We start from the raw sequence: 55,837 nt of genomic DNA on the forward strand, positions 1-55,837 counted from the left end.
ATCGCCGAGCCACCTCCACTTGTGCTGGCCGATTTCTGGCGCGAGTGGTTTTTGTTGGCATCGTCGGTGTAAGTCAGCGTTCGATATCCAATTGTCTGGCGATCAAATGAGCAGAATGTACCTCAGATTGCGGTTTACAAACACTTACGGCTTCTAAACGGTTTCTGCTGATGGACACCATGTTTCACAATCATAGAGAAGGACAAACTTAACATTTGAATTAAAGATTCGAAGTTTGGTATGCACGCTGATTTGTTGGGCAGCCACACTGGTCAGAGAGTTAATTGCTTTCTGCAGCCTTGTGAAAACATCACTTGCCAAGATATTGAGATGGTTTATTTGTTTTGCCAATTTTTTCAATTGATATTTCTTAATTTTTTACTCATATCATTAAACATATATTGTACTTAAAGATAGCTCGTTTGTTCTTAACTAAATTTAAGAGCTTTCTGCATTTTCTATTGAAGATATTGAATTTTCATAATTTTATTGAATTATCATAAAATTAAAGATTTTCCTACTATTTTGATTCTTCTGCATCCGCCGATTCCATTATAGATACCAAATCTTTTTGGACTAGTTGTCCAATTCCAATGGAAGTTCTTTTCTTCGCACATTTTTCTGCCCATTCCTTTGGGTGTTTTCGCTTACGATGAGCGTACATATTTGCGTTAGAGTTAAACGTTTGGGGACAAAATGTACATGTATACAAAACTTCACCAGTATGTGTCGTCATGTGCTCCTAAAAATTTAAATATACATTTTAAATACGATATACAAACTTTTGTATAAAAAAATATTTACTCGCAAGTCGTTGGGCCTTTTGAAGGCTTTGTCACAAAGTTTGCAGACATGTTTTTTTTCTGTGGCGTGCATGTATTTAAAATGTGTTTGTTGCGACCGAAGAGTTGGTGACACTTTTGAGCAAATGGGACACACCTGGGGCGTTTGATACTCCTCCGTGTGCATTACTTTCATATGACGCGCCAAACCGTACTTCGTCGTAAGTTCAGCGTCACATAATTCGCATTTAATCAGTGACCTTGGTAAATCAGAATGCTCCTCCTGGTGTCGGCGAAATGCTTCGCCACCGTGAAAGGATTTTCCACAAATGTCACATATTTTGTTATACAAATGTAGATGGACCAGCTTCAAATGCTGTCTCATATTGTATTCATTACAGAACCTATAATTAGTATAATTACATTATTGTAACAAATAGAAACAGAAGCAAATCAAAATTTGAGCTTACGTTTTCTCACATTGCGTGCACTTAACAACTTTTTGTTCATCGGGAGCATGTATAACATAATGTCGAGCAAGAACTTCACGACGAAAGAATCTTTTAGAACAAATGTCACAACGATAAATGCGTTCTCTAGAGCCATGGAAAAATTGAGTATGCGTTTCAAGCCCTCGACGGTCGGACATCAATTTGTCACAACGCAGACATTTAAAATATTCGGGATCGTTATGAAAGTGGATATGGTCAACGAGTACACCTCGTTTATATAACTTCTTTCCACAACATTTTACATATCCATCTATTTGATGCTGTTCACGACAATGAATTTTAAGTTCTCTAAAATCTGTTAGAGATGTTTGACAAAGAAAGCAGACTAATTTAAAATGTTGAGCAATGTATTCATCATAGTCCGATGTTTTATGCCGTGTTCTTTTTATTTGTTTTGGCTCTCTTTTTTGTTCACTTTGTTTTCTTTTTAGCCTTCTTTTAGTACGAACCTTCTTTTTTGGTGTTAAAGAATGCACTACATCTTCATGGTCGTTTGGACTTGAAGGTATTGGACTTCTTAATTCATTTAAGTCATCAGATAATTTCGATGAATAATTTGCGTCTGCCGTTTCCTCTGGCAATATTTCACTTTTAATATCTACTTTTTCTATATTTTTATCTTGCTGGTTATCTTGAATATTATTGCTATTTGGAAATGTCAGTTGCTCAATTCTAACACTGCATTCTTTTAAGGCGATTGGCAGAAACTCTGAAGAATCTTCGGCCATCTTTTGACGACGAGGACGGCCACGACGACGTTTTGGAGGTGATGCTAACTCGTCTATTGCGTCAGGCTCCGTTTTTATTTCTGTAACAGCTATCTCTAGCTCTTGTAATGATTTTAGAGTGTTACTTGCTGCCAAGTGTGCGTTCTGCACACGCACATAGAATTCATGAAAAGATTGGACCAATTCCCAACATTGATTGCATACAACTTTCGTTGAAAAGTATGCCATCATGCTCAGCTATAAAGAATTACATTTAAATTAAAATCACATCTCTGCCGGAAGACTCACCTCTTCCTTGAAATGCTTTTCGATAATTTCACGGACTTTCACAGACTCCAGCTCTTCTGAATCTATATTTATTTGTCCACTGAAAGGACTACCTTTTTCCAAGCATAATATACAGGACAATTTATCAAACATCTTTCAAAATTATAGTCTACTAATAGCTAATAAAGTGGAATTATTTATGTAGATAAATTTATTTTACAGCTGAATCCAAGGTGAATCTCATTGTTTATATGAGGAAGAAAGTTGCCACCTCGAATATTTGGATCCAGTGTTGCCGCTCAATAAATTTCCTTCGCCGCTAAAAATACAGCAAATCGGCTCCAATTTTTAAATAGTGCAAATTAACACCGATAATAACGTTAGTCTTGAAATCCAATGTAGAATGTCTCTTGCCAACAAGTACTACTTTGGACAAAGTACGCAATTGAGTAGTAAAGTCCTCTCTCGACGAACAAAACTATCACTTTATAAGACTTTTATGATGCCCGTCCTATCGTATGGGGCAGAAGCTTGGACGATGAGAAGGTGTCCTTTGGAGTGTTTGAGAGAAAGATTTTTGACGGAAGATTTTTGAACCTTTGCACATTAACAACAAAGAGTGTAGGCGATGACATAGACATAGTGCAACGTATAAAGATCTAATGTTTACGTTGTTTGGGTCGTGTCATTCCAGTTGTAGTTGTATCAGTCGAAGGGGAAGACCTCCTTTACGTTGAAAAGATCAGGAGTAGAAGACCTGGCTTCACTTGGTGTTTCCAACTCACGCCGGTTAGCATGAGAAATGATTGGTGCGCTTTGTTAAGCTCGGCCAAAATCTCCAAGCGGTTATTTCGTCAATCAAGACGAAGAAGAAAAAATTTACGATTTAAGACCGTTAAACCGAGGGTTATCGTGTTTTTATTTACCTCTCAGTATTTCGACAGAAGACAAATACGGAATTTATTGTTACGAATTTTCTTACGTTAAAATTTAAATAAATCTCTTACAATAACTCCTCTCACTAGATTATCGATTGAAAGCCACAAATTAATGGCAACACACTTGCCTTACTTTATTTTCAACACTTAACTATACATGTCCACGTTCTCCTTAAGACTGAAACACTCTATTACTTTTCGTTTATTTTCTTAAAGTACGTTCACATGTCCAATAAATCCACAAAATTAATCTACCCGTTCACATGCGGCAGATTACCTGCGAAATTGACAACCAGCTGCCAATATGGTTGTGAAAGGTTTAATTTGAAATGAAGATGAATAATGAAATAGTATTGATGGAATATTTCGGTGTTTTTGGTTTGTTTAATTATTATTAACGATATAAAGAAAATACAAGGAGAAGGAATAGCTAATTTAAGTGCGCAATAGGCTGTTAATAATAAACAGTTGGAGGAAATCCGTAAACGACGTTTACTGAGGTTTTAAAAAATTATGGCAGCAATACGCATTCGAAATTTGATATTACATTTTATAACAAGTAATAAGAGGACAAAGCGTTTATGGCCACACGCTTTTTTCTATTATATGAATATATGAATAGTTTATAATACCTAACAAAAATTTTATTGGAATTATGTCTACAAACCTGTTTTCTTTGCCGGCATCCATTTTACTAAGTTTTTACTTTGACGTTTTTCCTTACATTGGTAGAAATAATGATCTATTACACAGAAAACACAGAGTTGTATGTCAAAAAGTGTGGTTATTATCTAGGATTATTTTATAATCTCAGATTTTGGGAGAGAAATGTTGTATAGGAAATCTCCCTTTTTAATTATGGATTTGGAGTTAAGCTTGAAAAAGTAGATCATCTACTTATATGTGATCTTACAATATTATTACACGTTTAACTTACTACTGAATACCCTATGCGCATGCACGACTGCTTATATACATATGCATAATAATTATCATAATTTTTCGATCTGACAGCTTGTTGTTGTAGCAGTAACTTTGCCTTCTCAGTCTAGTGTAATCACCGGTCGTCTTCGTCTAGATCATCTAATGATAGGCCCAGGAAACTTACTTCATTCCCATGGCAGCCGGTTCTACGTTACGGGAATGACTCGGGCTGTTACCGACCAAGGGTTGCCGCTTCAGTAAGCTAGCCTTGTCTAGTGTACCGTACCCCTCCCTAATCTATCGCTCTGGCAGCTCGTATCTTCTGGCGAGTTCTGTTGTAGCAGCAGGTTACTAGTCACCTGTTGTATTCGTCTAATGGTACACATGGTGCTCACACTCACCAACGTAAACGTACACCCATATCAGCTGGCACGATTAAACTAATGAGAGCCCCATGTAAACGAATTCTCACCACCGTTCCGTTCCGTAGTATCGTAGATCGTTGACGTGGGATTTTTGATTGTTTCCGTAGAAACGTGTTAGCTGATTGCTTTTTCACCACACAGTGTTGCCAAACAATATATTTTCAAAATAAACTTAAAAAAATTTTAGTTTTATTAAAATAACTTAAAACTAATGTTGAATAAATGAACTATTTGCACTTGGTGGTTTTTGACTTATTATACAATGAAAAATTTTAAATGATAACGCGGGTGTGTGTAAACGTTTGTATGCAAAAATATCAATGGTAACATTGTGTCGATACCACGAAATACAAACACACACAAATCGATGCATTGTGTAAATATGTAGCCAAATGAAATCAGTTGTTTTGTACGGACTAAAGTTTTGCTCAATTTTGTGAATTATGATAACATCGGTGAGTGCTGGCACCATAACTCATCTAACGGTAGACTCAGAAAGCGTGCACTGTCTCGGTATTTGCTGTAGCCATTAAGACTAGTTCTTGTTTTGTTTTGGCATCTATTTCACTACTGTTGCCAGCCAGTCGTGAAATTTCGACAGATGCACTATTTTGACTTTTCCCTGTCCAGTTTTGCATTGCTGTATACGATACACCACGTCAATCAATCTTTTAATCACCTTGTATGGACCTTCCCATGACGCTTGCATTTTTAGAGAGATCCTTTTTTTCGGACTACCTTCGCTGAATTCTTCGAAGTTTACAGTACGGTCAAATCTGTCCTTAATCTTGTTACTCACTAGCTGGATACGTCGCCTCACATGATGGTGTAATTTGTCCATGTTATTCTTCAATATTTCCCAATTTTCGTCCATTACATGAGCGTCACCTCTTCCAAATGTTAAATCACTCGGAAGCCTTAAATTGCATCCAAAGGTGAGTGCTGGCACCATAGCCCAAGTAGGCCAACTCACGTTGTATTGTCGCAATTTTCCTCGACTTCTATCCTTTGGACTTCTCGCTGCCATACACCGCGCAATTTCCAACCCATTCTGCAGATGATTTTCTGTTATTTACCCAGTAAACCGCTGCTTAATCTTCTCCAGCGTCTTAGTGATGCCCAGATGTTCCCAACTTGGCCGATTGTAAAATTCCTCTAACGCGGATGTAATTCTGGACTTAGAAACTATAATCAGATTACGAGAATGATTTCCGTCTTTCCTTCACCATACACGGTGCAGAATTCCATCAGTGAATTTAAGGCTATTCCATTGTACCGAATATGCTTTAGCCACAGGACTTTCTTTCGCCTTTTTAGTTTTGGATGGTCTCTTTTCAGCGACTTTCGCTTTCATGATCTTTTTCAAGTCAGCATCATTCAATGAATTTTTCCTTGTCGTTTTTCCCACTCATCATCGGGTTCCAAGTGCATTGATCTGATGTAAACTATCCGCTCCGATCTCTCGACCTCGGGACTTGATATAACCAGGTCGCCGAGGTAGTGAATCAGCCTTACCCTGCGGGTTTTTCCATCTTCGTCTTCGGTTGGTTACGTGATATCCTACAACTGCGTGCAATATGTCCTACTTTATTTCCGAGTTTCTGGATTGAGTAAAGTGAGGGAAGTACTTTCTTGTGACACTTCTTATTGCTTCTTCCAGCAAAGTAGGCTCTTCAACAACAGCCCGATGGACTGTGTGCACTGGTTTGTTCAAGATAGCTGCTGTTTCCTGAGTCAATGCAGAAGACAATGTTCAGCAAACGTCTCCTTCAGTGTATGCTGTCCGTTTCGAGTCCGGATATAGTATCTCTTATGAATGCCTTAAGGGGTTATATACCTTGTGTTTTTCAAAAAAATCAAAATAAATTTTATTTCTTTATCGTAAAGTACAATCCCTTGAGAACATTTTCCAAAAATTTCATAGAGATCTGAGCAATAGATCGAAAGTTACAGCGTTTTAAATTGTGCGTCGTCACGTCCTGAGCGTACGGCCTCATGCGGCGCTTGAAACTTTAAACGCGATTATCTCAAAAACGTGTTTTTCCAAAAATGCTTTTGCGGTGGACGCGATTGCAAAAAAAGTATTCAACCGATTTTTATAATTTTTTTTTTAAATTGTTCGTAATTGATGTCGCCTCTTAGTGAACGATCAACTTTTTATGTATAAATTTTTATTTTGCAGATATGAATTTTTTAATGCCAATTTTAGGACTGTAGAAGTGGAGTTTTTTAAAAACATGTTCCTATTTTCACAAAAATCAAAATATTTAATATATTGATCGTTCACTAAGAAGATATAACCCTATACTAATGAAATCTTTTCAATTTTTTGATTTCAGTTGACTTGGTGGACTTGAATCGCGTCCACCGCAAGCCTCTTCCAAAAAAAGGGTCTTGGGGGAAAACGCCATAACTCCGCCATTTTTAAATATTTTTACACAAACAAAGCCTTTTTTTTTTCTTTAAACATTGTAATATCCAATAATAAAAACTTTTATACAATAAAATTATTGCTACATATCTTTAAAAAAAACCCAACTTTCGCTAATTTCACCGGACCACAAGGTATATAACCCCTTAAGCTGCGTTTAATTTTGCTATAAAGTATTGGTATAACCAAGGATGATAGAATACAAGATTGCGCCTTCCGAATTCGCTGTGTCGGCAGGCTCCATGAATAAACAAACAAAAGGAAGGAGAATTACTTATTTGTGAAGAGGAAGAGTGGCGAAAGCAATAGAAACTACCAAGCACACAAAAAAAACGACAGTCGGTTCTACGTAACCGGAGTGACCCGGATTTATATGCTGCTACAACAACAACAACCAAACACAAAAAATTATATACACGTACACACACTTTCTTACCACTCCTTCTTTCACTGCCAAAGATATAGTAAAGAACGAGAGTTTTTGGAAAACTAAATATGTAGCAGAACCAATAACACCGGACAATATTGTTCCACACATGCTGCAATCTAAAGAAGCATGGGATGGTATCAAAAAAATGTCAGCGTTCGTACTCAACGATTTGAGACAAATGGAGAGAGGGCGATATGCTTAGTTATACCAGTTGCTCCATCTATTCGCCCCATGCTAACGCTTGGCTTGTTGCTTTCACATGAAAATGTTTCGTTAAGTGAGCCGAGCAGAGGAGTGGCGAATAGAAAAGGCCTTATAGTTTTCATCTTTAAAAATTAAGTCGGAAGAGCGCCACACACTGAAAATAATAGCCTACATATAGTATGTTGAGAAATTTCAAAACTTGTGCAGCCAATAAAACAAGGAGATTTTAACCAATTTGTGGAAAAGCTCTTTGAAAAGGCAAATAGCTGACACCCAAGTATACTTGTATCCAGGCCCGACGAGAGGGGGGAGGGGTTACTTTTTCCCCCGGGCCCGGAGTTTTCAGAGGGGCCCGGACTCGAGGGTAATTCCAAGAAATTTCCTGTTTGAAAAAATGTAGTAAATAATACTACTACTATAAAGCAAGCAAGAAAACCAAAATTCTAAGCATCGTGGCAGTCATTTTCAAATATTTGTAAGGCTCACAAAATGAATAAAAAATTTTAACTTTTTTCAGCTGCGTTTTTTATTTCAGATCTGCTGAAGAGTTTTCTAAAATTCATTTTCCCCCGGGGCCCGAATACTCTCTCCACGGCCCTGCTTGTATCTATTATTTAATTAATATGTAAACATTTGTGTTTTAAAGTTAGCTACAATCTGTATGATTTTTAACTTTGTGTGATAACAAATAAGTGAGCCCAGCAAGAGCACCCACAAATTAACTGTATTACTTCTTTGGCAGTGGCATTTTTTGTTAAAGTAATAAATTATAATATGTCTAGTAGAAACATCTGTTTGGAAGCCAAACTGCATATGTAACGGTGCAACCTTTACATACATACATGCATGCAGTACATAACTTCACAATAGCACACCGTTCAAATACTTCAGGGTTTTCTCCACTCGGAGAAGTGTTACGTTACTTTCTTTGAAGTGGCGTAATTTGTTATAAGCACATAGAATGTATGTATAGTATGATACTTACGTATACATGCATACATATTTATTGTATCGGACCCACAGCGTTCGAAGTTTTGACACTTTTGCGGTCTCCAAAAATTATAACTCAATTAAAATTGATGCGCGGTTATGATGGTTTGAGTGTTTTTCTAAGAAGGCTTCTTAGCTACTTATGTATGAGTCGGTCAAATTCATGGCAGACTTTGTGTCGCCAAAAATGTGGACAATTTACTTCATACTGGTATGCATGTTTACAAGTATGCTACTTATACATAATTATTGCTATATTTTTAAATCTCCGTGCAGAATAGTAAAGAATCAGCTCTATAAATTATTTCTTTAAACCTTAAATGGGCGATTTTTTCTCAAAAACAAACATATTTTTAAAGTATAGTGTGATCAATTTAGAGGTATCGGATTTTATATTGAAATAAAACAACGGAAATTCAAATTGATTTATGAATCCTTACTACTTTTCTGTAAAACCATTCATGATATTTATTTTTTAAAGATAATCCCTAACTGCGCCGTAATTGGCCATCTGTAAACACCAATTTTTAATGACTCATTAGAGGACTTCGGTCGGTATCTCGTGAATAACTTTATTAACGTTGGCTTCCCATTCCTCAATTGAAGCTGGTTTATCCACAAAGCATTTAGACTTTACATAAAATACAAATAAAAGTCCAAAGGTGTAATATCACACGATCTTGGTGGCCAATCAACTGGTCCGAGACGAGAGATAAATTGCTCATCGAAACGGCGACGCAATAAACCCATTGTTTCACGGGCTGCCTCAAGTCATAGGGTATCGGGATTTTCATATTTTCTGTGGCATGCGCTATTTAGCAAGTTCGAGAATTGTTCTCTCCAAAATTTAAGTGTGCTCTGGATATCAGCACCAGATCGTCGTCTTTGTTTTTACACGGAAACGTCAAGGTTTTGAAACCTTTTGCAAGCCGCCGAACAAAGTTTGCACAAAACAGTAGTGGTTCGTGGATGTGGATTGCGGAAGGAGGTCTTTGAAGGATTTTTCAACATTTCAAAAAAGGATATTTTCAATTTTTATACGATGTGCGTCCGTGTAATTTTTCAATGCAAAGTATGCAAATTCTACAATTCTACACATCACAGCTGGCAACCAATAACGCTGTGGTTGGTTGGTTGGTTGGTTAGAGTGGTGATTCATCCAGAATCCAACTAGCGCTTCCGTACCATTTTGTTGCCACATCCTCGTTACCAAATTGTTTAACAGTTATTTGCAGCAGGACTATATCCAGTCTGTGCGGTTTAGGAACCTTATTAGGTTGTTGACGTCTACGCCAGACAGTTGCTCGAGACTCTCGAACAGCGGTTTGCCCAGGGTTAACATTCTGTCCTTCCATAGGGCAGGGCATTCACAGAGGAAATGGAAGATTGTTTCTTTTTCCTCCGGTTGTTTACAACTATGACAGTATGTATTGTGAGGGATACCCATTTTGGCGGCTTGTTCTCCGATAGACCAGAAGCCAGTTATGACTGCCGTAAGTCTGCAGGTGTCCCGTCGTTTCATGTTTATTAATGTCAACGATTGCTTGAGGTTGTAGGTGGGCCATAACGTTCTGCTGATTTTGCATTTCGTCTGGTCTCTCCATCTACAATCTGCAATTCGAAGGTATTTTAGGGAAATTGCATTCTTGACCGCACCTAGTGGAGTGAATACTGGTACTGCAAGAGCGCTATTCATGGCAGATCCCCCTCTTGCCAGTTCATCAGCTTTTTCGTTACCTTCTATGTTCCGGTGTCCCGGGACCCAAATCAAGGTTACTCTATGGTTTTCACTCAAGTTGGTGAGGCTATTCCTACTTTGCTCCACCACTTTAGAGGTTGTTATAGTCGCGTCCAGCGCCTGGATTGCGGCTTGGCTATCCGAAAGAATAGCGATATTGCCCTTAAAAGAAAAATCTGCGATTAGTAACCTACAGGCTTCCCCAATTGCTAGTACTTCCGCTTGGAAGACGCTGCTGGTATTAGGGAGACGCACAGATTTTTCAATTCCAAGTCTATGAGAATATATACCAGCTCCAACACCACAATCCATTTTACTGCCATCTGTATAGACTGTGGTATCGAAGTTGTTTAGAGAGAATCCCTTATTCCATTCTTTTTTAGATGGAAAGAGTGTGGCAAAATTCCTATTGAACGTTACCATCGGGACGATGTAGTCAGTCCTCACCGAGGTTAACTGAGTTTGTCGCAATAATAGACTAGCGTGACCATAAGTTTTTTCTTTCCAGCGACCCGCTTCATTTAACCTAAGTGCACTCATGGTTGCCATCTTCTTTATATGTAGGTCTATTGGAATAACGTGTGTCAGAGCATTGAGAGCCTCTCTAGGACATGATCTGATTGCACCGACCGTTATTGCACAGGCTGATCTTTGTATTCTGCCGAGTAATTTGGTATTGTACTCTCCCCCTAGAGCTTTCCACCAAACTACCGAACCATGCGATAGAATGGGTCGTATAACCGCCTTATACAGCCATAATGTATGCCTCGGTTGAAGACCCCATCTTCTTCCAAGCATACGTTTGCAGGCATATAAAGCAATTTCTGCTTTCCTTACCCGTTCTTCGACGTTTAACTTCCAGCTAAGTTTGGAGTCCAGAATTACTCCTAAGTACTTTGCACTGGTTGATAGTGACAGAGTTTGTCCGTTGATATTTGGTAGGGTGAAAGTTGGTACCTTGTATCTGGTGGTAAAAAGCATAAGTTCTGTTTTACGCGGGTTTAAACTTAGCCCACATCCTGTGGCCCAAAAGTTAAGCTCGCCTAACACCCTTTGGATGATCCCACTGATCGTATTTGGGCACAGTCCTGACACCATTAACACCACATCATCAGCGTACGCCACCACTTTTACCCCACCTCTGTCAAGTTTTGTTAAGATTTTGCTGATCACACATAGCCAAAGAAGTGGAGATAATACTCCCCCTTGTGGAGTGCCCCCGTGGACCTTCTTGGTTATGTTGATATTACGCTGTACGACAGGCAAAAAAAGTGCCACTTTTAAATTTAAAATAAGTGGCCTGAGCGCTGCTCCGCACTATAGTATCGATCACGGCTTTTTCTCAGTCAGTCTGGTGAAATGTTATCATGTTCACGATTCAGTCTTATAATAGTGTCTAGATCAAATACAATTTTCTTTGTTACTGATCGTGACTGGAAAGAGATCTGCTCGAACGTTGGCAAACAGGGATATTATGAATGAATGAGTTCATTGTTCCTTCCTTGATTATATTTTACTTGACCAAGAACGTACGAGCAAATCGTAATCGATACAATGGTGAGAATCGGCGTCAATGGGACGATTATTATATGAAAATTCCTCATATTACTTCTACCATACCTGACAAACTCCGTAAATTCATTTTTAGCCATTTACCTGCAACTATATGACACCCTTATGAATATAGAATAAAATATCTCTGCTTGTTTTTGACACAGGCAAGAATTAGTGAAATAGCAGTTTTCTTAATTCTGGACACAAAATATGCCTTTTGCGTCCCCATACTTCTGGGTATTTTATTGTTTTATAAGAAAAAATGTTTTGCATACTCACTAAATACAAAACCTGACAAATTATTAAATTAACGACAAAACTATTATCACAATATGATCTACCTTAACATAGTAGATAATTATGATAAAAAATAAGTAATATATTATTTACCAATTACTTAAACGAGTTTGTCTAATTATAAACACCCAATATTCTCTTGCCTTCTGGGTCGAATGGACTTCTTAAATGACAATCGGCCTTATAGCGTTTGCCTAAAATTTCAATGTCATACGTTCCATTCCTTATGTATTCATCATTTATTAATTCGCCATCTGTCCGACTAATATACGCCTGACCAATTGATTTTCCCAACGCATAACCATATTCAGCACGCCGCAGGAAACCAGCCGCCTCACCATTGCGATACACCCCCTCTAGTCCCCAAATGGGCACCTGTTCCTTCAACGTAAAATAGACCAAACGTTTCTTAATACCTTCTTTGCGTTGTCGCTCTATTGCCGATTTTCCTTTGTAGTCGCCTGTTTTGCGACACGTGAACGATAGACCAGCTTCTAAGGGTGTATCATCGGGTCTTAAATCGAAACTCCAAAGATGATACCCTTTTTCACTGCTCAGCGAGTATAATGCACGAAAGCCAGCATTTCGTAAACCATGTTGTTTACCCACTTCTAATAGTGATTGATAGACAGTGGAACAATCTTCCTTGGGTATATGAAGTTCATAACCCAGTTCGCCAACAAAACTGACTCTTAATAGGCGCAAACCCACTTGTTTGCCATTAGCTGACAAACATTTACCACTTGCCAACTGCGTGCCGTTAGGAGGAATACTCTCATTCGATAGATCACAGTCAACAATGCGCTGAAGGATGTCTCGACTGTGTGGACCTTGAATGGATAAAACACCTAAATCGGGGGTTATGTCGCGTAAGGATACATTAAAGCCCTTATCTCTTATCTCAGACTGTAGGATGGAATAAGTATAAAAGGCAGAGGCACCACCAGCCACAATGTAATAACCCTGCCCTGAAAATTTCGGGTCGTATACTGCGCCAGTACCAGAATTCAAACGAGATACGGTGACATCGGCTTCCACACCACCACTTTTGTTGAGAACACAGGAATAAACGGTTCTACAAAAAAAAAAAAAATTAGTTGATTAATTTCTGACGTAACGTTTAAGCACCAAACATCGAACTTCAAATTAGTCTTCCATTGAAACTCACTTGTTAGCGTCGCGATTCGTGTTAGCGCTAAAGATCCAGTCAGCTGCTTTCTGTGCATCTGGACCTTCCATAATTAGTTTACAAAAATAGCTCATGTTAAAGACAACTGCGGCATTTCGACAAGCCAGTGCTTCTTCACCAATCTGAAATATTGGTACGTATACATACATATGTACTAAAATACTAAAGGCACAATATTTGTTTATAAATAATGCGGGTTACCAAATTATGATGTTGCGAAAACTTATCATATTTCAAGTCGCCCTCGAGCACTTTTTCATAAACGCTATGGGTGTGTCTTGTGTGGCCATAACTGCCATACCAATCGTAAGGTAGTACGTCTACTTTCTGCTTCATAAAAAATCCCGCTCTTTCCCAACCCTGTTTCTCTTCCATAAAAGCATTTTGCTCCAACATGTCGCCGTGTAACGGATCCCTCTGGAAATTACGTCCGGCAAGCGGCTGATCGTGCTTAAAAACCATACTGTAATTCTTGGCATAACTCTCATGAGATTTTTCGCGTATCCATTGTGTGTCCCGATTTTGCGTGACCGTGAAACGACGTAAATCGAAGCTAAACATTGGCAAATCGGGTTTCCCATTAATCACCCAAAGTGCAGTTTGTTCACCGCATCCACCACCAAACATCATTCCAGCCGAGTTGAAACCACAATTATGATACAAACCATTTATGTGTGTATCTGGACCCATTAGGGGCTTGTGATCGGGCGTAAAAGATTCAGGGCCACATATTGTGCTCTTGACACCATAATTACCATACGAAGGACACAATTTAACCGCACCGTTAAGATGTACTTCAAATACAGACCAATCCAAATCGTATAAGCCAAAATGAAAATCTTTCGGTACAGGTTCCAATATAATGGGATTCGGTTCATAACCACCCATACATATTGCATCCCCTTGAATACGAAAGTATGTTGAATAATCGTGATCGCGAATATTTGGTATGCCACGGACACCGGGAATCGATTCGGATACAATGTAGGAATGCTTCATTGGAATAAGTGGCAAATGCGAACCATGCTTTTGTACTAAATCGCGTCCCCATATGCCCGTAGCGTTCACCACCGCCTTTGTTTTTATATTTCCATATGGGGTGGCGACACCGATAAGTTGCTTGCCTCTCGATGCATCCTCGACTAAAAGATCTGTGACACTACAATTTTCAATAACTCTGGCACCATTTTTAACAGCTCCACGTGTTAAAGCTGTGCACAGCATGGCCGGGTCAATTACACCATCACCTGGTGAATAGAGAGCTCCAATAAAAGCTTTCGGGTCTAGAAGTGGAAATAATTTCTGTGTCTCTTCGGGTCCAAGTATATAATTTTCGATATGTAAAGAGTTTCCTATAGATGCCAAGCGCTTGTATTCATTCAAACGTTTCTATGAAAAAAGAGGATAAAATTGGTTAACCTTAAAAGAAGCTAAATGTGATTTAAATATATTTTGAAGGTAAGTGTTTGAAAAAATACTTAACTTCTACCTAGCTATTAAGCGTTTTATTGTGTAAAGTGGCGCAAATCTAAACCACCAATTGTGTTTTTCAATAATTATTTAAAAGAGGCCTTTACGCTTTTCATTGCTTATCTGCTTTTACCTTTATATTGCAGTTGTCTAGTTTACAAGTGTCAAATATTATTGATATACGGCGGCATTTGCAAAAATTATATACAATATCTTCCGATAGAGTGATTAATTTTGTGCCACCTTGAACATAAGAGTTTTTTCAAAGGAAAGGTGACTAACAATTTCGGGCTACGTACAATCGATTTCTGTTGTTACTGCAAGAGTGTTATAATCCACAAAACCAAGTAGAGTTATTATTTCTCTGCAAGTAAAAGCAAAGACATATTTTTATCTAATTTAATTTGATCTAATAATTTTTTACGCAGTATAATATAAGAGGTTGTGGTCATGTCTTGATACTTATCTAATTTTTTTCTTTCGGATTATAACACTACGTTATGGAAGTAATTGAGCGGCGAACGGCTAGTGTACTATGCACAAATTTAAAAAGGGATGTTTATGATTGTTTTGCAAAAATTGTGTTCAACTTCCAAGATAGGTAGTATCCAAGTTGATAATAGAAAATATTAAAATTTTTTACTAATTTTTTTAGTGAATACTATTTTGTAGAGTTTGTTCTAATATTATGGGCATTAAACTTTGCAGCTTTTACCCTATTTCTTTCTACTGCTTATTGTAAAAGTCTTACGCCAGAACTGCTAATTGCTTGCTGAACAAAGAATATATAAGGATATTTATAAACACGCCTTATACTTTACTTTCACATTTCCACGGAAGTCTATACAAGACAACTTTTTTTTTAATTTTAGTTTCCCAGCATTAATTTGTTTATGAATACCTACTAGAAAAACATTTTACAGAATGAGTAATTTAATATAAAAAAATATTGGACACAAAGTAGATGAACACTTTTTCATCGACAAAATATAAATTATGCAGCTTTCTAGTTAGTAAGCTTTCCACGCATAAATTAAGGAACCCATACATACTGCTTCCAACGGTAGTTGTACTCAGTGGAGATAATGGCTGAGGATTGACCTCTGTTACAAAAACTATTTTTAAAAATAAAAAAAAATACCAGTCTAACGGTTAGACGCGATAGAAGTGAAACCTTCCGTAAAACAAACTGAGAGAGAATGAGACGAAAGCAGCATTAGGAGCGGGATAATTATAGGTTCATTATACAATAATATTGCCATAAAGTTCATATTTTATTTTCTTCATTTTATTATTATTCATCCTCAATGTTTTCAATTTCAACAAATGATACGAGTGGCTTCCCAACGATTCTAAAGAAGTTTTCACTTCAAAATACGGACGCAATACAGCACACGCGTTTGCTATTATTAGCGTCGTAACGTGTATATTACACAGACGTACTAACATACACAAGTATTAGGTAGTGTAGTATAGGTATACATAATGTCTTCTCGCTCAGCGTGGCTCCGTAATACGCAGGCGCGCACACATACGTACTAGCATACATACAAACATACATACGTATGACGCTTGAACTAAACACCAAAGCAAGTAATAGGCAGTGTAGTATACATAATACAATACTCACTATACTAGCGTGGGTCAGCAGTACGCAGCCATACACATATACGTATATCAACATATAACGCTTCGTAGCCAAGAGTGGTGTCGCTTTTTCGTTTCATCGAGTCTCAAATCACTCCCAACGATTCTAAAAAAGTTTTCACTTCAAAAAACTAAATTTTAAACTACATTTCCGAAGAAGTGACGACGTAAAAAACTTGGACGACGGGTAAAACTGAACATATGACTTTTTACGAAACCAATCAAAATAGCACTTTTTTTTTTTTTTTTATTAACGCATCTTAAAGTATAGGCAGAATAACGTTTAGAAATTACAACTAGTACAACGGAATAAAGATACTAACGAGCAATTTTTATTGAACATATATATTAAAAAAGGAAAAAAATAAGATGCCTCAATATTCATAAATTCATTATGAATGTATAAATATATAAGGTACAGCACTTGATAAAAACTTTTATAAAAATTCCACTTTCGTGGTCTTGTATTGTATAGAAATAGAAATAGAAAATTAACAACCTTGGTTTTTTCTAGTGGAGGAATAAATCTGAAGTCTGGGAAGATGATCTTATTTAATCATTATTTTAAAATGAACGAAATATGGTAGAACCACGGATCAGAAATTCTAAGAGAAGTATGGTAAATGTTATTTTTAGCTAACAAATCAATAGTGGATTAATTTTAAATATGAATTAATAGGAAGTCGTAAATAAAAATTATATGGTAATTCTCCACTTATTTCACATATAAATTTCGGTTTGGATTAACTTAATTTTAGGCAAAAACCATTACACGTTTTCATTAATGTTGTGAGCGACTAATGACTTAAGAAATATAATATTTATATGTACGGAATAAAATTGTGCATAAACAATTGATTGATAAGACTTATCAGGCAATAAGCTGGGCGTGGTATTTTATAACCTTTTTTTAAACAAGTACTATTTTTATAGATAGTCGCAGATTTAAATGTAACCGATGTTGGTGGATTTCAAAGCACCCATTTGTGTGTGCGCGTATGCATGTAAAAATATATATGTATGCATGTGCATATATACGCTTTGATACATTTGTGTTTGTACTGCACTGCACTTTTAAAATGAACAAATATTATGCTTACTTCCGTGTGAGCTATGAATATACCGCCATTCTGAATCCAGCCCGGATCATATCCAGTATCCTGTTCCAATTGCGTCAACATATTTCGTGAATTGTTCAGCAATTGTATATCTACATCGTTTGGTCGTAAACGCCAAATTAAACCCGCCGTATGCCAGGTGGTACCGGCTGTTAGCTTGGCACGTTCCAATAGCACTGCCTTCACCCCTCGCTTTGCCAAGTGATACAATGTGTGACATCCTGCCGAACCGCCACCGATGATAACCACATCTGCCGTTGAGGGTAATTGTGGCACAGAATCCTCAGCTTTAATGCAATGCAGGCGAATTGGTGTTGTAGAGCTCGACGGAAGTTTCGTCTTTCCTTGCAATAATGTTTTTCTGCCAATCTTCCACATTGATGTGTGTACTGTTTACGCTTTAAATCTCAACTGATCTCAATTAAATTACAAAGTGTATACTTAAGCTCGGTTTAAATAATTTATTTATAAAAATATCGGTTTTACTGTTTAGAATAATTAAGAATATCAATTGTTATGATGTATGACAACGGTAAAGGTTATCGGAAGCTGATAAAGAAAATTTATAGATAATATTTAATGCACACATCCCAGTGCTAATTATGAGACAATCTCAAATAAGAAGTAGTTCTGTGCTTCAGATTTGGTTGGGTACTTCCTTCTAATGGGTGCGGGATAGCAGAGAGAGATGTTAATTAGCATGTGCTTGGCTCGAATTATGAGGAGGATGTTATTTATAAGAAATGTAAGTTGTTGTGCCGCTTATATAATATATTAGTGTACAGCTATTGAAGGTGGTCAATGGCAGTACTGTACTGTAGAGGTCTAAACTTTTCTTGAACTTTTTAATATCAGTAAAGTATTAGTGACATAAGGTTTTTTTAGTTTTTTTCCAATAGCGGTCGCTCCTTGTATTTTTGACCATAAAAAAACTCCTCATAAAAAAACCATCTGCTCAAAACTCTTAGTCCCTCGATTTGTGGAAAATATCAAGACGCACACAAATAATAGGAGGAGGAGATCCGCCAAAACACCGAACAAAGGGGGTAAGCGCCAAGTAAGACTTCTGTCCAAATGTATACCCAGGTACGTAACTTTATTATTTACTACGTGATATAAGAGTATTATTTAGTTTAATTGCCGCGCAAGTTTGTAGTCTTAACGAAAAGGTAACATGTTTAAACTTTTGCTCATTTTCTTTCTAAAAAAATATAGGTGGCTTGTCAACAGGATTTTGGCTCTTCAGGTCATCTGAAATGAAGGAGTTAAACTGATTATTATTCTGTAGGCTTGTCATTGCTCTTATTTGGTATGTCTGATGTGTAAATCATATATGTAACATTGGCCCTAGCTAACCAGGCTACCTCGAGGAACTCCATCCATTACTAGAAACTCTTCAGAAATAAATTCAGATATTTTTATGGCAAATCGTCTTTTAGATATATTTATTTGACTGCAATATTGCATAAAATTTTAGAGGCGTTAGTTTTTCTAATGGTATGTGAAAGGCCCACACTTTGCCAAATTCTTGAGCAGCATCAAGATAGATTGCAAATTGATTTCATTGAAAAAGAAAAAGTAATATTAGGTGGCTTCCATTCGCCGCTATATGCTTTGTTAATGCCGACTTTGTCTCTCACAGTGTAACCGGAAATATGTTGCCCATAGTAAGTAAAAGTACGTTTGGATGTCAAAGGGTTAGTAAGGTATTTTGATAAGGTAATTTTTGATAAGCCGTAATTTTTGACGGCCGCCGTAGCCGAATGGTAAGAAAAACATTTTTCTAATAGCGGTCGCCCCTCGGCAGGCAATGGCAAACCTCGGAGTGTATTTCTGCCATGAAAAAGCTCCTCATAAAAAATATCTGCTTAAAACTGTAGGTCCCTCCATTCGTGGAACAACATCAAGACGCACACCACCAATAGGAGGAGGAGCTCGGCCAAACACCCAAAAAGGGTGTACGCGCCAATCATATATATATAGTATATAATTTTTGATAAGAGAAATTGCTTCGTACAACAACACTTAGAACAGATTAAATCAAGATAATAGAACACTTTTTTTGATGACATTAAAATATAATTTGTAGTTTCAATTATTGCATTTACTTATTAAACTAAAATATTCATTGTATACCCAAACTATCTAAGTACAAAAACATTTATAATAGAAAGTATAAAATAAGCTCTTGAAGTGGAAATAATTAATTTGAATAATATTTAAGTTTATACGAACTGGTGCAGGCTAGTCCAAGTAATTGCAAAAATATCTTTAAAAAAGTGAAATAAAATGAACACGACTCAATTCTTTTAGTTACATATACTTATACATACTCGTATATGCATATGGAAGACAGGTTCATTCTTATGGGCTCCTTCTGGCTTGCCAGCGCGCATTTTGTCAACCCATTTTTCCAATCCCCGATGCGACTTGAGAATAAAACAACAAGTGGTTTGGCAACACTGAACTTTTATGTTGGCAGTTATAAAGAAATTTTCCTTAAGAAAGTTGCGCAAGAAAAAAATAACAACGCAAAATGTATGCAGAAAATATTAAAAATTGGTTCGTATTTACGTTTTTATTTGCTGTTGTGCGAAATTTGTGTAATATTTCTATATACAGTCATTCACACCTTGTTTGATATTGATACGATTTTTTTGTAAAGTTTTCTATACTCATTGTCTAACAAAAACATATCAATCCAAATTACAGGGTGGGCCATATAGCGTTTGCTTTTTGAACCACCTATTTTTTTGAGAATGGTAACACAAATGACATGTCAAATGTGTTCATAATTTACTTAAAGGTTTGACATGTACGAAATGGGACGCTATACGCTTGAACAAAATTGGGAAATATTGAAAACCTATTTTTAAAGAGTCTTCTTCTTTTTTTTTCGAAAATGAGCGAGGAGCCGCGGTTACAGTAAATGGCGAGCGTTACCGTGACATGCTCAACGAGTTGTTTCCAAAAATTAAAGAGGATGACATGGACGACATTTGGTTTCAACAGGACGGTGCAATTTGTCACACTGCCAAAGTTATACTCGAACTTTTGGCTACCGTTTTGGAATTCCGATATCAATTGGCCGCCTCGGAGCTGTGATTTAAGCCCGTTGGACTATTTTTTGTGGGGAGCCGTTAAGGACAAATGCTATGCGAACATGCAGAGACGATTGATGCTTTAAAACACGAAATCGAAGTTGCCATTCATGAAATTGGAGCCCAAACAATCGAAAATGTGCTTAAAAATTGGGTTGATCAAATTTCCTACTGTAAAGCCAGTAGTGGCAGTCATTTGAACAATATTACTTTTCATTCATAAATGACAATGTTCAATCTTCAAAATGAAAAAAAAGTTTGAAAAAATATTGATTAGTTTTTTTTTATAGCCGATTCAAAACGCAAATTTACATGGCCCACCCTATACAAATTTAATACAAATTAAAAAATACCTCAAACTTTAAATCCAAATTAAACGGATTTAATTAGAATTTCTAGAAAAATTTTTGGTATGCAGTTTTATAGCTAAGTCCATTTTAGTATAACAGTTGAAACTGCCTAAAAATCCCGTTGATAAGTATAAAAGAAATGCAAAGCAAAATCTCCCCGGTAATGTTTATTAGGGACATGGTAATGGTTGTACGGGTTAGGATAAGGCCTTTCGAACCAGCTCCTTAGAAGGGAGCAATTGTTGATCTTCCTCCTCTAGTAGGTACGAGCCCAGGATTCTGTGTCGCCTGTGGCCTAATGCCTCACAGTTGGTGATTAAGTGTTCCATAGACTCCTCTTCATCACAACAGAACCTGCATGATCTTGTACCAGATAACCCTATTGTGTTAAAGTGTTTATTACAGGCAATTTATTAGGGACATAGCCACTTATCAATTGTCCTATTCGTATCTTTAGACTCAGCAATATATTCCATTTATCTCATCACAACACCGATTTTAGTCGGAATGGACCGCTTACATTTTGTATACGGTGTTTTTTAAGAGCCTGAGAACTTCAAATGATAAAATAAAACAGAAATAATGTTGGAATGAATAGTCTGGGATAATAATTTAATGGAATTTATTTTTGTGAAAAAGAATATCCGGCGTATGCCCGCCACGGCTACGAGTTACATGGTCCATTCGATCAGTCCAATAACTTGATTGTTAACGATGTCGACCTAATTCTGATTAATTTTTGGCAACAAAACCTCAATTAGCATGGATCCCTAGCGCTCGACATTCACCGTAACGGCAGCTCCTTCCTCATTTCGAAAGAAATAAGGGCCGATGATGCCAGCAGCGTGTAAACCGTATGTAAAATGGACGAAGTGTTCTATGAACTTCGCGAACAGATTTGTGTCTTTTTAAACAAATTTCCACAAATTTGAAGCGTTGTTCTGGCGTTAAATGATTCATGATGACTTGCCAAAACTTGCTGAGCACAAATTTCAGCACAGTTTGTCATTCTCAGCTGTCAAACTACAGTTATCAATACTGGTAGAGCTAATGAAGATAAAAAAAAACATAAGGCAGTCTAAGCAATTTTGTAAAAATTTAGACACATTCTCAAACTCACGAGAGACTTTTAACTCAAAACTCAATCTGGAGATACAATTTTTGAATTATGGCCAATGTAACTCACCGTGTTGTTTATCATATATTTTATTTAATCCTTAGTATTAGTAATCTATTTGAGTTGTACTTTAATTGATGAATAAATCAATAAATTTTCAACATTCTTTAGTTAGTTTTGGGGTGCTTCGTCACAGTCCCAAAAAAATTAAGATACTTATTGCTCTTTAACAGTAGAAAACTCCACCCTCTCTTGAAATGTCAAATGTTTATGACGAGTACAATTCTGAAACATCATTTTAGTTTCATATGAAAAAGGTTGATGTTGGTCAGTAACATTGCCATGACAATGGGCTTCAAATATGTAACTGCGTATTCTTCCAAAGAACCAATTTAAAAAGTCTAGTAAATTTTATAGAGTAGATTTTGACGAGAAGTTGGTAACAGAGGCACAAAAAAAAATATTATTGACATACAAATTCGTATGAATGGTGGTTCGTAGGTTTCATATATTATAAATTATTATAATCTGAATTATTTTTCCAATAACACTCGTTCTATCCAACAAACATGTGCATGTATGTACGCATTTCGTGCATCTAAACAAATCTTCGAATCAAAACACGGCTAGGCAACATCATTAGCAATTCGTTCAGTTCTTTTCCAAATGGTCGCACTTCGATACGTTTATTTATTTACATATGTTCGTACTTATATACTTACAAACATGTGTCTGTTTTTTCTTCGACGATGGCTGCTTCTTATTTGTCTATTTTTCAGCTAGATCCCTACCAATGAGATCTACGAGGCAAAGAACTGCTACTAGTTATGCTCCACCCACAACGCTCTAAAAATAGTCCTTTGGCTGATTTATTGGCACTGCAGCGCATAGATGAACGTAAATATTAAGATACTCTTAAGATCTTATGCCAGAAACGCATAGTATATGGTTCGTTACGGTCGGTTGCCACATACACGGATTATTTACTTACTTGTTTCTTTTCTTCTTGTGGTTTATAACGGTTGTGATTAGTGAAAAACTGTGATAAAATTGATTTAAAAAACACATATACATATTTATATTATACATTTCGTGCCTGAATAAATTTATTACAAAAAATAATCAAAATATTCATAGTGAAAGGTGTGCATACGAAAACAATTTAAAATATTATAATGCCAAGAAGAAAGAGAGCTTCCAGTCCATTTGATCCGTTCGATGATGACTTCGACGAGGATGCCAGCTCTCAAAGTATGATATATGAAATTTACTTCAAGCGTATAAAATTATGAAAATTAGAGGTGCAAACCACTTCTCAGTGCAAGATTAATTCGAACAACTAATTCTTAGTTGTTCAATTATTTATTTATTTTCGCACCACTCGTATGTGAGGCATGTTCCCACTAACACTAAAACAATTCTCCTTTTGATTGTTGTCGGATACAGATACCTATACCACATCCGATGTCTTTGAAGATCTTTACTAGGCCCTTAAAATCAATGCCTGTCGCCGGATTTAGAGTATCTGAAAATGATTTTTTACAGTGTATTAGAGGTGCAGAAGATATAAGACATTATTGGGCTTATTCTTAACCGCAGTATTTAAGTTGCCCTTCATGATTGACATTTACATTTTGGCTTCGGTTTCTAGCAACAGCAACAAATCTGCACAGTTCTACTACCGCCATAGTATTTACTACTCTACTGTTTGTACTAAAATTCTCTTGATTCAAAACGACATGACATTTTTGCTATCGCCAATCGTGCAGTGCAACTATAATACGGCGTTTACAAACAAACTCATTGTTTCTTTCTTTTCTTAATTTTTACAACGCCCATAGCACCGTCAGACGTGCGTGACTAACATTCGGTAGCGCCCAGATCCGAAACCTGGCTTAAGCACTAAACACCAAAATTATATAAATGTTTTTTCTAGTAGTGGTCGGTAGTGTAAGGTCTAATTATGTATTTATATATACATATGTACATACATACTTACAGCACCTTCAAAAGTTGCATCTTTCAGCATGCTTTGTTATTAAGCAATGCCTTTTAAGAACTCCGATGGCAATAGCATTTTTTAGCGATACAGATGGTGTGAGTTCATTCAGCAAATTTCGAAATAATAGTGCAATATTGGACAATATTCTTCTGAATAATTAGTGAAAAGGTATAACTGGTAAAGTATTGGTCTAGCGAACACTGCCTTGAAAAACAAGAGGTTTCAAAAAAAACGCTTTAAGTCGGGCAAATATAGAAACCCGGCCTGTAGCAACGGGAGTTAAAATATTCATAACTTCGTCAATTTTGCTCTTATGGGTTTGAAATTTGTATAAAATATTCTTAAATCATTTAAAGAATTAAATAAAATTCAAACAATTATTTAAAGGTTGTACAGTTTGATAAGACGCAATTGTTGCGACCAATATTCGGTTTTAAATCACTTCGTTTTTTTTTTTGTAACCTCTGTTCAGGGCCGAATTCACTATAAATCAGTGCAGGCACCGAGGGTAAAACAATTTTAAAATGTTTCCTCGATTGACAATTTAATTTGAAGATTTGTATCCTTCTTTCAATTACAATGCCATATTTCAAATTACTGTAGAATGATATTCAATTTTTTCGCAAGGATTTTAACGCCAACTAATCAGACGGCGGCACCTTAAACAAAAAAAAACAGTTGTTGAACGCAAAGCGCTAAAAAATTCAGCATTGTGACAACAAAAGTAGTGGTATTAAGTATTAACACATTACCTACTGCTAATGTTTGCATAGGAAAAGTTTCTCTGGTGCCGCTTTTCGTGGGGACGTATACATAAGAAGGTAGGGGGGCTTTGTAGTTTTAGGTAATTTTTTCCTAACACTCTATATCTTTCTTGGTGTAGATTCTACAAAGGTTATATTTATCTCTAATGATAGCTAACAGTCTAGGATTTCTAATAAATGCTTCACCAACTCCGACTAAATTTATTTATTTATGACGTAATATACTCAAAGCGAAAACAAATATTGAAATATGTGATAACACTCGAGCTATGCCGGAAGAGACTAGACAAAGAACGAGTAGACGTGACAAAAGAAGAACTGAAAAATGCAATCCTGTAAAATTTTAGCGGAAGCAAAGGAATTTAATTTTATTTGATTCGAAACAGTTATTGGCACTTTAAATGCATGCACGTGAAGTTCAACAAAAATCAGAAATACAGTGCAATCGTGATAGTCCGACATTTCTTAATCCGACACGTTCGGTAATCCGACAACCTCATAACGTCTATGGATGCAATTGGCATTATTTTATTTTGATCAGTCGTAGCAGAGCAGCAGAGGGAAATTGTGTTTTGTTTCCCGGTCACAACGTATTTGTCATTAAATTTGAACGACGCCAGTTCGCTCGCGATTTCTGACGGTGTTGATGTGATTTTTTTTCTGTCTTTTCGTGTCATTAAATGGAACCTTCGGTAGTCCGGAATATTTGATAATCCGACAACGATTCGGTCCCGTATGTGTCGGACTATCACGATTGGACTGTATGAGCACGCAGTAGGTAATGTGTTAATACGATCGAATTTTACGATCACGTCACGTCCATAAGGTGGCCAGTACTGTCAGTACTGGTTCGCATGACATAGAGCACTGGGGGAAAACGTTACGTAGCGTAGTTGTATTGTAAATAAAAGTTTCGAAATACCCGTTAAAAAAGAGTAATTATGAATATAATTGCACTGTGGTAGAGAAAATGTATTTAAGCAAGTTAGTAAATGCTCCGAGAACTCCACAGGCATGCCGATATGGTTATTCCTATCCTGCCTCCATTAGAAGACCTTTAATTATACCGGCACACGCTTTCCTTCTTTTGCATTACATACAAAGTGCCTCCACTTACATGAGGACTTGGTGTATTACTATATATGGAACAGATGTCCTTTGCCATATCAACTTCAAGGACATTTAAAAATTAATAACTCATGTAAATTACTTATAACTAGTTAGTTCTGATACTCCAGATATTCAATTTACTCGCCTCCAAAATATTATATATACATATATATAGTTGGCGAGAATATATATAATTGGCGCGTACAACCTTTTTGGGTGTGGGGCCGAGCTCTTCCTCCTATTTGTGGCGTGCGTCTTGATGTTGTTCCACAAATGGAGGGACCTACAGTTTTAAGCCGATTTCGAACGGCAGAAATGTTTTTTTTGTCAGAAATACACTCGGAGGTTTGCGATTGCCTGCCGAGGGGCGACCACTATTAGAAAAAACTTTTTCTTCTTTTTGGTCTTTCACGGGGATTCGAACCTACGTTCTCTCTGAGTTCCGAATGGTAGTCACGCACCAACCCATTCGGCTACGGCAGCCGGTATATATATAAAGGGTGATAAATTTAGAGGTATCGGATTTTAAACTGAAATAAAACAACGGAAATTCAAATTGATTGGCCAATCCTTACTATTTTTGTGTAAAACCATTCATGATATTTATTTTTTAAAGATAATCCTTTTCAAATGTTGGCCCTAACTGCGCCGTAATTCGGCCATCCATAAACACTAATTTTGAATGACTCACTGGAGGAATTCGGTCGGTATCTCGTGGGCTTCCAATGCCTCAATTGAAGCTGGTTTATCCACAAAGCATTTAGACTTTACATTAAATACAAATAAATGCTAACGAGATCCCACGATCTTGGTGGCCAATCCACTGGTCCGAGACGAGAGATAAATTGCTCACCGAAACGACGACGCAATAAACCCATTGTTTCACGGGCTGTATGACAAGTAGCGTCATTTTGTTGGAACCAAATGTTGCGAAGACCACGGGTTTCAATTTCCGGCATCAAAAAGTCGTTTATCATGGAGCGTTAGCGTTAGCCATTCAGTGTTACATTGGGGCTAGCCTCGTCTTTGAACAAATATGGGCCGATGATTCTTCCTGTCCATTGGCCGCACCATTCGGTCGTTCTCAATGGATGTAATGGCTTCGGGTAGCCATTATGTTAAAAATGAGTCTCATCGCTGAACATCATAAGTTGGCCTGAGGGAGCGATGAACATTTTCACAGAGCGTCGATTTTCGTAATAAATCTGTACGATTTGTAAATGTTGTGGGTGCGTAAGCCTTGCCATGATGAAAGGGCAATGAATACTGAAAAAAATTTTGTATTTAAGTAGTTTGGGAGTATGTATTTAGTCGCGCGTGATCTGTCAAAAAAAACCTATTGGAAAAAGTACCTCTAATCTGATCACCCTTTATATGTCACGGACGACGTGAGTGTATTTATTTTATAATAAATGAAATTCATGATGAATTAGTATGCAAAATGTGGTATGCAACAATTAAAATAAAAGAACTGTGTCCTTCTAAATGCAAGAATTTTGTTTATCTAAAAAGTGATCTTTGTCACTAAAAATAAATTGATGATAAAAATGGAGTTTGTGCACTTTTTGAATATGTGTGCACTAACAACACTGATGAATGCTGATCCTAATTTCTAAAGGCTATATGAGCTGGCCAGCAAATTCGGACGCTGCTGTAACATTACCTTCATCTATCCTTCACATATGCAAATAAGCACATTTAAGGGGGGGAGCCTGCTTTAGAGGCTTCAACAAATCGATTTTTTCGTGGATTTTTTTGAGAAGGAAAGAAATATTCGATTGAAAGGAGACTTTCAGGTTTTATTGTTACATATTTCAACAGTCTTCTCAAATTTTTTCATTAAAATGTATGTCATATTATGCCTGGTGCAAGCATTTTGCCGAGGCGCCTCGCGTGTGCATGTAGTGTGCGGCGGGAAAGATGCAGGACGCAATTTTCATCTGAAACCAAAAACTGAAAAAAAAAAAATTATTTTAGTATAGTATAGCTTCTAGTTAAACCAAGAAAATTAAACAAAAAGTGAGAAATTCAACAATTTTTCGCTAAATAAAAAAAAAAAAATTTTTTTGGAAAAACAAATTCACTTTAGATTGTTTAAAAAGTGGGTTAATCATAACTTTTTTAAGGTTTTTTAGGTTCAACTAGAAGAGAATTTAATTTTGAATACAATCAATGTTATCTCGTTTCGATAGGACGTTTAACTTTTTCCCTATCTTTCCCGCCAATTAGGAAAAATCGTAAAAATAAAATACCGAGAAATGGCACTTTGAGGGATCCGGCCGCTCGTATACCTGCCCGACGCTTACTCACACTTTCTTCTGTAACTCCGAAAATATTTTGAATTCGCTTTTGAAATTTTAAGGACTCATTCTTGGATAGTTTGGAAAGACATTTATGCAAAATAAATCGATTTTTTTAAGCCTCTGAAGCAGGCTCCCCCCTTAATGGAAAATAACATCATAATAAAATACTCATTTCCAATAATAGGTTCCAAAAACGGAAATCCGCCAGTGCAACGAAACGCTGCCAATGCTCGAGAGAGAGCACGAATGCGAGTATTGTCTAGCGCTTTTGGACGACTCAAAACCAAACTACCGAACATTCCACCGGACACAAAACTATCCAAATTGGATACACTACGCCTAGCCACGATGTATATCAAACAGTTAAAGGTGCTAGTTGAGGGTGGTACAACAAGTTCAGATAATATGGAAGCAATGCAAGAGTCATCGGGGATTTTCAATATGCAGGGTGTTCCACAAAGCATGGTAAATATTCATATTTAAAATTAATCAAATACAATTTTCTATTTTCTCTTGTTCTAATACGTCACTACCTTAATCGTTGCTAGTATTTGATAAACAGAAATATACTTACACAATACAATATACTTACACATACATATGTGCATATGTACGTCCATATGTATATTAAATGTTACTTAATATAATTTAATCTCACTTTATATATATGTGTATGTATTTGTGCTAAAGTGGCTGACACCAGGCTGGTTAATCTTCTCTAAAACAAAAAAATAAAAATAAATCATTTATAAACATAATTAAACCCAACGCTTCATTCATGGCCAATTTAAAACAGTTGAGTTATCTCTCCTTAATTTGCCACACAATAGCCAGCAGAGACAGTAATAATTACACACATCATTTAACATACAAAAAATAAGCGAATGTTATTTTACATACCATATGTGTAAGTATGTATGCATGGATTTAAGTGATGTCAACACCGCTGTAGCTCCACAAGCATTTTTGGTTCTGCTCCTTATGAAAGCAGGTGCATTTTGTCAATTGATGGCGCGAGCGTTTATGTCAAATTTGGCTGTCACATTAACAACAGAAGAGGCGTCCTTATTACACATTAAGGCAAATATAAATACATACATACATGCACATTAGGTTGGCTCTCATTTTTTTTATAAATTTAAACCCATCCGTGTTGTCAATCAATAATTCATATTCTTACAAGGTTAACTGCAAAATTTCGCGTTTTAAAGCATCGTAAGGTGGTGCATTAGTTCTGAATAAAACAAAAAATCAGTTTTCGCTTTAAAAATACATATATTTTCTAGACGGTCTTGCCGTGGATTGCACAACATTGATAATTAACATTATTAGCACAAGTTATAACTTTTAGAAATTCATTTCGTTACCCTATTCATTTATTTACATATTTATTTACAAATTAAATATAATTACTGTAATATAAATTGGGTGTTTTTTAAGAGGTTGAGAACTTAAAATGATACTACGAAACAGAAATATTATTGTAATGAATTTTTTAATTATAAATATTTTATTGGAAATTTTTTTATTGTAATCTGGTATATAATTTCATGGCATTTATTTTTGGAATATGATATCCGCTCCTACGAGTTACATGGTTCATTTGATAAGTCCAATTTTTGACTACCTCTTTCAGTAAATCTAAATGAGCAAAAATGCGATGCAAATGATGGTCAATTGGCTTTAATTCTTGCATGAGCTGTATTTTATAAGCACGTAAGCCAAGACCCTTACGTAAAGTTTCCCACGTAGTCGAAGAACAAATGCGAACAAGTTGGGAACAACGACGAATCGACATTCCGGCGTCTTCTTCAACACTTCCCTCTATGAACTTTGCGAACAGGTTTATTTTTTTTTCAAAGTAAATTTCAACAATTTGGATTATTTGTTCTGGCGTTAAATGATTCTTGATGATTTGCCAAACCCTACTGAATAAAAATGTCAACACTGTTTGTCATTCTCAGCTGTCAAACCATATTTATCGGTATCGATAGTTGCAGCTAATAAAATGCCCAATATAATTATAATATTAATAATTAATTATAATGGCAACTTAGATTATCGATATTCAAAGTTCTCAATCAGAAGTCGTTTTAATGGAAATACTGAGATTTAGTGTCAAAGATTGGCATGTCTTGCCTGACTTTGATTCTAGTATGAATTAAATAATTGGTCCACAAACAGATAATGAAGCGAGGTCTTCCAGGTCATCCCGAACTTCAAAAAAAGGGAAAATATCGTGTTTACAATAAAAGGTTATGAGGTTACGACATGGCACAATTTAGAAGTCAAAATGTAATTTTTTTTGCACCGCTCTGCCTGAAAATAAGGTCGTTTTGATTTTTTGCTCGAACGAAGGATGTTCGATTAACAATACAGGAGATTAAAAAACAACCAAAATGTGTTGCTTCACATGTTCAGTCTACCCTAATACAACTACAATTGGACATACGTACAATACACCGCTGTGTTGAGCTAGAAAAGAGTATGGATGTATGTATGTATACATGTATAGTCTAGCATTACTATTAAAAACTTAATATTAAAATAGTTTGTAATGAATAAAAGAAAATTAGGTATAGAGATTTACATAGTAATTTACTATAATTTCCCTATGGAATTTTATGTCACAGTTCTACATTTTTACCAAATTCATATTCAAGTATTTAAACTGCAGGTAAAATGTATTCATACATATTCATAAAAAAACGGACATTAAGAAGATATACAAATTGACTTAGGATGGCAGCTAGGTAGGGAGGAATACCTGCCGCTGGTAACAACGGCACCATGTGAAACCGCTTGTGAAAAAAAGGGTAACTTTCTTCCTATGGAATTAAGTATACGCAATGGGTATAAAAAATATGTTATTTGTCCAAGTGAAAATTTAATAACAATTTTTTTAATAGCTGAGTAGACCATTTTTCGTTTGATATCCATATTAATATCATCAGTGATCATAAATATACAAAACCATTTTTGAAAATTTCACGTCCCTTAAAAAATTGAATTGATCAGGAAAGGAAAAACTGTATATACAGCATTATTATGTAAAATCTATAGTTTCATGTGCATTTGAAATCTATCCTATACAACTTTTACTGTCACACGGCCGGGCCAGTGTATCAGGCAAAATCTTATTGTTGTTCGCCACTAAATACTTAAGATGCCGAATTCACGGTATGTGACATGACGATGTTGCAATATCATTTTTCATACAGCATCGATATTTTCTGGCATAACAACTGATTCTGAACGACCTTACCGGAATTCGAAGGTAAGCGAACAACGATCACGAGAAAATTCGTTATATCAATTTACATGGTGATAAAAATTCAGCAGGTGTGGCCAATATCAGACCGTTGGCCGGCTCTCAGCGAATATCAAGGAATCAGCTTATTGCCTTACGTAAACAGGATCATGGCAGCGATTTGCTTTTGAAAAAACTGAGATTGTGTTGGTATACGAGTCAACGAGTGTGTGAATACGAGTCAAAGGAGCGGGCAGAATTCTAATTTCGATTTTCATTATAGTTGAAGATCAAACTTTGTCAGTTTTCATCCTTGGGTTTTTATGGTGCTAAAAATGGCGCTTGCTTTAATTCATCGACGCATTTTTGTCTCATTAACACACGTCGACAAATGTAAAAAATAGTCGCAGGAAAATGTTTATGATTAAATTCCATTATTTTTCTCTGGAGAGTTGTAAATCCACTATAAACAGCATTCATATGGTCACGTATGAAAACGTTCTGAGTGCGAGTATGGTAAATATGCCAAACTTTCCAATGGAAGCGTCAGATGGTGGCTGACGATGCTAAAAGTGCCCAAGACCGGAAATGTAAATAGTAACCCTGATATACAGATATAAATACTTTGAATGGCAATTTACCAGCAAGGCTGTCCAGGGTTACATTTCAAGAAGCACGGTTTGGCTGTATTTTGTATGCGCTTTTTCTTTATGTTCCTATAACCTAAGAGTTATGTGTAGCCGTCTTCTGCAGATATCGATGACGGTCCAGCGCATGTCTATTACTAAAGATGAATACATCTCTTCCTAGAGGTTTAATTCCTCTACAGCTTTCGTGATCGTTGTGACCTCAGTATCTGGGTATCTGGCAAACAGAAAACGAGAAAAGGGACTTCGCAACTGTATGGCAGCTCTTACTTCGACGTCTTTTGGCGATTTGCATTGATGCCTACACTATCTAGTGGAGCGTCGTCATTTTCACTCAATGTTCTTTTGCTAAATATGCTTTCGGAGAACGATATGAGAATACCACAATCTATGCTGGCGTTCTGATTTAAAATGTGGGTATCTGCTTTCGTAGTCAAGCCGAGAAATGACTTCGACTTTCTCTCGAATGTAAAATTTGCGGGAATAAAAATACGTTTTTCTAAAAAACGATCGCAGACCTCAAATGATCAAGAATGCTTTGCCGTATCCGCATACGGCAGTGCACCATGTACATATATTATGTACGCGGTTTTTGATCCGTATGCAAGCTGCAAATCCGGATGAAAAGAATTTAGATACTCAATATTATTGCAGATATCCAATTCTTATCAGGAAATATCGAAAATTTCCGCAAATACTGCAACCGTGAATTCGTATTTTCAAGTCGAATTCAAAGTTGTAAAGAATTGAATTCTGAAGATTAATCCAGATACCCACTTTTCAAATCAGGACAGCAGAGCTTCATATTCCCACTGTTAAGTCTCTCTAGAGTTGTAATCCGTTGTTCTTCAAGGCATGAGAATTAAAATTGAGTTGAAAGCAACAATTGACTCCACTCCGTTTATACACATCAGACTAAATCCTTATTTTACTTAATTTAGGCCACAATAAATTTACTGCATTTATTAATCCCGATTTTATGTCTATTGAGCGCCATAGAACCTTCTCTCAACACTGAACTTCATATTCCTTCCTGAATAAAGCGCAGAAGCTCAGCTTTGTTTTGTACAACGTTTAGTTGTGGTGGAAATAAATATGATCTTAGTTCTCTTAAGGGGTCCCGGTGGTCCAGAGCTCGATAATTTAGGGTATTTTCAGGATTTTTTTTACAATGAAAAAGTTACAGAGAAAAATAAAATTTTTTTTTTTAAATTGGACCTGGACGGTTTTGTCCATTATGTCTATTTATCTGAAACACAAAAAGCAAAAAAAATTATTAATCAGTATAACTGTCGATATGTCCCATGCTATATATATATATATAAATAATATATATATAATAATTGGCGCGTATACCCTCTTTGAGTGTTTGGCCGAGCTCATCCTCCTATTTGTGGTGTGCGTCTTGATGTTGTTGCACAAATGGAGGGACCTACAGTTTCAAGCCGACTCTGAACGGCAGATATTTTTATGAGCAGCTTTTTCATGACAGAAATACATGTTTGCCATTACCTGCCGAGGGGCGACCGCCATTAGAAAAAAAACACCAGTCTAACGGTTAGACGCGATAGAAGTGAAACCTTCCGTAAAACAAACTGAGAGAGAATAAGACGAAAGCAGCATTAGGAGCAAGATAATTATAGGTTCATTATAATATTGCTATAAAGTTCATATTTTATTTTCTTCATTTTATTATTATTCATCCTCGATGTTTTCAATTTCAACGAATGATACGAGTGGCTTATGATAGCTAAAATATGATACAAATGCTTTGGTTTCGATGTTGTCAACATGTCTTTGAAATACCGCGTCAATGGTTGTTTTTGATCGTGTTGTCGATTCAGTGCGATTGTTACACATTTTTAAATTGAATGTTGTATTGAGAACGTCATTTAAAGGAACCGCTGTGTCCAATGCAAAATTTACGTTAAAATCGCCACTTAAAATCATTGGAACTTTATTGTAATCTTTTCTAAGTATCCGCGATACTTCTGGTGTATACTTTATTAAATTTTCGTGAATGAATTCCGTGATGCTATTTATTGATTTTTTTTTCTGTCGATATTCACGACACTTTTCTGCATTATTTTTCGGCATAATTGCGGTAAATATTTAAAAATGAAAATATTTACGAATATAAAAATACACACGCGGTTGCTATTATGAGCGTCCCCAGCAAAACCTGCGTGACCGAAACTCTAACACAATTACATTTTTTTGAATGTTACAAACACATATGCACGCAGGTTTTGCTGGGGCGTGACCGAAACTCTAACACAATTACACATATGCACTCGTATTTGTTTGAAAATCGACTTTTTTTTTTTGGTTCTCCGTCACCTTTGGAAAATGTGTAAACAGTAAGCAAACTTTATTCATATATTTTTCCTCATTTTTGCATCAGTAAAATTAAACAAACGCCGTAGCCGAATGGGTTGGGCGTGACTACTATTCAGAATTCACAGAGAGAACGTCAGTTCGAATCTCGGTGAAAACACCAAAATTAAGGAAAACTATTTTTCTAATAGCGCTCACCCCTCAGCAGGCAATGGCAAAACACCGAGTGTATTTCTGCCATGAAAAAAAGCTCCTCATAAACATATCATAAAATAAAAAAATAAAATAACTGTATAAAAAAACTTTTTTTCTTGTGATTCGAACCAAGGATTTTGGATCGGAAGCTCACATTGCTAGCCGCTCGGCTATCGCACCATGCTGTCGGCGCTGGCCTAAAAGTTATTTAGTTCGTCGCTACGTGTATATGTAATATTCGTAGCCAAGAGTGTCGCTTTTTTCGTTTCACTTTTTCTCAAATCACTCCCAACGATTCTAAAGAAGTTTTCACTTCAAAAACTTTTTCTTAATTTTTATATTTCACCGAGATTCGAAACGACGTTCTCTCTCTGAATTCCGAATGGTAGTCACGCACCAACTCATTCGGCCACAGCGGCCGCGGATATTACCACCATTAAAACTAAGGCTAGGCTTGGTTTCGGTGGTTGCTATTATCCATAAGGGCGGAGAGGAGGCCCACTTATACCAAGAGGATCATTATGGCACAACTCAAGTTAAAAATATTATTATTTCGATAATAATACAATTTTATTTTTTTCAGAATATTTTCAGAATTTTCACTTATTTAAATATACATATGTACATACGTGTTGCCTTTACTTATATACATATGTACATAGGTGCGCATACAAAATTAAATTAAATTGTGAATTTTGACGACTTTGGCGACATACATACATATACCTAAGTACCTACATATGACAAATGCAATATAAAATAAATAAAAAGAAAAACTTTTCTAAGCATTGCAAACAATTTTCAAAATAAGCACGCAGTAGGTACTACTACAATCAAATTTCCTGTAATCTGATATTTTTCACTTTCAACTATGAATTTGACAGATATCTAAGATCTGTGTATACGCCTTGCAACTCCTATGTGAGTGTATATTCAAATTCATATTCCAAAGGAAAACGTATCTAAGCACTTCAGAAAAGTCGGTGCCGTGATATTTTTAAAGACGTCTCTTCAATATGAGTGACAGATCAGTGCAAACTGTCACCATTTCAAGCACGGGAAATTATGTGACGATGTTTATTTACAGTTATGGTAGAAATAAGCGCACAAAGGTATTATGAAGTAATGTTCATGAAGTAATGGGAATGAGGAGAACTGGAAAAAAAGAACTAAGCATTGACATATTTGTCGGTATTTTTTGTCAATTGAAAAATAATAGAATGCATTTGAATTACAATTTTCAAGTCATTTTTTTAGATATATTATGTTCAGATTACAGGATATTAAAATGATACAGTGTAGTTGGCATTTGTGTAGTTTATACATGTAGTTATGTATTCTTGTAAGTTAAACAAATTAACTTTTGCTTTGTCAGATCAAAGAGTATTCTACCATTTTCCTTTAAGCAAACCCACGTATTTTTATGCAAATTGTAATATGTGTTCCATGTTTATTTTGTTTAATTTTGACACTTTTCTTGAGCTTCGAGCTTCACCTCACCTCACCTTCTTATAGTGAGATTTATTCGAATTTTTAATGTACTCGTACACACACTCGCAAAATTATTGACACAACAACTAATTTTTGATTCAATAAGCTGTATTTTGAAAATAAATGAATATGATTGAAAATGTTATTTTAAGAAAAATCCACATATTTATTCTTTACTTAAAACCAACATAAACTTAACAAAACCTTACTCCACGAATAAAAGATTTACTAAAATCACAGGATTCTGTTTTTTTTTTAGGGACAAAATTATTCACACATTTTAATTTCACAAATAAAATGTAATATTTTATTAAGTTTGATAAAATTTTAATATGTAGTAGGCATTCCTTGATATTTGATGACTTCATAAAGTCTATTTAGCATAAAGCTAACTAATTTTTAATCAAATTGGGATCCAAATTTAGCCATTCCTGTTGGAGTACTTCCTTTAGTTGGTTTTGCCTGTTATGCTGTTATTTTGATTTTACCGACACGCCTACCGAGTTTGTTGATGTACTATATGACCAACATGCATACATCTTGTTGAATATAAAAGTTATTTTGGTACTGGTTTGCTTTTAAAGTATTAAGGTAAACTGATTTCTCCATAATACCATCAATAAATTCAAGATTACCCAAGCCTGCCCCTCACCATTACACCCCTACCGTCATGTGTCACTGTCACTGAGAAGATTTCATTGCTAATGAAAATTTGTTGATTCTTATAGAATTTGATGTTTTGAAAGTGCATTTTGTGCTCCCCTTGAGGTTACGCAAGAATATTAGATCTTTTTCTCTCAACTCTTCTTACCATTGACAACCTTTTCACACATATTAAAAAGCGTATCTTATCTTATTACGTAACCTCAAAAAAAGCAAAAAATCCTTATCTTAACAAAAAACTCGTAAATTAAATTGTACCTAACCATGACACATTTATTTAAAAAAAACGCACATTTTAAAGACAATTTGTCACGCATACAAAGTTCTTTAAGCAATTCAATAAATATTTGGTATTTTATTTTCTTCAAACGCGCATTTTAGTGCGTTTTTATATCCAAAGCTAGGCAACACTGCAGTAGCGAGAGATTTGACTGCTGAAAGGATAAGAACACCAACAATAACCGTAATCGGGGGCAATACGACCAGATGTTAAAAAAAGTAAAGCTAAATAAAACTGAGTGAATTATTGAACTAATTAAAAAAATGTATATTTTACAAAATTGTAAACATTACATTTTAAATAGAACAGGCTAGAAAAATGTCATGAAGAAAGAACTAAAACTCCGAGACTAAATAAAAATGCAGCAAAAAAATGCTAAATCAAGTTACGAAAATGGTAATCTGGCCATACTGGTGCGACCTTTGGTTTCCTTGGCACTATTCGCGAAGTACCAAGCACATCTCAAGGCCCTTCGAATTGTGTACGAATTAACTTCTTTACTAATCTTTTCATGAACTTCTGCTACCACTTGCGTGGATGTAATTTTTGGATTCTTTTTTGATAGAAAAAATAATTTTATCCCTTAAATATATGAGGAATCGTCTAATGTTTGTTAATATTTTATTCATGGAGTAAACTTTTGGTAAGTTATAAATATAATGGATTAGTATTTGAATTTGAATTATTTTACACATACAAAATCGGATGATAAGAGGAATAACAAAACGAATGTCACATAAATTAAATCTGATTTTGCGAGCTTTTCAGCGGACAAAACGTAAAAATATCGAAAACGAAATGTAACATAGCAGCTTCTTTTGGTAAAAATAAATTGCAGGTTTATATTCCTCGTACCCGAAAACTCCCTTTTGAGGTAAAAATATTTGCCTTTAAATACATTTTAGTTATTTTAATACTCCTTTACGATCAGTAACCTCAAATTGAAAAACAAAAACAAAAAAAAAAGAGGTTGTCTGTAAAGTCGGTTTACTGACGATAGTTTAACGTGACAACGTCATAAGAAAATATTGATGGAATGGTTGCAATTTTCAAAACAAAATTTTAATTTTATTTGTTTGATAGATATTTTGTATGGATATAGAGGAGGAGGTAAATGGAATTGCAATGGAATAGGTCAAGTTACATTTACACAAACGTGAAAAATGACGAAACATTTATCAAATTCATGAAAGATATCTTCAATTTCGATTGTGCATCAGACGTTAATAAATCAACAACACTTAGAGGCATCATCATCGATTTGACTTTCTCAAGACACATTACACTTGAAACACTCCCTTTCATTTCCTATTTTTTTCTATCATCGTTTATTCTCAACAGAGAATTGGTTCATTACCATGCACACAGGAAGAAGGCATATGCAAATAGAAGTATGTGAATTTATATACAAATGCGCATATACATACATATACATGCTCACTCAAGTAGGACAGAGCCAGATGTCACACGTTGCCGAACGCGGGAACCGATTGTGCTCTTTGTCGTTCGTTCCGCGCTCTCGCTTGCAGTTCAAGCACATTAGCTTACATTTGCTTGCCTACGGAATAGATTCGTATATTTGATATGTCCATATGACTTGTATGCATCTTTACATATAGATTTGTTCTTTTTGAAAATTGCGCGAAATTGTATATGTATATGCATGTTTATATACATATATTAGTATACAACATATCTTATAAGGTAATGGTAAATATTACCATATATTTTTTCCTTCATATATAATAAAAGAAATAGTAATAATAACATTAAAACAACAGGTATTATTAACAAACTTGATTTTATTTTAAATTCTTCAAGTAAATCAAATTAATAATAATCAATAAGAAGGCATATGCAAATACAAATACGTGAATTTATATATGTACATATGCGCATATGCATATATATATACGCTCACTTAAGTAGGAGAGAGCAAGATGTCGAACGTTGCCGTTCGTTTGCTTTGTTCGTTCCGCGCTTTCGCTTGCAGTTCATTCAAGGTAACGGCAATGAGCAAGGTAACGCAATGAGCAAGGTAACGACTGAGCAAGGTAACACTAATGAGCAAGGTAACGACACATTTTTTCGTGCGTTTAGCCTGTTAAATCGAATTATAAGACGTTATCACGTCAAAAAAACGCTTAAAATCGCCAGCTTGAGAAAACTGAAGATTTATTTTCTATATACAATACAACCCAGACTTACAGAAAAACTTGATTTTATCAATTTCCAGTCGACTATCATACAATGTAATCAGTTCATTTTACACAAATTCATTTCTAGTGCGATGAAATTATGATTCTTTAAATTGCTGTCCTTTTCCTTTTTCACGTATGTATGTAACTATATGCCCGTATGCATTTTTGATAATTTCTAAAGTCGGCACTTCCATGCGATTACTTTCGTAATTTTAACTACAAATACCCTGCCCTATGCAAGCGTGCATTTACATTAGAGCGGGCCAACTTTTTTCTCGATTTTGTTCCTTAAATTCGAAGAACAAAAGTCTACTTGAATATATCTCGAAAGTCACTCGAGCCACCCAAATTTAAAAAAAAACTATATTTAAATAAAATTAAAGTGTTAATGTTATTTATTTTTTATACAAACTTGTGCTTGCGAATTTTCGATACGAAGAATTTGTTTATGATATCCATTTCTTATTTAAAGAATCCCATGATGGCGCTAAAACCAAATTATATTACATATATGTATATATGTATATATGTAATTGGCGCGTATACCCTTTTTGGGTGTTTGGCCGAGCCCTCCTTCTATTTGTGGTGTGCGTCTTGATGTTGTTCCACAAATGTAGGGGCCTACAGTTTCAAGCCGACTCCGAACGGCAGATATTTTTACGAGCAGCTTTTTCACGGCAGAAATACACTCGGAGGTTTGCCATTGCCTGCCGAGGGGCGACCGCTATTAGAAAAATGTTTTTATTAATTTTGGTTTCACGGAGATTCGAACCAACGTTCTCTCTGTGAATTCCGAATGGTAATCACGCACCAACCCATTCGGCTACGGCGGCCGCCTAAAAATTGTAAAATTATATTATATACAATCTTTTAATATTGTAATAGGAAAAGTGACTGTATGATATCTTTTTATGTATTGTAAATTAAACAAAAGCTTGTAAAAACCTAAAAAGATAAAATTTTAAAATATATCAAAAGTCTATATTTAACATTTTTATTCTAATCATACGTTTTTTGTTTACTTTTCTAAACGTATTTTCAAATATTTTGAATCCTTAATTTCAACAGAGGGTGTACTTTTTCTACTTTCTATCTCTATTGCCATAGCTCGGTCGCAATTTGAGTGGCTCGAAAATGATTTTAGAGGTATACTCATGTGGACTATTTTTCATAAAATTCCTTTTACTTATAGTATTGGATCTGGAGCAATGTAGAGAAAAATTTGTCTATACAAATTGGCCCACCCTAATGCACATTCATGTAATCCAGTGCATATTGTGCATACACACATATGTGCATACAAATATATTTAGGTGCTAAGCAGTATTCCGCAAATGCAGATGTAGCTATGTACATATGTACACAACATTAGCATGAGAACCATCAAACTCTATTGTTTATATTTGAAAAAATCAACATTCTCCGTTTGGTCCGGACGATCATGGCACACACCAAGCAGCCAAATTCCGCGACCTCACTTCGTTTCTTTCAAGTTGTTGACTTCGAAAATAGCTCGCAGTGATTGGTTGTTGGTAGCTGATTGTTTAGCTTTCTTTTGCCTTTTTCGTTTTTATTTTAATTTAACCATTTGGTTGCACATTTGTATATGTAATAATATATGTATATGTGTATGTATGCATAAGTTCATGTGCACCATATAACGTATAGCAACAAGGCGGCTTGTTGTTGTTAATTCAATATGCAATGTAATATGCGCCTTTTTGTGCCCAAGTTTTTGTTTTTATAGGCCTGTTAATTGTGTTATTATTGTTATGTTTAAGTGATTGTTAACGCAATCACATTTGTGTAAATAAACATTACCGAACCATCCCTCGAACAGCTGTTTACGATTCACACATTTAGCATTTTGCGGTGATCCACACTCCCTCATAAATCAGACCAATTCAACATACGCACACATGCACACATTTGTATGTATGTAAATATAATATTTATTTGATGTTTTGTTTCGGGCTTACTTAAGCTCATTTGCTATAATTTTGCGCGCATAACTAACTAGAGAAGAATTGTATTTGAGAATTTCGGACTATTCGCTGATACTAACTGAAACTTGTCAGAAAATGAATGGAAAGGACTATGCGTTCCGTTTACGCTTCTCTGTATGGACTTTAGAACAGTTGAAAATTGAGAGCAATTCTGCTCAGAATATGATGTTTTATAATAAGGGTTTGAGGGAATTTTCTCTTTTTTATGATAAGTTTGCATAGAAAACTATGCAGCCCTTACATTTTAGATACATATATGTATGTATGTACAAGCAGCTCTATGTAAAAAACAATGCTTAACATTTTTGTGGACCATTTTGAGCCTCTAACTATGTACTTAACAAATAGTTATTTTTGTCTCTTTTGTGGGGAGGGGCAAAAAATAGTCGTAAGCAATAATTGGCCATGAAATACGACTATATGTATGTATGTCTCAAAATTCAACTTGAATGCCAAAAATATGTAAGTAAAAACGGAAAACTTGTAATGAAACTTACATGCATACATGCATACTATGTACATATATTGAAATTTTACAAATATCAAAGTGCATTAATGAAGTGTGCCACACCTGTAATACACCCTTCTTTGTTTCTGGTAAAAAGGAAAAAAATATACATTTTTTTTGTTAACATTCTCTGAAAATTTAAACAAAAATTAAAATAAAATAACTAAAAGAAATCAAAATATTTATTCACAAATTTATAGCAAAATATTCATTGAAATGTCTTTTATTTTTTAATATAAAAAACGAATAAGTTAATTTTGAAGAGAATAATTTTTTTTTTCTATTTGTCAAAATACAGTGCACTCGCGAAAACTTGAACTAATGAAAACCAACCCTGTCCGAGTTATCGAAATGTTCGAGTTTTCGAACGTTATGTATTTTTAATATACATATACATATGTATTCGTTTTAACAGTTTTTATGCCCTGTCCATTTGTATGGCATAGTTAATCAAAGAGATTATCTGGTTTCATGTTTTGTAGTTCATTGCCAGTTTATTTAATAAAAAATGTTAGCAAATAGGAATGTTGTTTACAAATTATTAGAAAAAAAAGCAGTGATCTTGGTTTGATGTTTCTTATTTTCTACCGCATTCAATACAGCCTTTTCGCGCAGTGATTGTAGCACATTAACTTTCCTAGGGCTAATTTTTTCAGCAGTTGCCCATGCTATAGCTTTGTTGAAAACTTTTACGGCTTCGGATGAACTTATGCGCTTTTGTTCATTTCCACCTGTAGCTTCAACTTCATCTTCGGATTCGCTTTCTTCAATAGCTTCAACCTCTTCAATCAAGTTGTCGTTATTCCAGTCTCTTATTTCTTCTTCTGTGAAAGTAGTCTAATAAATATTTATTATTGTTATCGTGTGTTTTTTTATTTACATCAAAACCATAACTACCTCAGGATGTAAGTGTTCGAGAATTTCGGCAGCTTCTTTTTCCATACTTTTAGCTTCAGCTTCTATTTGGTTTTTCAAGACACTAAGTGGAATGTCATCGTCGTCATCGTCTTTCAGGTTTGCAAAGTTTAAAATATTTGTCCAGCATTTCGCCAACGTCTCCTGTCTCAATTTATTCCAAGCTCTATCCAAAAATGTAACAGCATCTCTCAAGCTAATTTTTTTTAATGATTGGATCAAATCGCAATCATCGGAGAAAATAGCTGCCAAGAGAGAATTTCGGTAATGTAGCTTTGTTATTCTTATTGCGTTTTGATCCATTGGTTGAATCAAAGGAGTTACATTCGGCGGCATAAACATCACCCTAATTAAATCATCTTCGGATCTTAACGTGCCCTCGTTTGGATGCGAAGGTGCATTGTCAAGCAAAAGTAATGCCTTTTCAGGTAGTCCTATATTTTTTAAATAAGTATTCACCTATGTAATAAAAAAAATAGGTTTCTTAAAGGGTGCTTAATTTGTAGTCAAATATGAACTTGCCTGTGGTACAAACGAAAAGTGAAACCAATGACAAGCATTTTAACCTTGTGTTTCCCAGTAGCATTCGCACACGCCAGAAATGTGATGCGCTGTTTTTCAGATTTGTTCCCCGGTGCCTGCTTTTCCATTCTAGAAACGTATGATTTTCCCGCAAGGAGCTTCCAATATAACCCGGATTCATCTGCGTTGTAAATTTGTTCTGGGCATAGTTCAAGCTCCTGAATATTAGCTTCTAACTGAGTTTTGAAACGCTCCACTAACTCTGGTCGCGATGATAGTTTTTCCCCTGAGATTGAAATCAATCGTATGCCATGCCGTTTTTTTAAATTTTGTAGCCATCCATCGCTGGCAAAGAAGGTTGAGCCATTCTCGCCATATTTGGCATGTAACTTCTTAGCTTTCTCTTTCAAAATTAATCCATTTATAGGATAATTCTTGCTGCGTTGTAATAAAAACCACATGTAAAGCTTTTTTTCCATTTTTGGCAATTCTGAAGCGCGAAGCGTTTTACGTTTTCCAGGGCCCGATAGCGTGTTATTAACGCATTCCACAATTTTGTTTACATTTTTCACAATTCCACAAATTGTGGACTAGGCAGTGTTATATTTTTTGGATAGAGCTGTGATACTAACGCCATTCTTGGCCTCGTTAATTATTTCAGCCTTTTTTGATAAACTCAAAACATTTAGATTTCGTCCCATTATAAAACGCAAATAAATTTGATCTTAACCGCGCAAAATCCCGTGTATCACTGACAAATATCAATCAATTTAAAAGAAAAGTTCCGTAATTAGCAAGAAACCTAGCCAGTGCGGCTCCTTAGAATGAAACAAAAGACGCACATAACGACAAAAATTTGAATACTGGCCGTTACAGCACATGCAAAACGACAGTTTCTCACATGTTTTTCCATGAAAAAAGAAAATAATTGTTCGAGTTTTAGAGTAGCTACATTTTGTTCGAGTTTTAAAGTAGTCAGCGGAGAAAAAAAAATGTTCAAGTTTCCGAATGTTCGAGTTATCGTGTGTTCGAGTTTTTTCGAGTGAACTGTAATATTATTTTTTCAATACACACTAACCAAGGCGCGTTCATTATGATGGCACTAGACCAACAAGAATGTTTTGTACGTTTGATTGTCAAAGCAAAGTATTTTGAAAGTAGAAAACAAAGAACAAATTCGCCTTGTTTCATTCTGGGCTGAGAGCCACATGAACACGGCGACAGAAAAAAAAAACAAATCAGCAGCTTTGCCGATACCAGATAATAAATTCGTCTTGACTCTAACGAAATAAAAAAAAATAAATAAAAAAAGATTGCGTTGCCGTTACACTTTACGAAATTATTGTTCGTGTAGCTATTTATCAATGTTAAAAGGGATTTTTTTGTCGCGATTTCTTACGAAGTTAGAAAGTTAAAGTTCCAATTTACACTTCCGACGGCATTTCTGCCATGAGAAAATCTCTCATAAAATCGACCTGCTGTTCGAAGACGACATGAAAATATGAGTAATTTTCAGTACTCAATGACAAAGGCGAGGCGAGATAAGAATTTAAACAAAATTTGTAATTCTAAAAAAGATGTAAAAATATACAAATTGAAGTTCGTATAATTTCGCAAGAATTACCTGTAATACCAGCAATAATTTGGTAAAAGTAGAACGCATTCAGTAAATTTAAGTTATTTACTGGTACACTTGCCCCGAATTTTGCCCTATGTATTAGTTATGAATATTTATACTGCTTCGAAATAATTGCTTTTGTAAAACTATGCAGATTTTAAAACAATTCTTTCTTGTCCTTCTTACAGACTTGGCCCTTTGGCTTCCATCATATGCAAAGTAACAGTAACAATAGTAGTAATCGACTACAAACACTGCAATACCCCCCCTCCGAATGGAATCACACGCGTAACACTTATTCCAAATATGGACGTATGAGTAACAGTTATGCCGGCAGCAACAATAGCAATTATCAACAAGATTCAAATATTTTGCATTCGCACCATTGGTATACGACAGAAGAGCCAATGACAGAGGACATCAGCATAAATAACAACAATTGTGCCTTTTTCGAATCACAATCGGAACATCATTTCAAACAAAATCATGATATTCCACAGGCTCATCACCAACTATTTCACACAAATCATTCAAATATGCAAAGTTCGATACGATAAATAAGTACAGTGCCTGCACTGCATATATAATATTGAATATACGTATTCAATTTCCTCGTATTTGTAGTAAAACTTAGGACTAGAACTTCATAGATATTTAAGAGTATGATATTGGATAGTCTAAGAAGTTCGGTAACAAATTGGAATAAAGTTAAAATAATTTTTTTCTGAGAGCTGATTTTCAGAGCTCATGACACATAGTCATTTTGATCTATGATGTTTACCATTTCACGGCTGGAGCCAATATTCCATTAGTTTAAGGTTTCTGTATTTTCTGAGTGAAAAATTTATTCAAACCTTTTGAAGGTAGGTACATGCTTTTTGTAGACACGGCATTATTTTCGTAAACATCACACACGACCGTAATGTTCAACATTTACAATAATTTTCATGCATGACATAAGTTTTCCTCCAATAAAATGATTATACGAGTATAACGGGTTACAACTAAAAATTTGCATCAAAATTTCAATACTTATTACATTTATTGTTAGCCATTATTAATTGTATGTATACTTTTTAGTTAGATTACACTTATAAAAATAATTTTAAATCAATGAATTTTAAGCATCCTCTTTTATAAGCGTGTCGTCGTAGTTGGGTGCGAAGATAGGAGCAAGCACGTTGTATACCATTTGTATCAAATTTTGATTCTACTAGCATTCTGGGAAACAGGTCTTTAGAATTCACCGAACAAATCTTAAATTGGTGGGCATTTTGATAATTAGTGAGGTTTCTGCGTTTAGACACGAAATATATATTTTTGGGTGCAAAGTAATTCAAAGAAGTTTTTGCATAATGCGTGGAGTCCTTGTCCGGCCAAAATAGGTTGGGATGACGAGCCCTCTCAAAATTTTGTTCAAAAGAATCATTTTGGTAGACGGTCTGAATGATTTATTGTCAGTCCACTCATTAATATTTCTTAATCAAGTAATGCAATATGAAGTCTAAGCTTTCGCTCACACTTTTCCTCGTATGTTAACAAGCCTCCAGAATTTTAGGAACGTGTTCTATTTTCGGATGAAAGCAAATATTGCATATTTGGCATTAAAGGAAGAAAACTATTGTGACGTAAGTGCGGTACTGCACTCGAAAAAGAAAATCTTGTACTAACTGTGAAGCGTGGTGGGAGAGGTGATGGTCTAAGGGTGGTTTCAACATGATAATGATCCCTAGCATTCGGCATATAATGGGGTATATTCAATAACGCATTATAATGCGCAACGTACTTTTGCAGTGTTGCCATTTTTGTATCAAACGTCGCGCATTATTTGCAGGAAAAATTTTAATACTGCCAATCTATCAATTGCAACACTTGTCACATTGGCAGTGCTGCCAGCGCTGCAATTACTGCGCATTTATAATGCGTTTCTGAATATACCCATGCTAAGATCTGGTTGCTGTATAACACAAATCACCAATTACGCACCCCGCCCCAATCCCGCGACCTCAATCCAGTTGAGCATTTGGGGAATTTACTGGAGCGCAGGATCCGTCAGCACAGCATAACGTCCAAGGAAATGCTTAAAAACGTAATAATTAATGAATGAAGAAAAATTACCAAAGAGGATACGTCTAAATTGGTCAATTCCATGCCACATCGACTTGCAGAAATGCTCAAGTAGAAAAATTACTGTAATTTGTGCATATCTACTCATACTGAGATTTAACAGCTCAAATCTGTTTCTTTATGTGTATTGGAGACCGCTGCTTGGAGGTGGTGCTTGTCTTCAAAGTTTTCACAAATGGAAGAATATACAGATGTATGCCGCCTCCGATCGGCAGATGCTTTTTTTATCAACGATAATAACACGATTGCCCAATATTAAGTTGAGTCTGCAAATTATAATTTTTCGAAAACAAAATAGTGTTACCAGCTGCGATGTTTATTATAAGTAAAAGAGATATTCGGGTTTGTTACCCACAGTTTTACACTATCCAATATTCCTATATGAATGAATATATGTATGTATTACCTACATTTGTATACTTAGCAAATAACTTTTATAATTATTACTTAATATGTATGTAAATATGTTTAAAGAAATAAGTATTAACACAATTGTGTGCGTAAAGCTAACATACTCGAATAAAATAATAAATGTCAATTGTAAATTACAAATAACTCCATATAATACTTTCGAAACTACAAGTGGAATTGGAAAAAATTGGAAATATTGTTTCGATAAACATTCCCCAGACATTTTCTGATATCAGACAAGTCGGACAATATTTGATTAATAGTTGCCTAATCAGCAAACTTCTGGCCGATGTGTCTGGGTTATACTTATGTTATTTTTCTTTTATTCAATGGATCGACCGGCGAAATGTTTTTGGGCAATTATTTAACTCGAAGTGTAACCAATTAAAAAGGCCATAAGTTTGGTTTTTTAAAATTACTTTTATTAAATTCAAAGTAAAAAATATGTGAAAATAATACAAAACTAAGAATCAATTTACTTTTGCTAAATATTACCACCTTTTGCCTTGACTATGGCATTGAGACGGTTCAGAAACGAATCGCAAGCTGCCCGAATGTGACTTTTTCAGCGTCTCGAGACTAGTGGATCTTTTAGTTCGGACCTTGCTCTCCAAAATGGCCCAAAGAGAATCATACATCGGATTCGCGTCCGGTGAATTTGAGAGTCATTGTATGGTCGTTATGAAGTTCGGAACGTTGTTTTTTAGCCATTCTTGGTTCACTCGAGCTTTGAGAGAGGGTGCCGAGTCCTGTTGAAAAATCCATGGTCGGCCACCAAAATGTTTATCTGCCCACCGCTTCAAGCCAACCTTTACTACTTTGCTGATAATATTTTGCATTTACCCTGACGCTAGGTTAGATGAAAACGATTGGAGGGCGCTCATCTGCGGTTACAGCGGCCCAAACCATTACGTGTGGCGGGTGCTGCCTCCTGGTGGCCAATCGATGACTCAAATTCTCGTATGAACAGTCAGTCAAATAAACCCTAACGTTTTGGGAGTTAACAAATTGCTCAATTTGAAAAATTTTCTCGTCAGAAAACACAATGTTCGGAAATTGACCGCTTTCGGTCAAGCGAAGCAACTCCTTCGCTCTCTCAAGTCTGGCTTGTTGCTGCTACGAGTAAAAGTTACAAAAAAGATTGCGTTAAGAGTCAGGGACTTGTTGCCTGCAGCACAACTGATCACTATCTACTCTGACAGTCAAGCTGGTATAAATTCAGTACAATGTAATAATATTATATTTACTTTTTTCAAAGTAACAATTGCATTTATAGCTATTCTAAACAAGTTAGCTAAGCGGTGCATCACGAATGTTGTCTGGGTCCCTGGACACAGAGGCGGAACTGATCTTGAATTACTGTGCAGTATATGAGCATTCCTTTTTCCACGAGCAAGCTCTGGATCAGGTTGGTCTATATCGTGCAAGCCAACAGTAAATGGGTCCATTTGTGAGGTAATTAAACAGGTATGGCCTAAATGAAATGAACATAAAAACAGGTCTCTTATCAATAGAAGCCGGATTTAGAATACGATCACCGGGCGAGCATATGGAAAGCGTAAGGGGCTTACTTCTAATCACCCCTTTCGCAGTTGCGAGAAGTAAGTGGAGAGTGTTGAATACCACATTGGGAATTAGAGGGGGAAGCTTGAGCCGAAACAAGTGGTATCGCAAGGGATTTCTAGGCCCAAGTGGGCTCCTCTACGTGCTCGCACGGAGTGGCAACCACCAGAACCGTTCCCGCCAAGGACTCTAACTTCAACAGCATTCCCAGTATATGTATGGGGATTGTTTTTCGCTGCTACAGCAACAACAACAACCAGAAACTAATATAATATGCGCCAGAATTCTTAAAGATTTCGAACTTTTTTGCCGATGAGTCTAACGGATATTTCACAGATATCTGGCAATTTTGCTGGCTGGGTTGTATATCACATGTGTATGTATGTATATACAGTGGTGGCCAAATCGTATGTAACTATTGCAATGCTATAGAATATATATGTATGTACATACATACATATATAGTTTGGGGGGAAAAAGAGATCCATTATTTTTTTTCACAAATAGTTTAAAACTGTTTTATGGTCGATGTTTAGCTCCTGGGCTATGCTACGACTACTAACATGCCGGTCGCCTTTAAGAAAATTGTAAAATGTACCGGATTTTCTCTTTTTGAATTCCATGGGTAACACCGTGTAATTCATAACTGAATGGTCCAACAACAAAAACAGCAAAGAAATTGCTTTAGTGTGAAATGTCACCTTGACAACGAGTACAAACTTTAAATTGTTTGATCGATACTTTACGAGATATCGATCACTACAGCCATCCACCGAGAAAATAATGGATCTCTTTTTCTTCAATTAAATTGTTTATATCAATTGCACAATGCAAGGTTTTCAAAAAAAAAAAAGTATGTTAAACTAATACTCTGTAGTAAACTAATTGTTTTTTATCATTGCTGCACATCATCTTGGCATTGGGGCAATTAAATTATCCATGATTTTCATCGGAATTTATTACCAGGCATCTTGAAGAGATAATCGCCATTTCTAGCGCTAATCTTATCTATCCACCTATTAACGCTCCGAAAAGCACTCAACGGGGTTGAGGTCCGAATACTGCTGTAGCCATTCCACTTCATTGACATTTTTGCCGCTAAAGCATGACTTAACAAATTTATTCGTGAGCTTTGGGTATTATTCTCTTGACAGACTCAGTAAAAAGGTATTTCCCACTCCGCATATGGTAATATGACAGTCTCTTAAAAAAGTCTGCACTGATCTTGGTCCATAATTCCATTCATTTTATGTCATGGCCCAACTCCGCTTCCTGAAAAGCAGTCCCAGGTCACATCTATTACTTCCAACGATTCTTACAGTTTTCTTACAATAACGAGAATCATATCATTTTCCATTTGCTAACTGACTAGTCCAGATGCAATTGATCCAATTTTATACTCTGTAATTTGTTTTTTACAGATATTATAGGTTTTTGTTCTGGATGGCAACCTCATAATGAAGCTTTTAGCACGCGTTTACGGGCAATTCTCGTTGATGTTTGCAAATTTAAATCTTTAATGATTTGGGACGAAGCAATTTTAGAATTTTCTTTTTTTCCTGTCTCGCTATCAAGACGCCAGTCCTTTGAATTCTTTTGCGTTGGGAAAAATTTGAAAATCAGAAATGATATTTTCTTTTTTCTTGCCACTACATATTTAATAAACCGCAGTGTTGTGCTTAAATAAACGCCACAAAAAATTACGATATTGCTACTGTAACGCGAACCTGACTGTCATAATAAAACAAGTTTTAGTGATAACACAATATGCTCATACACTTTTAAAAAAATTAAGCCAAAATGAGCGCAAATTCCTCAAGTACTTATACATATATATTTGTATAATTTCCTCATAAAAACACTGTAAACATACATATGTATTAGCTTTTTACTTTACAAAATTACATTTAGTAAAATTTATCTATTAAGCAAGCAGCAACCATTTTTAACTTTATGCTTTTGTATGCAAAATATTAGACATTTGTTCTGTGCACGTGTAAATGCAGACATTTCCATTAACTATTGTAATTTTGGGGAATGGTTTCTTAAATAAACTTTACAACTCAAAACGAACGAAATCGAACGTAAAAAATCTTTCTTTTTACAGTTTACTGCTTAAAGAAGTATCTGTATAAAACTGTAGCCACTAATCCAAGTACCAATGGTAGCAACCATGATCGCATAGACGAATCCTCTGTTTTTTGTTCGGAATTCCATGCAGGTTCGGATTTTTTAGGCACATTCGTACGTTCGGCTTCAACGAGTTCACCAATTTTGTATTTCTTCATCATTTCCCGCGCATCAGAGCTATGACCGACATCTTCGAAATTCTCTGTAGCTTCCTTGCCGCCTTGATCGATTAAAACTTCTTCGCCACCGGGATGCTGAAATTTAAATATAAAAACAATGACGTTAGCAAGCGTCCAACTGAGTATGGTGTAGTTTAGATTTTCAAGATTAAACGTGTTTTGCATTCTAAAAAATAATGTTTTATTCAGCAAAACGCACAAATCCCGGAGCGAAAACGCAGGAATATTGTAACGAAGCCTTATGCTGAATATTTTAAATATTTCAATTTTAACAAGCCCATATGTATATTGTATATGTATCCACATATTTTTTATAATATGTGTATGGGGATTATGGAGCTTACTAGCGGTGTGAAGTTATGAGCTGGATTTTTGAGATTTGTATGTAATGTGCTATTGTTGCCGATCCTTACTTTTCATCGTTTACTTGAACTTTGTCAAATAATTTACATTTTTACAATACCTAATCACCACTTGTACCATTGAATGCTCTCTATATACATAAATATGTGCATATGTATGAACAGAGTGCTTGCGTATTTGCATTTCAAGTGGATGTGCGAAATAAAAAACATGTTTGCTTATACACACATCTATACTAAAATTGTCGTCGATTAAAATCAAATTTGATCATAAAACAAGCGGTTTTCTTACTTCGCCCTACAAAGTACTGAGCTCAAAAAAAATTGTGTAATATTCTCGTTTGATGAAGAAAATAAATATAATATAATTAATTGATTTGGCGTACTTGAAATACAATTAAGTTAACAATGAAACGTCGTTTCTCTTTAATTGTATAATAACACATAATAACGCTAAAAAATTAAAAAAAATTGTTATCAATAATCAGACTTCAATGATTTCATTTAAGTAGTATGTTTTTTCTTTAAATATCAATTAATATAAAAACGTAAAAGTTATTTTAAGAGTTGTAGTCCTTCTAAATATTTTATTTTCTTAAGTTTTTTTAAGCTAAATGGACCTAATTTCATATTAACATTTCATCATTTTGTTTACAGTCTATAGAGTAAAAGCAATACTTGATAAAAATCAGCAGCCTTGTTTACTCAACATTATACAACAGGTGATGACACTACGAAAATGTGGCGCAAAGTTTGATAAGCTTTTACTTATATAACTCTTATATTTTGCATTGATATGAACCTTAAGATGAATAGATTGCTTGATATATTTATATACTTAAGTTTATCGAGTTAGTTGTAGTTATTGTGGTAGCGAATTGGTCAGTCGTGCAAAAAGCTTGGCAAAATTATGAAATTGGGAAAAAGAAGACAGTGGATAGAGACAAAGTATTGCGTTTGACATATTGACCCAGTAAACTACAGTCAGTCAACAATGTTGCACAAAATGTAGTTGTTTCATAAACTAAACGCATATGCATAATTCGAAATGTAAATGTAGATTTGATTAACTTCAACCTATAGGTTTATATTCGAATTTGCAAATCATTGCCTACTGATCAATACTTACAGCATCTAATAATAAATTAGTAGACTAAAGTTGTATAGAGTGACGTGGAAATTACTTTAATATGAGATAAAAAAAATCTCCAACAAATGGTAAATAATAACGGAACAAATGATTTAATTAGTTGTTTATGCACTGAACGTTAACGTTCTACATCTACATTTATTTAGATGTTTTTCAATATAAAATCATTTATCATTAAATACCTTGCGCGAGTGAAGGGAGCAAAGTACAATCGTAGTTAATCTAAACCATTTACGCATATTGACAATGCGCCAGGTTGCTTAGGAGTAAGGCAAGCGGTGATAATGATATATTAACTAGTTAACTTTAGCCCAGTCATGCTTACAATATATATATATACCTTTATCGCGCAATATGATAACAAACATATAGCAAAGTTATTATTTAAACATATTAAAAGTTAAAATCCTTATGTTTAGCAAACAATTTCCAAAGAGGAGATCGACAATTTGGTTTGCCTTTTTTATTGACGCAAATACCTACACAACTTTGTTGAAACTTATTCACCCGATGATCTAAACTTTTGCCACTTTTTATTTTTTTGTTTTCAATTTAATTGTGCGAACCTACCTCATTTAAAAAAGGAGATACATCGTACACGTTATTGTGGATGATTAGCCAGGAGTCTTTGTTAGTGTTGTGTTCTGCGATTTCCTTGCGTGTGTACAACTTAACTTCTCCTTCGGCAGCCATTTTAGTTTGTATATTTAATTATTTAATTTAAGCTTTATAAAATTATACTGGTATGTACGAATTACACTTTCGAACGATTCAACAATTGAAAATGAAATAATAAGAATCACCACACAGCGGTTTGAGGTTGCTTCGAAAACCGAAACTCGAAATGACGTCGCTGAACTTCAATTGTTATCTACGAAATTCGAAGATATATCCGAACACGGTTGCATTCGTCCCACAGGGTGTTCAAGTAAATAACTCTTTTAATCAAAGATTTGTGCAATCCCATAAATATGTACGTTTAATTAATGCTGGTATAAGTACGTTCACATATGCAGTAATTAGCAATAAATCCACAATTTTAATCTACCCGTTCACATAAGGCAGATTACCTCCAAAATTGACATGTAGCTGTCGTTACTCTTTTGAATAGTTTTTCTTCATAGAAATTGATTTGGTGGGATATTTTAGAAATTTATAATTTAAATGTGCAATTGGCTACTAATAATAAACAGTTGGAGGAAATTCGTAAACGACTAAGATTTCAAAAAATTATGGCAGCAATTTTGATATTACATTTTATAACAAGTTATAAGAGGACGTTTTTTTCTTTCTGCTTTATCAGACTACCCAGTAATTTGAGGAGAAAATGGAAAAAACTGAATTTCGTGTGCTTATTAAGCCGATTCACCCTTAGAAACCCACTGTTTCGACTGTTGTTTGGTCTCTGGTGTGTTCGTCCATGTTTCGTCCACGGTAACAAAACGGCGTAAAAACTCCTCCATACTGCGATTAAACAACGCCAAACCTTCCTGTGAAGTTGTTACACGATTGCGTATGTGGTCGACTGTGAATTACTGGGTAGTCTGATAAAGAGGTCAGAAATTCAAAAACTCACGGACTTATTGATCCGCCCTCGTATTAAGCCATGTATAGTTCATAATACCTAACAAAAATGTTATTCAAATAATGTCTACAAACCTGTTTTCTTCGCCGGCACCCATTTTATTTAGTTTTCACTTTGACGTTTCCATTTACCTTCGTAAAAATAATTATCTATAACACAGAAAACACATAGTTGTATGTAAAAAAGTATGGTAATAATCTAGGATTATTTAGTAATCACGGATTTCGGAAGAAAAATTTAATTACGGATTGGGAGTTAAGCACAAAAAAGTAGATAAACTACTTATATGTGAACGCATTATTACTGAAGCGGTTTAGTACATATGGTGAAAAGGTGTTTAGAAATGTGGCCGAGATCAGACCGTTAATTGCCCAGCTAGAATGGGCTATATATAAATATGAAAAATTTTCCATTATATTATACTGGCCAAATGAAGAAACCTAAGAGATAACTTCATACACGTATGAGCTTTTGTCTCTCTCTATCATATGAGCTTCTAGTATTTATGTATGCTATAGCTTAACGTAGGTTCGAATCTCCGTGAAACACCAAAATGAAGAGAAGGTGTTTGCTAATAGCAGTCGCCCCTCGGCAGGCAATGGCAAACCTCTGAGTGTATTTCTGCCATAAAAAATCTTCTCACAAAAAAATATTTGCCGGTCAAAGTCGCCTTGAAACTGTAGATCCCTCCCATTTGTGAAACAACATCAAGACGCACCTCACAAATAGGAGGAGGAACTCGGCCAAACACCCAAAAAGGGGTGTGTTCTCCCTCGAACACGTTATAGGTAAAGGATAAGCGATTAAATAAAGAATAGTCTAAGGGATGATATAAGCAATTATGTAAGGGATAAATAGTGATTTTATTTATTTATTATTTATTTTTCACTAAAAACAATACATACATTCTTTAGATTAGTTTTAATTCTAGGGTTCTTATAATGAGTAAGTATTTTTCCATGTACAGTGTTGGTCATATGATATTGAACAAAATTTCGATGAAATTTTTGTAACACTTTCATTTTTACTTATTTACTGTATTTACTTTTTCACAAAAATATTTCGTTCAGCAACATAAACTATATGAATGAACGGTTCAAACTTCGTGCAAAATTCTCAATTTTTTTTTTTGTGTAGCAAGGATTTTTTTAAATTAAGTCTAGGTTACTTATAATATTATAAAACTTTTGCATGCACAAATTTTATTGTATTTTAAATGTCAATATCTTAATATTATTTTTATATACAGATTTATAATATTTACAATTGAAATTATTTGCATCGTACATTTTTTTTGTTTTAATTT

General features: G+C 35.3%; 4 protein-coding genes and 1 long non-coding RNA gene across 5 annotated transcripts; 2 read left to right on the forward strand and 3 right to left on the reverse strand.

Moving 5' to 3' along the window:
- Window positions 1-314: 314 nt before the first annotated feature.
- On the reverse strand, window positions 315-2,550 carry LOC128867647 (transcription factor grauzone-like). Its single transcript, XM_054109069.1, has 4 exons — window positions 2,311-2,550; window positions 1,253-2,259; window positions 805-1,186; window positions 315-742 (listed from the first exon to the last, which is right to left on the reverse strand). The coding sequence occupies exons 1-4, from the start codon at window positions 2,440-2,442 to the stop codon at window positions 521-523; spliced, it is 1,743 nt and encodes a 580-aa protein (XP_053965044.1). The 5' UTR covers window positions 2,443-2,550; the 3' UTR covers window positions 315-520.
- Window positions 2,551-12,115: 9,565 nt separating this feature from the next.
- LOC128867436 (sarcosine dehydrogenase, mitochondrial) lies at window positions 12,116-18,060 on the reverse strand. Its single transcript, XM_054108635.1, has 4 exons — window positions 17,627-18,060; window positions 13,611-14,798; window positions 13,389-13,531; window positions 12,116-13,295 (listed from the first exon to the last, which is right to left on the reverse strand). The coding sequence occupies exons 1-4, from the start codon at window positions 18,020-18,022 to the stop codon at window positions 12,335-12,337; spliced, it is 2,688 nt and encodes an 895-aa protein (XP_053964610.1). The 5' UTR covers window positions 18,023-18,060; the 3' UTR covers window positions 12,116-12,334.
- Window positions 18,061-18,305: 245 nt separating this feature from the next.
- On the forward strand, window positions 18,306-19,027 carry LOC128866248 (uncharacterized). Its single transcript, XR_008454922.1, has 3 exons — window positions 18,306-18,389; window positions 18,530-18,730; window positions 18,860-19,027. It is a non-coding gene; the product is annotated as an uncharacterized LOC128866248 (long non-coding RNA).
- A 4,142-nt stretch (window positions 19,028-23,169) lies between these two features.
- Window positions 23,170-47,745, forward strand: LOC128868062 (neurogenic differentiation factor 1). Its single transcript, XM_054109792.1, has 3 exons — window positions 23,170-23,463; window positions 28,576-28,856; window positions 45,213-47,745. Exons 1-3 carry the CDS (start codon window positions 23,388-23,390, stop codon window positions 45,579-45,581), a joined length of 726 nt encoding a protein of 241 aa, XP_053965767.1. The 5' UTR covers window positions 23,170-23,387; the 3' UTR covers window positions 45,582-47,745.
- Window positions 47,746-50,936: 3,191 nt separating this feature from the next.
- LOC128868063 (cytochrome b5) lies at window positions 50,937-53,772 on the reverse strand. The gene is made up of 2 exons (XM_054109793.1): window positions 53,517-53,772; window positions 50,937-51,509 (listed from the first exon to the last, which is right to left on the reverse strand). Exons 1-2 carry the CDS (start codon window positions 53,637-53,639, stop codon window positions 51,234-51,236), a joined length of 399 nt encoding a protein of 132 aa, XP_053965768.1. The 5' UTR covers window positions 53,640-53,772; the 3' UTR covers window positions 50,937-51,233.
- Window positions 53,773-55,837: the final 2,065 nt, after the last annotated feature.

The sequence above is a fragment of the Anastrepha ludens genome, chromosome 6 (genome assembly GCF_028408465.1).
Source record: "Anastrepha ludens isolate Willacy chromosome 6, idAnaLude1.1, whole genome shotgun sequence".
NCBI lineage: Eukaryota > Metazoa > Arthropoda > Insecta > Diptera > Tephritidae > Anastrepha > Anastrepha ludens.

Coding starts and splice junctions, on each gene's coding strand:
- LOC128868063 (XM_054109793.1), bottom strand. CDS start 53,639: ATGGCTGCCGAAGGAGAAGTTAAGTTGTACACACGCAAGGAAATCGCA. Junction 51,510..53,516: donor TATCTCCTTTTTTAAATGAG/GTAGGTTCGCAC, acceptor TTTAAATTTCAG/CATCCCGGTGGCGAAGAAGT.
- LOC128868062 (XM_054109792.1), top strand. CDS start 23,388: ATGCCAAGAAGAAAGAGAGCTTCCAGTCCATTTGATCCGTTCGATGAT. Junction 23,464..28,575: donor CGAGGATGCCAGCTCTCAAA/GTATGATATATG, acceptor TTCCAATAATAG/GTTCCAAAAACGGAAATCCG. Junction 28,857..45,212: donor AGGGTGTTCCACAAAGCATG/GTAAATATTCAT, acceptor TCCTTCTTACAG/ACTTGGCCCTTTGGCTTCCA.
- LOC128867647 (XM_054109069.1), bottom strand. CDS start 2,442: ATGTTTGATAAATTGTCCTGTATATTATGCTTGGAAAAAGGTAGTCCT. Junction 1,187..1,252: donor TGCACGCAATGTGAGAAAAC/GTAAGCTCAAAT, acceptor TACTAATTATAG/GTTCTGTAATGAATACAATA. Junction 743..804: donor AAAGGCCCAACGACTTGCGA/GTAAATATTTTT, acceptor TTAAATTTTTAG/GAGCACATGACGACACATAC.
- LOC128867436 (XM_054108635.1), bottom strand. CDS start 18,022: ATGTGGAAGATTGGCAGAAAAACATTATTGCAAGGAAAGACGAAACTT. Junction 13,532..13,610: donor TTTCGCAACATCATAATTTG/GTAACCCGCATT, acceptor CCAATATTTCAG/ATTGGTGAAGAAGCACTGGC. Junction 13,296..13,388: donor ACGAATCGCGACGCTAACAA/GTGAGTTTCAAT, acceptor TTTTTTTTGTAG/AACCGTTTATTCCTGTGTTC.